This window comes from Pleurodeles waltl, unplaced genomic scaffold (genome assembly GCF_031143425.1).
Source record: "Pleurodeles waltl isolate 20211129_DDA unplaced genomic scaffold, aPleWal1.hap1.20221129 scaffold_70, whole genome shotgun sequence".
Lineage (NCBI taxonomy): Eukaryota > Metazoa > Chordata > Amphibia > Caudata > Salamandridae > Pleurodeles > Pleurodeles waltl.
Window position 1 is genome coordinate 2,068,153 of NW_027150391.1, and position 72,089 is coordinate 2,140,241.

Consider the following 72,089-nt stretch of genomic DNA (forward strand, 5'->3'; position numbering starts at 1 on the left):
ACTGAACTTGTTTTGTATATTTTTCTCTTATGAAAAGTACAATGACAAGAGTGGTAAGTAGTCTCAAAGCACTTATCCCACCGCTGCACAACCAATGTAGGAGGCTGGACTGGCTTGTGGTGAATACCAAGGGGTACTTGCACCTTGCACCAGGCCCAGTTATCCCTTATTAGTGTATAGGGTGTCTAGCAGCATAGGCTGATAGATAATGGTAGCTTAGCAGAGCAGCTTAGGCTGAACTAGGAGACGAGTGAAGCTCCTACAGTACCACTAGTGTCACTTGCACAATATCATAAGAAAACACAATACACAGTTATACTAAAAATAAAGGTACTTTATTTTTATGACAATATGCCAAAGTATCTCAGAGTGTACCCTCAGTGAGAGGATAGGAAATATACACAAGATATATGTACACAGTACCAAAAATATGCAGTATAGTCTTAGAAAACAGTGCAAACAATGTATAGTTACAGTAGGATGCAATGGGGACACATAGGGATAGGGGCAACACAAACCATATACTCCAAAAGTGGAATGCGAACCACGAATGGACCCCAAACCTATGTGACCTTGTAGAGGGTCGCTGGGACTATTAGAAAATAGTGAGGGTTAGAAAAATAGCCCACCCCAAGACCCTGAAAAGTGAGTGCCAAGTGCACTGAAGTTCCCCAAGGACAAAGAAGTCGTGATAGAGGAATACTGCAGGAAAGACACATACCAGCAATGCAACAATGATGGATTTCCAGTCGAGGGTACCTGTGGAACAAGGGGACCAAGTCCAAAAGTCACAAGCAAGTCGGAGATGGGCAGATGCCCAGGAAATGCCAGCTGTGGGTGCAATGTCTACTGGACAGAAGAAGCTGAGGTTTCTGCAGGAACGACAAGGGCTAGAGACGTCCCCTTTGGAGGACAAATCTCACACGCTGTGGAGAGTTGTGCAGAAGTGTTTTCCCACCGAAAGACTGCCAACAAGCCTTGCTAGCTGCAAATCGTGCGTTAAGCGTTTTTGGATGCTGCTGTGGCCCAGGAAGGACCACAGTGTCGCAAATTGCGTCAGGAGAGAGAGGGAACATCGAGCAAGACAAGGAGCCCTCTCAGCAGCAGGTAGCACCCAGAGAAGTGCCAGAAACAGGCACTACAAGGATGCGTGAAATGGTGCTCACCCGAAGTTACACAAAGGAGTCCCACGTCGCCGGAGACCAACTTAGAAAGTCGTGCAATGCAGGTTAGAGTGTCGTGGACCCAGGCTTAGCTGTGAACAAAGGATTTCCACCGGAAGTGCACAGGGGCCGGAGTAGCTGCAAAAGTCACGGTTCCCAGCAATGCAGTCTGGCGTGGGGAGGCAAGGACCTACCTCCACCAAACTTGGACTGAAGAGTCACTGGACTGTGAGGGTCACTTGGACACAGTTGCTGGATTCGAGGGACCTCGCTCGTCGTGCTGAGAGGAGACCCAAGGGACCGGTAATGCAGCTTTTTGGTGCCTGCGGTTGCAGGGGGAAGATTCCGTCGACCCACGGGAGATTTCTTCGGAGCTTCTAGTGCAGAGAGGAGGCAGACTACCCCCACAGCATGCACCACCAGGAAAACAGTCGAGAAGGCGGCAGGATCAGCGTTACAGAGTTGCAGTAGTCGTCTTTGCTACTATGTTGCAGGTTTGCAGGCTTCCAGCGCGGTCAGCAGTCGATTCCTTGGCAGAAGGTGAAGAGAGAGATGCAGAGGAACTCTGATGAGCTCTTGCATTCGTTATCTAAAGTTTCCCCAGAGACAGAGACCCTAAATAGCCAGAAAAGAGGGTTTGGCTACCTAGGAGAGAGGATAGGCTAGCAACACCTGAAGGAGCCTATCAGAAGGAGTCTCTGACGTCACCTGGTGGCACTGGCCACTCAGAGCAGTCCAGTGTGCCAGCAGCACCTCTGTTTCCAGGATGGCAGAGGTCTGGAGCACACTGGAGGAGCTCTGGACACCTCCCAGGGGAGGTGCAGGTCAGGGGAGTGGTCACTCCCCTTTCCTTTGTCCAGTTTCACGCCAGAGCAGGGCTAAGGGGTCCCCTGAACCGGTGTAGACTGGCTTATGCAGAATTGGGCACATCTGTGCCCAAGAAAGCATTTCCAGAGGCTGGGGGAGGCTACTCCTCCCCTGCCTTCACACCATTTTCAAAAGGGAGAGGGTGTAACACCCTCTCTCAGAGGAAGTCCTTTGTTCTGCCATCCTGGGACAAGCCTGGCTTGACCCCAGGAGGGCAGAAACCTGTCTGAGGGGTTGGCAGCAGCAGCAGCTGCAGTGAAACCCCAGGAAAGGCAGTTTGGCAGTACCAGGGTCTGTGCTACAGACCACTGGGATCATGGGATTGTGCCAACTATGCCAGGATGGCATAGAGGGGGCAATTCCATGATCATAGACATGTTACATGGCCATATTCGGAGTTACCATTGTGAAGCTACATATAGGTAGTGACCTATATGTAGTGCACGCGTGTAATGGTGTCCCCGCACTCACAAAGTCCGGGGAATTGGCCCTGAATAATGTGGGGGCACCTTTGCTAGTGCCAGGGTGCCCTCACACTAAGTAACTTTGCACCTAACCTTTACCAGGTAAAGGTTAGACATATAGGTGACTTATAAGTTACTTAAGTGCAGTGTAAAATGGCTGTGAAATAACGTGGACGTTATTTCACTCAGGCTGCAGTGGCAGGCCTGTGTAAGAATTGTCAGAGCTCCCTATTGGTGGCAAAAGACATGCTGCAGCCCATAGGGATCTCCTGGAACTCCAATACCCTGGGTACCTCAGTACCATATACTAGGGAATTATAAGGGTGTTCCAGTAAGCCAATGTAAATTGGTAAAATTGGTCACTAGCCTGTTAGAAATGAGAGAGCATAACCACTGAGGTTCTGATTAGCAGAGCCTCAGTTAGACAGTTAGTCTCTACACAGGTAACACATTCACGCACACTTATGAGCACTGGGGCCCTGGAGAACAGGGTCCCAGTGACACATACAACTAAAACTATATACAGTGAAAAATGGGGGTAACATGCCAGGCAAGATGGTACTTTCCTACAGTCAGCACACTGGAAAATAAAAAAATGCATTTAATATGAGAGCCAGGCAGCTAAACTCCGGCTCATGCTAACTTAAGGCTTATGAGGTTTTCAATACAGATTTAAAAACGCAAATGTTAATATAAGCTCATTTAATCGTAACATCACCATTTTGGTCATCATTATTAGTTTGCGTAAACATTGGTGGCCACTCTTCGTGGTCACAATTCAAGTGCACGTTTAAGCAAATTGCTATTACTACAGTTTCTATGCGGCATCATCTCATCTAAATTCATAAACATTTCATGTTAATGTAGATTATATAAGCTAAGCTCTCTCAAGGGGCTCTGACCCGGGACACAAGTTCTTTATTGGGTGCACGAGAGTTTTATCACCTGGCTTCGTTTCCGGGGAGCGCTTGTGTTTGCACATTACCAGCTCCGGGGGGGGGGGGGGGGGGGGCTTCTGCAATTCAATCTGAGAGGCCACCGCCCCCCACCATTCACTGTCAAACCTTTCATTGCCCCCACCCCTCTACATTCCACCCAGAGCAGGGCTGTGCATGCATTCTAACTGCACCAAGTACAGCCAGAGCCGGGCAATGGAGGTTTAAACCAGGAGCACAGTTCGTGCAAAAAATACATATTGAGTGTTGGAATTACAGATAGATGGGGAGAGAATATAAAAGTGCAAAACCACAAACAATAGTTTTTTTGATTGATTACTGCAGGCAGCAGTCTAAGAGGGTGCAAGACTGATGTTAAAGGGACCCTGAGAGCCCTCAGCTGAACTACAGTGACGTCACGGAGAGATAGAGAAGATGACGTCATGGACCTGCCACTAGCCCACTTCTGGTTATATATTTGTGTGCATTCCTGCGAGAATTTCATGCGTTTCATTCTCTTTCAGTTATTACCTCCTGCTGTGTGCATGCACTGCCACACTGCACATACGTGGTTTACCAATATCAACTGGCCACAATATGTGATTGACTCGCCGAAATAGCTCAGTTGGGAGAGCGTTAGACTGAAGATCTAAAGGTCCCTGGTTCGATCCCGGGTTTCGGCAGATGGTGGGTTCACTTTTTATTCTTTCATTCTCTTTCTTTTATTGTTTCCTTCTTTCGTATTCTTTCTTTCTCCGTTCAGCCTCCTTCTCTCCAGTTTATCCCTTAAATGAAAAGGTCACACGCAAGATGGATCTTTACACAGCTCTAAGGTTTAATGCACCTGATGCCCAGATCCATGATTTCTGACGTAGGTTCTCTAATGACAGAGTTGAATATGGCACAGTAGCTTAGCTGGTTAATGCGCCTGCTGCAAAGCAAAACATGAACTCGAAGGTCACAGTTTTATAGTTTAGGGGCGTTACCTTAGTGAGTTAATGCTTTTATTAGAGCTTTCCGTGTGTGACCTACAGGTCGCAAGTTACTATCAGCTCAGTGCGGTATGCACCTGCTTCAAACAGCTCCATGTAAACTCCAGGACATAAGGTTGGTTAACATTGTTTCCTTGGGGTATGATGATTACTTATTGAATATTGTGTGCTACATACGTGACTAATGTTACTATAATACTTTCATATAACATTCCTTCTTAAATGTGGCAAGTAACATGGTTTCCTTGCTCGGCGTCCATTGATATGCCAGGACTGTCCGCCTCCTGTTCATTCCAGGTACTGATAATAACGGGGGCACTTTGGGGCTTTTCATCCGTGGTCTGCGTGTCTGTCAGTCCCAGAACATCTCCAAATCAATGCATTTATTTTCAATCCAGGTACATTTCAATCACGCAGTACCAGTTGGAGCTTTGGTCTTTGTATCACTCGGGTTCACGCACATATTACATACTCTGTGCTATTACGTCATAAATAAGCAATAAATATATTTCCATGATGTAAGGTCACTTGCTAGCAGTGCCGAAAAGGGCAACACTTGACTCCAGGATCCCATAAACCGGGGGCCGAGGGGTGGAACCGGAAAGAGAGCGGAGTCACCGGGCGGAGCATTGCACAGCGGTGTCTGACGGTCAACTTATACATTCATTTTATAAAATCTCTGCCACAAAGACATTTACAACAAGACAATGTGATAGTAAATCTGTTCCTGCTTACTTAGTTGGAGACACGGAGGCTGCATTTTAAAATCTCCTATGACATTAAGGCACTTGCTGCAGGGATCTTTGCTGCCCAGCAACGTTCATAGGATCATAATGAGGGCAGGATCAGTCTGGTGGTTAACAAACTATCTGGAGACATCTACGTTTTGCCTGGTCACAGATTTGACTCATAAAGTAGCAGAGAAGGTTAATGTGCCTGCTGCAAAGTACATTGTGTCACATCAGACCACAAATTTGCATTTTAGGTGGAGTGGTAACTGCTTTTGACACAGAGATCCTTTTCTTGCTTCTAGTTCATAAGTTCCAATGTTTCTGTTATAGCACAGTGAGCTATGAAACAGCACCAAGGAGCTCCTTGCAAAAAGCAACCAGAGGTTTAGATTTTTCTTTCTCGTTCTGCTGTTATTCTAAGCCAGTGGTTCCCAACCTTTTGACTTCTGTCGACCCCCACTTTATCATTACTGGAGCCTGGGGACCCCACTGAATCTTTTTTGGAATCCGGGGACACCCCACTGAGTCATTACTGAAAAGTGGGGACCTAATCTGTTAATATTATGTAATTTTCTATATGGTTTCGCAGACCCCCAGGGGTCACTAGACCACAGGTTGGGAACCACTGTTCGAAGATTTCTAAAAATTTGAACCCAGGCCCCCAGGTTGCAAACGCAGTAGCTCGAGACATTCGGCCATATCTCTCCCCCATTTTTCCTTTCCACCTGTATGGTTTATTGGCCTAATCTCCTTCTCCTTCCCACTTGTATGATGTCTTTGCCTAATGTGTGTGTGATGTAAAACACTCTGAGACCCTACACTGGGATGAGTAGTGTACAAAAGAAATGAAAAAGAAAAATTAATTAGTGCTATTTTAATCGCTATTAGTGTAATTTCTCCTCCACACTGATACATTTGGCGTTCTAACAGTGCATTAATCTGTCACACACACAGGGGTTTAACCAAGTCAAAAAGCTGCCTCCAAATCAAAATTTCCATTAAGTACTTGTGAAGTGATAACAAGCTGTGTACCTTTTTACCCTGAATCTAGGCGATAGGCCCCAGGTAGCTCCCAGCCAGGGTGACACTGCAACAAAAGCAGGGCTGATAGCCCTTTAAATGAAGCCTTTGTTTTGGGCCCAGCTGAAAGTGAAAATACGAAAGGCCTCTCAGCCTACAGTTTGCTGCTCTCAATGAAAAGCAAGCATGTGTTCTGCATGTGTTCTGATGTTGGCAAATTATGCTGAAGAAACTCATTATACTTCTTTGGGGCCAGTCCAGATCCCCAATATGGCTCAACAATAGCTGCCAGATCCAGGATCTTGCGGATCTCTTTCATTTCCTGTACTGGGTTGATCGTACATAAAGCTATACCATTATCTCTTCACATCTTGTGTGATGGCACCGGAGGTGGCAGGGCCATCCCCACTTGGTTTTTAGTTTGTACCAACTGTGATTTAGTGTATAATCGGTGGAGACGTGTCAGGGGAGGAAGGGTAAACTTTGGGAAGTGAATTTTGAAGGCGAATGAGAATCCGATAATGGGGAAAAGAAAACAGTGTGGGGCGTGAAGGCACAGGATCCTCATTAAATTATATAACAGGGACAATGGGAGCAATTGAGAAACAAGCATTTGCAATGCAACTGGTCTCGCATTTGCTCATGTTAGAGCTGATAGCGTTGTAAACTCCTAACCCGACTTTTCACCTATCAGCAAAAGTACATTTATGTACGTAACCTGAAAAAGTGCAATTAACTGTGTAAAGCGCTCGACTTCTGCCAAGCGAAATCGCGCTAGTAAAATAGAGAAAAAGTAGTCCACGAGCCGGACAGAGAACAGCGAGCCTCGCATGTTTTCTGTTCTTGGTCGATGCGCTCGAGGAGGGCCAGCCACCGGAAAAGGCATGACGTATGCATGCCTTCGACTAATGAAAGCAAGCGGATTTTAATAGGCAAGCCCACGAACCAATGAAAAACACTGACGTGATGTCGACAGGGCTCCGAGCCCTTTTCTAATAACGAAAGCGTCTCACTGAGATACGCATGCGCGAGCGCATGCAACGCAGGTTCGACCCTAACAAATGACCACTGTCGAAGAATCCCTATCCACACATGAGGAGGCAGTATTAGACTCCACCCACTGCGTATCTGTTATCCCTAGAGTAGCTCCGGATAGGGGTAGTACAGATAGCAGGGACCTTAACCCCAATAATTTAAATGGTGATACAGAACGTGAACCCCGCTAAAATGTATAAGAATGTCTGATCCCATAACCAAATGCCAATTAGCCTGTTAAGGGGCAATTAAGACTGGAAAGCAAGATCATAAAAAGCCTAATAAACAGGCCACAGTAAAATCTGCCACAAGGAAAAGCATGGCTAAAGTAACATCGGAGGAGTTTAACAATGGTGTCTCCATGGCCATTCTACCAGATTGTTATCATGGAGTTTTCAGCTACATGTGTGCTAGCATTGGTTAATTTCTATAACAACATTCCGAAGACGGAGCTTAATTCAGTTCTGAGTCAACTAAAAAAGGATCTCGAAGCTATCAGGAATGATATTTATAAGGATGTAATAATCCTGTGAGGTGGGGACTTTAACATAGAATTATGTACCAAGGATGCCGCCAAGATATGTCGTTTAAGTGAAAGGGTTTCTGATGGGCCTTCATACTTTATACACTCCCCTTACTGTGACCGATTGAATGAGTTTCTTTTTCATACTGATTTGGCTTTTTTGCAATGAGATTTGCTCCCCGTCAGCCCCATTTACGTATACATTTAATGGATTAGGGAGAAATTCGGTGATAGACTATATAGTAGTAACTAATAGGCATGCCGCAAGGGTTGGAATTTGTATTACCTACTCCATTGCATATAGCGACCATTACCCTTTAAGCATTGAATTGGGTCTTTTGTCCAATGATGGTTAGCCCAGGTGGTGCAGCCAAACCCTTGTATGGTGGGTGATATAGAACTCACAAGCAAAATGGGTATTCACTCTGCGATGGTCTCAGATTGATCCCAGGAGTTTTCAAAAAACCTAATCTGCTGTAATAAACGACTTTTTAAGCAATGTGAGGATATGGACTCTAGCCCTTGAAAAAAGCTCTTCATAATAGCCCACACTGCATTCATGAGATCCGGCTACCAGAAAAAACTATAATTATGTCCTAAGGCAGAGGACACAAGTTCTGAAAGAAGAACTGTGGGATAAACTTGACCTCTTAGCTGCTGGTTAGCCCCCCCCCTCCCCCCCCCCCCCCCAGTTCTGAGCCCTTTTTGGGCTATTTGGGGTATTTCGCTCTTAGGCCTTCATAACCTTTTGTCCACATAAGCTATCCACGCCAAATTTGCGTTCTTTTTTTTCAACATCGTAGGGATTCTAATGGTACCCAGAGTTTGTGGTTTTGCCTGGAGGAGACCAAGAAATTAGCCAAAATACAGTGAAAATTTAGTTTTAAAAAAAAAAATGGGAAAAAGGGCTGCCAAAGAAGGCTTGTGGTTTTTTCCCTGAAAATGGCATCAACAAAGGGTTTCTGGTGCTAAAATCACCATCTTCCCACCTTTCAGGAACAGGCAGACTTGAATCAGAAAACCACATTTTTCAACACAATTTTGGCATTTTACTGGGACATACCTCATTTTTACTATTTTTGGTGCTTTCAGCCTCCTTCCAGTTAGTGACAGGAATGGGTGTGAAACCAATACTGATTCTGAAAAGTAGACAAAATTCTGAATTCAGCAAGGGGTCATTTGTGTAGATCCTACAAGGTTTTCCTACAGAAAATAACAGCTGAAATAATAAAATATTGAAAGTGAGCTGAAAAAAACAGCAATTTTTCTCCACGTTTTACTCTGTAACTTTTTCCTGCAATGTCAGAATTTTTAAAGCAATATACCGTTACGTGTGCTGGACTCTTCCGGTTGCGAGGATATATAGGGCTTGTAGGTTCATCAAGATCCCTAGGTACCCAGAGCCAATAAATGAGGTGCACCTTGCAATGGGTTTTCATTCTATACCGGGTATACAGCAATTCATTTGCTGAAATATAAAGAGTGAGAAATAGGTAGCAAGAAAACCTTTGTATTTCCAAAATGGTCATAAAATAAGGTGTTGAGAAGCAGTGGTTATTTGCGCATCTCTGAATTCCGGGGAGCCCATACTAGCATGTGAATTACAGGCCATTTCTCAAATAGACGTCTTTTTTACACACTGTCTTACATTTGGAAGGAAAAAATGTAGAGAAAGACAAGGGGCAATAACACTTGTTTTGCTATTCTGTGTTCCCCCAAGTCTCCCGATAAAAATTGTACCTCACTTGCATGGGTAGGCCTAATGCTCGCGACAGGAAACGCAACATGGACACATCACATTTTTACATTGAAATCTGACGTGTTTTTTGCAAAGTGCCTAGCTGTAGATTTTGGCCTCTAGCTCAGCTGGCACCTAGGGAAGCCTACCGAACTTGTGCATTTTTGAAAACTAGACACCTAGGGGAATCCAGGATGGGGTGACTTGTGGGGCTCTCACCAGGTTCTGTTACCCAGAATCCTTTGCAAACCTCAAAATGTGGCCAAAAAAAACACTTTTTCCTCACATTTCGGTGACAGAAAGTTAAGGAATCTGAGAGGAGCCACAAATTTTCTTCCACCCAGCGTTCCCCACGTCTCCCAATCAAAATGGTACCTCACTTGTGTGGGTAGGCCTAGCGCCCGCGACAGGTTATGCCTTAAAACACAATGTGGACACATCACATTTTCCCAAAGAAAACAGACCTGTTTTTGCAAAGTGCCTAGCTGTGGATTTTGGCCTCTAGCTCAGCCGGCACCTAGGGAAACCTAGCAAACCTTGGCATTTTTGAAAACTAGAGACCTAAGGGAATCCAAGATGGGGTGACTTGTGGGGCTCTGACCAGGTTCTGTTACCCAGAATCCTTTGCAAACCTCAAACTTTGGCTAAAAAAACACATTTTCCTCACATTTCGGTGAAAAAAAGTTCTGGAATCTGAGAGGAGCCACACATTTCCTTCCACCCAGTGGTCCCCCAAGTCTCCCGATAAAATTGATACCTCACTTGTGTGGGTAGGCCTAGCGCCCACGACAGGAAATGCCCCAAAACGCAACATGGACACATCCGATTTTTTGACAGAAAACAGAGGTGTTTTTTGCAAAGTGCCTACCTGTAGATTTTGGCCTCTAGCTCAGCCGGCACCTAGGGAAACCTACCAAACCTGTGCATTGTTGAAAACTAGAGACCAAGGGGAATCCAAGATGGGGTGACTTGTGGGGCTCTGACCAGGTTCTGATACCCAGAATCCTTTGCAAACCTCAAAATGTGGCTAAAAGAACACTTTTTCCTCACATTTCGGTGACAGAAAGTTCTGGAATCTGAGAGGAGCCACAAATTTCCTTCCATCTAGCGTTCCCCCAAGTATCCCAATAAAAATGGTACCTCACTTGTGTGGGTAGGCCTGGTGCCCGCGACAGGAATAGATCACACAATGGTCAATGTTGGTCCTTACATGAGGCAGCTGTTGACCCGGGGTGATCCATTCCTGACGCAGGCACTAGGTATAGGCACTCAAGTGGGGTAGTGTTTTTATCAGGACAGGTGAGGAATCACTGGTTGGTAGGAATTTTGTGGATCCCAGCATATTCCTGTAGTTTGTGTGACAGAAATGCGAGAAAAATAGAGTTTTTATTCAACATTTCAGCTTTGCAGGGTATTCTGGGTAAGAAAACTTTGGGGAATCCACACAAGTCACACCTCTGTGGACTTCCCCGAATGTCTAGTTTCCAGAAATGTTTGGGTTTAGTATGTTTCTCTATATGGGCCAAAAACACAGGTGCCTGCCTTACAAAACCAGTTTGTTTTGTGATAGATAATTTTGATGTTTCCACAATACAATTTGGGCAGTGGAATTTGGGGCTGAACTAAATTGGGGAGCTCCCAAGAGAGCACTCTCTCTCTCTGCTTGCCGCCGCATTCACCTGCTCTCTGGGTTGGGCTAACCCACTATTACCCCGTTGCACAGACTGGACTTGCGAAGGGACAGCAGGACTGTCCTCATCACCTCCCTCATAATTTACTGGAAGAGGAGTTATCGAATGGGACTCCTCCGACAGAAAAATCACTCCCAGAGTCTGCGCCATTGTCCTATCCCTCAGATGCTGTCTCAGTATCTGATGTCTCAGTCTCTAATCCTATGTCAGAGCTGTCCTCTATAACCCGAGTGACGGCAGCAGTCATCCATCAAGATGCCATCTCTGCTATTGGCTAAACTGTTGCTGTAAAACACTAGCCTACATAGACAGTCACAAAATCGAAAGTGTGTGTGAGATACGTGCAACAGTAGAGGCCACCTTACCTGCGTTTCTTCCCTCAATCAGCAGGTTCTTTCAAGACACTCAAAAAACACCTTGTCACATACCATTCGTCACAGTCTTTGGCATCTCCTGCGCCCAGTCCAACAATCATTATTGGTGCTCCCAATCCCTCCTCCTCGGATTCCCTCATTACCACCCAGCAAAAGTGTCCTTCATCTCTCCATAGCCGCCCCCACCCCGCACATACATTTCATTTGTATTATAGCGCAGGTAATGGCTGACCTTACTAATGTAGTCAGCTATTGACATAAAATACAGATTTGCTCTTTACAGTAGGCATATACACCTTCTGTGCTTCTTTATGGCACTAAAACTGCCACTAGACAAAAGTCTGATCCTTTTGTAGCAGAAACATAATCACAATACTTACTTGACTTTTTTATTGCTGCCTAAAAGCTATAGGTGAAATGCATCAGTTGAAGTATGTGCATTGCTTTGAAGACGCAAGCTGCAACTGCAAGACAACTGGTGGCAAATATATATATATATATATATATATATACATATATATATATATATATATATAAATATATATATATATATATAGATCACTTTTATATGTGGGTCTGGTTTTCCTGGGGGCCGATCGCAGCCCCTAGGGAAACCACACATGCATTGACAAAAGTGATCTATATATATATATATATATATATATAGATCTATATATTTTTTTAGTAGTTGTATGGTTTCCTTGGGGGCCGAAATGGCCCCCAGGGAAACCCTACAACTACTAAAAAAAATATTGCCCCCTGTCCATTTCTTATATATTTTTTTTCTTTATAATTTTTTTTTTTGTAATAAAATTTAGCCCCTGGGGGGGGCGCGATCGAAAGTGATCGTGCCCCCCCCACCCCCCCAGGGGGCACTTACCTTTTTTTTAAAAAATATGCCCCCGGGGTGTGGGGCCGGCCCGTTTTCCGAGGGGGCCGACCCTCCCAAGTGAAATCCCTGGTGTCTAGTGGTGTTTCCTGGCCCCCGATCGCAGCTGTGCTGCGATCGGGGGCCAGGAAACACTTTCAGGAAGGCCTCGTAAAAAAGGGGATTGTCTCCCCTTTCTTACGAGGCCTTCCCGAACGTGGGGAAGGCCGTTTGGGGGCGTTTTCCACATCGGAGCAGAAAGCGGCCACAAGGCCGCTTCCTGCTCCGATGGGGAAATGAACAAAGTGACGTCATCACAAAGGGGCGGGGGGAGACATGGAAAAGCTTCCGTGTCTCCCGGGGAGAAAAAATAAATAAAAAAATCCTCAGGTGCGTCCCCCTCTATCAAGACTATCAAGATTAGGTGTCTACACTTCCAGAAAACTATTTTGACATTGCCGAAAATGCTTTTGTGAAGTACCTTCTTTCTCTCCCACTGGGTAGTTCATCCTTCATATGCCATGCTGAATCAGGGATTTCATTTATCTCAAGATTAATAAAGATCCAGCCGATTCTGCTGTGGCATAAGATATGGTCCTCTGAGCATACTAAACTGAATCAGGACATTATTGTTGACTGCCTTAGATCCACCCAAGCAGGAAGAGTAAGGTGGTTACAGTGTGTAAAGAACTTCCTGACTGACTTGGGGCATCAAGATTATGGGGGTCATTACAACCTCGGCGGTCTTGCAAAAAGACCGCCGAGGCTGCGGGAGACAGAATACCGCCATTGCCGGCGGTATTCCTGGCTCCCTATTATGACATTTCCGCTGGGCCAGCAGACGGTAACAGAGTGCTTCATGCTGCCAAGGACTGTGTTAGTGGATGCTTTTCTCCACTGGTTCTGGAGGGGGCTTTGTGCCCAGAGTGCTTCATCCTGCCAAGGACTGTGTTAGTGGATGCTTTTCTAAACTGGTTCTGGAGGGGGCTTTGTGCCCAGAGTGCTTCATCCTGCCAAGGACTGTTTTTGTGGATGCTTTTCTCCACTGGTTCTTGAGGGGGCTTTGTGCCCAGAGTGCTTCATCCTGCCAAGGACTGCGTTAGTGGATGCATTTCTCCACTGGTTCTGGAGGGGGCTTTGTGCCCAGTGATGCTGCACCTGGGGTGTGGCATGTTGACTTCATCTCACCTGGGTGTCACAGCCATGCGATGTACCGGGAACAGGTAGCACGATACTCCATGGATGCAGACCCACACTCCAACCTGCGGCAACTTAGGCTGCCAATTGCTGGTTCGTGCATGTCAGTGCTGGAGGTGGTGTCTCAAGTGGCATGCCCAGGGTCCAGGACATCACCTGCAGACTCTGACGGCTGCACCTCGGGGATGGGGCTGACGTCCGACAGAGTGGCATCAGCTGTGCATGTGGCGGTGCTGATGGTGGTGCAGGCGGCGGTGGCTGCAGCGGTGATGCTGCCAGTGCCGGCCGTGGTGCAAGTGACTGTTGGGGTGTATGGAGGCACCATACCGTCTCCGGCAGCCTCGAGTGGCTGATACTTTGGGAGGATGCTGTAGACTGACGTTGTGGCAGCGACGGTGCAGGTGGCGGTGCAGGTGGCGGTCTGAGCGGCGGTGGTGACTGTGGTGCATGTTGCTGCCATCCCTGATGGTTTGGTGGTCACCAGCCCCTCCCCAGGTGACATCGTGCCCAGAGTTGATGTTCCCTTTGGCATGTGGCCCTTCCCCATCTTGACAGCTGCTGCAGGTACCTTGGCACTGTCCACTCTGTGTTTGTGCGAGGCCTTGCTGGGTGGGTGGTGTGACTGTCCCCTGCTGGAAGCCGGTCCCTTTTTGAGCTTTGCAGGTGGTGTAATAGGATGGTCCTTCTTTTCTGTCAGTGGCACACTGGCAGCTCTGACAAGTGCCCCCTTTGACCATACTGGAGTAGCAGGGACCACAGCGGATGCAGATTTGGTGGCTGAGGTGCTGGGCTGGGATCTAGACATCCAGGAGAAGGACGGGTGGGGAGGTGTAGGGAAGAGGTTCAGGTTAGCTAGGTACATTTTTCTTGACACACTGGAATGGGAAGATGGAGGGGGTTTGGGAGTGGGGGAAGAGTTAGTGGTTGTAGGAGGTGTACGGCTGCTGAGTTTGGGTGAAAGTGCATGGGTTGGAGGCTGTTGTGAGGTGGATGGGTGTTGAGTGGGTGTGTGCCTGCATTTGTGTACTTTGGGAGGAGGGCTCACAGACACACTGGGAGAGGACACAGAGGAAATGCGAATGGTAGTGGGGGTGGGGATTGAACGTGAGCGGTGTGTAGTGATGGGAATGCTGGTGATGGAGGTACTGGCTGAGGATGTAGTGCATGCAGGTGTGAGTGGAGACGAGACTGGGACGGAGGTGGAGGATGTGGAGGAGGAGGACACAGTGGAGGCAGTGGATGTTGGTGTGTCTGCATGGGTATGGTGCTTGTGCGAGTGCCTGTGGGATGTGTGGTGCTTATGTTTTCCTGAGCCACTTTTTTTGTGTTGATGTGTATGCATGCTGGTCTGATGGTGTGCTTGGGATAGGCTGAGGTAGAGGGGATTGGGTCTGGGTAGTGGAAGTTGGAGGGGGGAGGCTGGACACAGGGACAATGGCTGCCATCAGTGCTGAGGCCAGAGCCTGAAATGCTCTCTGTTGGTCCGCCACGCCAGAATGAATGCCCTCCAGGTATGCATTTGTTTGCTGCAAATGCCTCTCCACACCCTGGATGGCATTCAGAATGGTTGACTGCCCAACAGTGAGGGATCTCAGGAGGTCAATAGCCTCCTCACTGAGGGCAGCAGGGCTGGCTGGAGCAGGGCCTGAGGTGCCTGGGGCCAAGGAGATGCCCACCCTCCTGGGTGAGCGGTCACGGGAAACTCGCTGAGGGGCTGCTGGGAGGGCAGTGCTGGTACTGGGGTGGCGGCTGTACCTGTTGTTGCAGTGGGCACAGAGGTGTCCGCCACCGCAAGGGAGTTCCCATCAGAGGAGGAGTCGCTGTCGCTGGTGTCCCCTCCTGTCCCCGTCGTGGAGCTCCGTTCGCCCTTCGTTCCACTGGTGCCTTCACCCTCCGTGGATTCTTCCTCCTGGGCCATGTGGGATGCAGCTCCCTCCATCTCCGGTGCCTCTGCTCCTCTGCCAGATGATGCTAATGCACACAAGGAGAGGGTGACAAAACAAGAAGGGGGGGTAAGACAGAGGCGACACATGGTCAATGCCAGCAACACCTCTACAGTTGGTGGACACAACACACAGGGAGCAGCCCTATGCACTAGGCCATGCACTAGCAGTTAATAGGAAAATCACCCACCCATGGGGAACTATGCCTGACACCATTTGCTGCACACCTGAAACCCACGGGAGCCTGACTAGTTGTAGATGCCCACTACCACATTTAGGGTTGGAGTGCCTCAGAACCTGCCTAACAAGGGACCTACCCTACCAAGTTCGCCCTGGCCCAGGGGAACCCACAGCCCACATCCCCCACCCTGACACCTCTTAAAGCGCGGCGTCAGCAGAATGAGACTGTATTCACCCCCTTGTGGCTTCTGTGATGCCCTTAAGCGCCCATCCAACTCCGGATATGCCACCGCCAGGATCCGGAACATCAGGGAGGTCATGGTGCGACAGGCACCCCTTCCACATTGGGAGGCCATCCCCAGCTGGGCCTCCGCCGTCTTCTTGCTTCAGCGGCGCAGGTCCTCTCATATCTTGTGGCAGTGGGTGCTCCATCTATGATAGAACCCCAGGGTCCACACTTCCTTGGCGATGGCACGCCAAATACCCTTCTTCTGGTGGGCGCTGACCTAGAGGAAAGGTACAGGATGAAAGGAAATTACTCTACCGTCCGAACCGTCATACTCATTGCCCACTAGTTCCCACCCATGCCCTGATGCACATACACTCACCATCCTCACATGCAGGCCTCAGCCCCCCCACATGTATCTTCCATCCACACCACTCCATACATTCATGGCCCACGCATCATGCTCACAGTGTACTCACCTGTTTGTCTGGAGGACCGTAGAGTATCGTGAACTGGGGGAGGACCCCATTCACCAGTTTGTCCAACTCCTCGGCGGTGAAGGCAGAGGCCCTTTCCCCAGACACATGAGCCATTGTCATTTCCAGACTGAGGTCACAGCAGCACTTGCAGTGTAGGTCCTCTCCTGTTGAAGGTCAGGTATCAAGTGAGTGAAGAGATAGAAAATGGCGGTCACGTCCGCGGCTGTGTGTACAGTCACCGCCGGCATACCTCGTCATTGGCTCCTGGAACCCATAGGGCCCAATGATAACCAATGCTAAACTGCGTGGCGGTCTTTGACCGCCTACCGCGACTCTGCACAGTGCCACTGCAGTTACCTCATTTGCCCTTGTCCCTCCTTACAGGTCAGGCAGCCGCTATTTCAGTGGGGCACATGGCATGGCACCTATCTGCATCACAGCACATTTTGGCAGAAATACACACACGGATTTACTCACATTACAGCAAAAACACTTGTGCAACCTATGTGGTACATGACCCTCTGCTCACCATTCTCCATAGGGCACATCCGCTGGGGCAGATGATGAGATGGCGTCATCTTCCGGTGTACAGACCCCTGGTGGACCTGTCAACATTGGAAGACAGACACATCATTATCACCTACAGACTTGATCGTGCCACAATCCAAGAACTGTGTGCCCAATTGGAGCCAGACCTGATGTCAGCGAGCCGCCATCCCACAGGAATCCCCCCTCTAGTGCAGGACCTGTCAGTGCTCCATTTCCTGGCAAGTGGCTCCTTTCAAACTACAGTGGCCATGGCATCAGGGATGTCTCAGCCAATGTTTTCTAAAGTGTTTACCAGAGTGTTGTCAGCCCTGCTGAAACACATGCACAGCTACATCGTATTCCCCCAGGTGGAGGATTTGCCCACAGTGAAAGCTGACTTCTGTGCCCTGGGACATATCCCCAACATAATTGGTGCCATTGATGGTACACATGTGGCATTTGTCCCCCCGCAGAAATGAACAGGTGTACAGAAATCGAAAAAGCTACCATTCTATGAATGTGCAGATGGTGTGTTTGTCAGACCAATACATCTCTCATGTGAATGCCAAGTATCCTGGCTCTGTGCATGTAGTTTACATTTTGAGGAATAGCAGCATCCCTTATGTGATTGGCCAACTCCAGAGGCACCAGGTGTGGCTAATAGATGAGCCAAAGGTCCCCACATAGTATGAATAGGTGTGTGGGTATGGGGTAGTCACTAAGGGTTAGTGTGTGTCTAACAGATTTCCCTCGACATTTGCAGGTGACTCTGGTTACCCCAGCCTCTCATGGCTACTGACCCCAGTGAGGATTGCCAGGACAAGGGCAGAGGAATGTTACAATGAGGCACATGGGCGAACTAGGCGTATTATTGAGCGGACTTTCGGCTTCCTGAAGGCCAGATTCCGGTGCCTCCATCTAACAGGTGGCTCCCTATACTACTCACCGAAGAAGGTGTGCCAGATAATCGTGGCATGCTGCATGTTGCACAACCTGGCTTTGCGACACCGGGTGCCTTTTCTGCAGGAGGATGGGCCTGATGATGGTATTGTGGCAGCTGTGGAGCCTGTGCACAGTGAGGAAGAGGAGGCAGAGGAAGAAGATATTGACAACCGAAACAACATCCTCATGCAGTACTTCCAGTGAGACACAGGTATGAGACTGGCACTGCTCATCTCATATCTGACTACTGTAGGACATTGTAAGTCAGCCTCTTAACCTCTGTGTATGGACACTGACAGTTCACTTTGGCTTTCCATTTCACAGATCTGGGCACCTCATTCTGCCTTCTGCTATATTTACTGCTGCCCAACAGCTGTCATACATTGGTATGTGCAACTGAAGATTTACATTGATATTTGTGAAGTTGTAATTATACATTTGTGAAAGTACAGACTGATGCCAGATTGGTTTGTGATTCAAGGGTGTTTATTTATGGGCTAATGTGTATAGGGGTATGTGGAAGGGGATGGGGTGAAGGTGGAGGAAGGTCCATAGTAGAGTGCAGTCACAGGTGCATTGTCCAGTGGGGCATAGGAAGTGGAGCAAAGTCAGTTAAAGGTGGACAGGGTGATAGAGTGGGACACAAGGGTGACAATCAGGAGAGTCTTATTTCCTGGCGGGGGTCTTGGCAATGTTCTCCGTCTTCTGCCTGGATTGCAGGGACCGTTTGCGGGGTGATTCTCCTTCTGCAGGGGGTGGGGTGCTAGTGGCCTGTTGGTCCTGTGCCTGGACCTCCTGTCCACTAGCGCTGGTAGACGTGGAAGGCTGTACATCATTCGTGCTGGTGTCAGGGGCCCGGTGGTATGCCACTGTCTCCCTCATGGTGTTGGCCATGTCTGCCAGCACCCCTGCAGTGGTGACCAGGGTGGTGTTAATGGACTTCAAGTCCTCCCTGATCCCCAGGTACTGCCCCTCCTGCAGCCGCTGGGTCTCCTGAAACTTGGACAGTACCGTGCCCATGGTCTCCTGGGAATGGTGGTATGCTCCCATGATGTTTGATAGTGCCTCATGGAGAGGCAGTTCCCTGGGCCTGTCCTCCCCCTGTCGCACAGCAGCCCTCCCAGCCTCCCTGTTATCCTGTGCCCCGTCCCCTGAACCGTGTGCCCACTGCCACTGACCCCAGGTCCTTGATTTGCTTGGGTTAGTGGGTTTGTCTGGGGTCCCTGTAGTGGTGGACATACTGCTGATTGACGTGTCCTGGGGACAGTGGCATGGGCCCGCTGGGTGGGTGCTGTGGTGGTGTTTCCTGAGGGGGGAGGTTCTGTTGTGGATTGGGACTGTGGCAGGGGAACCGACTGTCCAGAGGTCCCAGATGGGCCAGGCTGGTCATCTTGATCCAGGCGTCCAGAGCTGCTGTCGTCACTGTGGGCCTCATCTGTGGGGGGACTGGATATGGCTGGCACCTCCTGTCCGGTGACACTGTGTAGGGGTCCTGTTGGGGTGTAAATGCATTGTTATCGTATCTGTGTGTGCCATCTTGTGCAGTGGGTGTGTTCCACTCTATTACTGTGCTTGCAATATTGGCTTGGCCCTTCTGTGAGTGGTGATTGTGTGCCCTGGGTGAGTCTCTCCCTTGGACATGCTTTGGTGATGGGTGTCCATGCAGGTCTGTGATGGGTATCCATGCACTGGTGTAACATGCAGAGCTTCGAATTGCGATGGGTGGGTTGTGATAGTAGGGTATATGTGAGGTGGCGGAGTGATGGGTGTGAGGGTAGGGGTAGGTGTTTGTTGTGGCATGCAGGTAGGGTGGGGGATACAGTAGTAAAGATTTGCCTTACAAGAGTCCAGCCCTCCTGCTACTCCTACGACTCAATCAGGATGCATTATTGCCAAGACGTGCTCCTCCCATGTAGTTAGTTGTTGGGGAGGAGGTGGGGGTCCACCGCCAGTCCTCTGTATGGCTGACTGGTGTCTGGATACCACAGAACGTACCTTCTCCCGTAGGTCGTTCCACCTCTTCCTGATGTCATCCCGTGTTCTTGGATGCTGTCCCACTGCGTTGACCCTGTCAACAATTCTCCGCCATAGTTCTATCTTCCTAGCAATGGATGTCTGCTGCACCTGTGATCCGAATAGCTGTGGCTCTACCCAGATGATTTCCTCCACCATGACTCTGAGCTCCTCCTCAGAAAACTTGGGGTGTCTTTGAGGTGCCATGATGTGGTGTGAGTGATGTGTGATGTGTGATGTGATATGTGGGGTGATGTTTTGGGGTGTGTGGTGTTTTGTGCATGGATGGTGTATGAGTGATGGTGTTGTGTGCCTCTGGATGCTGGTGTGCTCTTTGCTTTTCTGTCTCTCTGCTTCTTAAAAAATTATCATTGTAAGAGGCTGTGGGTAATGTGGGTGGGTGTTGTATATTGGATTGGGTGTGTGGGTGTGGTGTGTGTATGTGTATCAGGTGTGTGTATTTCGAATTGTCCAATGTTGTTGTGTTTTGTAAGTGTGTGTGTATTTTGAGCACGCAGTGTGTACCGCCAATGGTTTACCGCAGTTGAATGACCCCCGCGTTGATTCGTGGGTCGTGATAGTGTGGGCGTGTGCCTGTTGGTGTAACGTGTGGGTTTTGGTACCGCCAATTTATCACTGACCTTTGGTGTGGCGGACTTTTGTGGGTGTCTGTATTGTGGAGGATTTCTAAGTGTGGGTCATAATACCAGTAGCGGATTTCCGCTACGGACATGGTATGTTGGCGGCCATCGGCACAGCGGTCAGTGGACTTTACCACCAAGGTTGTAATGAGGGCCTTGGTGTTTACATAAACAAATGGAGAAACATGTTACATTTTTTACTAATCCTCATAATTACTGTTCTCGAATAGATTATTTATCAATATCCCCTCAATTAATCCAGTCTTTTTTTGATCCTATAGTTCATAATATTGATATTTCTGATCATGCACTCATTTCAGGTGTTTTACAGCTTAACTCTACTCAACAATCTCAATCTTGATGGCGTATAAATATGAATATTTTCCTTAATGAAAACTATAAATCTTACTTTAGCGATACATGATTATTTTTCTTTTAATCCAGAAGGATCTACTTCACTTGTAAATCTCTGGGATTCATTTAAGTCTTATATTAGTGGGGTAACCATATTTATTATGGCACACAATAACAAAATTCATCAAGAAAAAAACTCTGTTATGAATTAAACTCCCTGTTAAGTAAAAAGGGCTGGCACACACATTTCAAATAATAAGGCTAAATTTTGTCTGAATGCTAATAGATCTGAGAGACTGCTAATAGATCAAGGGCTATTTAAGTGTGTGGCACAATCAGTGCTGTAGGCCAACTAGTAGTATTTAGTTTACAGGCACACGTAGTGCACTTCACTAGGGGCTTATAATTAAATTAAATATGTTAAAGTTGGTATACACCAATTGCGTTTTTAGCAGTGGTATGGTCCTAAGGCCAACACAACAAAAAGAAATCAGTAAAAATGTGAGGCAAGCAGGAAAACATTTGGGGGAAGGCCACCCTAAGGTGTCAGGTCTAACACATACCCCCACCCCCCCCAGCTGAGTGCCCTTTACTAGGGACTTATAAGTACATTACATATGCAAATTTGGTAGTTGCCAGTGTTACCATGGTTTAGGGTAAAAAGCAGAAGCACTTTAGTACTGGTTTGCAGTTTTAAAGTGTGTAGAATCCAAAGGCCAGCAAAATCTAAGTCAGAAAAAACAGGGGCTCTGAAGGCAAAAAGTCAGGGGAACCCACTCCAAGGATGCCAGGTCTGACACCTACCCTATAGCTATTACATTTTGGAAATGTCATTCATGAAATACGGAATAATGCTTGGTGCAGTAGAGAAGGAGTCCACATAGGAAATTGTAGTCTCTGTTCTCCACAGTCAATGCTCTCAGGCTTGTGACATCATAACATCAATGTCTCACATGGGTTTTCTGTAGAAGCTGCTGACCCAGAGTTTTACAGCTGCGGAGTGGGCAGCATCTGAAGCCCGAGAGTCTACAATGGTCACTGATCTAGCTATTAGAAGTGGAATTGTACTGCAATAAATATAATTCTCATCATAGTCTCCTAGCCCCTACTTTCCTTGGAATGGTTCAATGTAGCACTACCCTTCCTATGATGCTGTGAGTCGCCTCTCATGTCACATGCATAGTCTAGAAGTAAGAATGACCTCTCTCTTCAGGGGCGTGTCAGTGCGATCGCAGCCACTGCGGTGCATCTTCCGCCATTACAGGGTGCCCTGGCTGAGCAACAGGACGGGCAGTGACTGACCATCTGAGGGTCTGCAGCTAGCTGCCCAGCTTGGGAAGGCAGGAGGCAGCCAGCGCGTCAGACTACAGAGAGGGCCACTAGGATTGTGCGATTGTGTGGCTGTGGCGATTTTCACATAATTGTAGATTTGCCACACTTGCCACATAATCAAGCATCTGCTCCATAATCTGCAGATTTTAACAAAAACAATTTTTGTTTCTAGCTCAAATGATTCAAAAGTTAGTAAAAACACAGCAGCACGTGTTGCTACAGTGCAAAGAATGGCTGGTCACGTTTTTGTGGCTTATTGCTATAATTGGATGCTAAAATGGTACTAAAGAGGCGGAAATAATGCCCAGTTTAAAAATGACAAAATAATGAAGTAATAATATCACAGAGTGCCACATTATTTGCCTTTTCTTACCACATAATTTACTCAACCCTGCTGCATGATTTGTCCATGCCCTGCCACATTATTCCAGTGGCCCTGAGTATATAGGCCAGGGTGTACATTTATGTGACAAGAACCAGTGTTCCTGACAACCAGGCCGCCACAGCCATTGGCCCCCTCACTGCATAAATGCAACGAGGCACACAAACTCTTCAACTGATTTGGAAGCACAATCGCTTCCTTCTCTGGAAATAGCATTGTTATTTCAGTTAACCTGGCTCCCTTGTTATGTTATTTTCTGTCATGTCATCCTTGGGACTAAAGTATTGTGATGTCATCATAATGATAAGTGTGGGTTGTGTTTGAAAACCTGGTAAATTCTAATCATTTTTGGTGACTGAATGTTTCCAAGATGAATATAAGCAGTGAGGCCGTTTATAATGTAGCCGCAGTATTTCATTTGGGGTTGAATGTCTCAAGGAGATGTGTCGATTTTTCCCACGCAACACCAGCAGTGTGGTGGTACCGAAGGCCATGCACTAGGTCCAATCCATGCAATGGGGGTGATACGCTGGTTCTATTCCTTGAAACAGTGGTAATGCATCAGTTCTGCTGGGGCAGGACTTTATACTCACATACGAGGGCCCAGGGCTAGACTGGCACCACTTGAGAGGGCAAGACTCACAGTTGGCAGAGTCCAGGTGCTGTAGCAGATGAGCTGGAAATCTCTTGTTTCCCTGAGACTTTAGAAGAACAGGAGGCTATCCAGAGAGACCTTGGAGTCACTCTGGTGCTGGGTTGGAGAGATGCAGGTCCAGTCATTCCCACTAACAGGAAAGGAGGGCAGCAGGTTCGTACAGCAGAGCAGGATTCCAGCAGAGCCCAGCAGAGTGATAGTCCTTTCAGCAACCCAGCAGTCCTTCTTCCTGGCAGAATATCCACAGGTGCAGAATTGTACTGAGTTGGAGGTGTCTGAAGCCCAGAACCTATACACAGTTGTGCCTTTGAAGTGAGGGGGACTTCAAAGAGAGGCCATTGAAGTGCACAGGGTCCCTGTCCTTCCTGCCTTGGCTCCAGATTCACCACAGGGGGTATGCAGCCCTTTGTGTGGGAACAGGACACTGCCTATTCAGGTGTCACTGTCAGCTCCTCCCTCTCATCCTGCCCATGATGACCTATCAGGCTGTGGATTGCCCATCATTCACATCTAAACTCTCTTTGTGTGTGGCTGTCTAGAGAGAATATATACACCCAGCTGTCACCCCGCCCCAGATGTGTATTGGAGACAGAAAGAAGGCACCAAATGGCTAAAGTGAGAAAATGCTAACTTTCTGAAAGTGGCATTTTCAGACTGATAATTTAAAATTCAACTTAACCATAAATTGTGATTTTAAATAGTGATTCCAGAGACACCAAACTTGGGGTCCCATCTCTTTCCATTCGGAAATTACACTTATCACAATTTATAGGGTAATCCTAATGATATCCTACTGGCACTAGATGTCTTGGAGTAGTGAAAAATGAATTTAAGAGCTTTTCACCTCTAGGATATGTAAAACTTAAAAAGTACCTGTGTTACTTTTTAAATTCACTGCGCCCTGTCCTTGGGCTGTCCAGGGCCTATCTTAGGGGTGATAGCGTAATAAAAAGGAAAGTTTGGGCATGGTAATAGGGTTAAGCTGGCAGGTCGACATGGCAGTTCAAAACTGCACACACAGGCTCTGCGATGGGCCTGGGCAGACATCATGGAGTTCTGCTACACAGAACTCTGTGAAGTTCTGCGAAGTGCTGAAAAAGCCGTGCTAGGCAGAGTTCCGCAAGCTGTGGAGTTTGGGTAAGTTGCACTGTTCGCGTTAATTTTCAGCGGCAGAAGTTTCTCTTGCACTGTAAAATCAGTGCGAACGGCATCACGTAGAGCGCCAGAGGGCACTAACTTTCTGCCGCTCGAGTAGATATTCTATTTGAGCAGCAGCTTTCTCAAAGCGGGTAGTAGCGACCTGCTGTGACCATCCACATTCAGCAATATTGTTCGCGCTCACCAACATAGCAATTTCACTCGCTCGCCAACTTAATTATGGTGAGCCGCGCAAGAGAAAAAATTATGCTCCGCTTTGCTTCGTGGAGTTTTTTGGGAACTCGCAGAGCGTGGAGTGGGCAAAACTCTGTGAAATCTGCCTGTGGAGGGTAACAGATGTAGATAAAAAAAAATTCCATCATAAGCGCAATCAAAGCAAATTTAGTTCTATGGTCTCTTTAGCTCTGCACCGTTTATGATGCCAGCTGTGGGTAACAGAAGTACAAGGAAGCACTGTGCCGACCCTGCCTTTCTTGGAGCAGGGGTTACGCTGTTACTCTGTAAGTGCTTCTGCATCCCAGTGGACGGCGTTACCTGGGCCCAAACATTGTTTGCAGTGACTGCCTGTCCCATGCAGGGGCGGCCCCTCCGCTATGGCAGAGGAGCATCACCCGCTGCTGAAACAGAAAAAACAAAAATGAGAATAAAAGTATTTTATTATCACTTCATTTTTTTACTAAGTGAGGGTCCGATGAGGCCAGCCACCCCCATGTCACCAGGAGTGGTATGTGCACTTCTAAGTGGTCATGTCAGTTTGGCTTCCGTTCGAGACTGGCCAAACTGACATGCGCACTTAGAACTCTCCACCCGGCTGTGCTGCAGACCCAGGGCAGGCTCCAATTCCCTTCCTGACCGGCATTTCTGTCCGCTCAGGCCAATCCTGTCACTTCTCTCATGCTAGTAACAGCATGACAGAAGCGTCGGGATCGGATGGGGAGGTGAGGAAGAAGACAAGAAGAATCGAGGCGGTGGGAGCGGTAGAACACTGATGCAGCAGGTACGTTTTCTTTAATTTACTGGTTCCCCGTGCTGCGCGCTTCCCCCCTCCCCTTCCTGGCAGCAGCCGCTACTGGTAAAATGAAGAGGAGAGTCATCACAGGGGATGGAAGGAAGGAGAGAATCAGCAAGGATGTGAGTGAGGCAAGTACAGAGGAGGAAGAGAAGGAGGAAGGGAGAAAAAAGTGTTACAAAGGAAGTTAAATAAGGAAGAGAGGGGAGAAAGGAAGGCAGGAAGGCAGTGCCAATCTGAAGAGGGAGAAGGACGGGTGTGGGCATTTATCATGGGGCATTTTGCACTGGGGAGGAGACAGAACCTTTGGACACCATTTTCTAAAGTTCCATGGTCACCGGTACTTCTGTGCAGTGCTTTAAAAGGGCAGGTACTTTCTGGTACTGAGTACCTGCACTTCTCCAATTTGAAATGGAGAGTACCTGCACTTCTCAGCACTCCTACAATACATTTAATGAGAGAGTACCAGCACTTCTCAAGAGCACTCTAAATAGTGAGTACTTGCACTTCTATATAGTGAGTACTTGCACTCCTCCCCCCGCCCCCCTGTGATTTATTGCAGCAGGCACAGCTAGAGTTGCCACCTGGCTGCTTTTGTGAAGACCTGCCCGGTATTTCCAAGTGTAGACCAGTAAATATGATGCAAAAAACAGACATCTGGTATTTTTTTCATCTATGAAACATAAACCTAAAACTGCAAACAGATAAAGAAATCAAATCAAAAAGTGTTTGAGAATTGTATAACAAGTAGAGAGATATTTGCCTGTTAGAAAGGAATCCTGACACTTGTACACTTCTTATTTTTCACCTAACAGCTCTTGACTGTTTCACAACAGCAACACGTAAATAAAAAGCTGGTATTTTTCTCTAAGAGAGGTGGTAACCCTCGTCACAGCGGGATCATAAGTAGAGAGACAGAGAGAGAGGAGGAAATAGAAATAAAGATGAGGGTAGCAGAAGGAGAATGAGTGTTGAGGATAGAGAGAAGGTAGAATAGGGCAGCGAGAAGGCGAGAGATGAGGATGAATGTATGAGAGAGGCGGGTGAAGGGAGTGGGCTGAGATGAACATTTTTGTCCGAGTTGGATTTGGTTCCCGGCCCTGGGCGCGGGCAGAGTACAGAGAGTGGGGGAGAAGAAAGGTGAAGAAGTGCGAACAGAGGAAGAAGGTAATGTGAAAGTAGATGAAATTATAAACCATGAAAGACAAATAATTTGCCTGAATCTATCTAAACCTATTCTAGCAGCGGCATAGCTTTCGGACGGTGTTTGGGGTGTTACACCCCCCTAATAAATGTATTTTCTGCTAAATAGTTGGGTAAAGGAGCTTTCACCCAAGTATGGTGAAGTGTCTGTCGGATTTCACCAGGAATGTTTAGATACACACAGACAAATAAACACACACTCTCTCTCTATTTTAAAAGTCCTCACAATGTTGTTGTTTTTTTTTCCACAAAATATTGTGCTTTTGCTCACTTTGTTCTCCTACCAGTCCACATTCCTCTCCCTGTTTACTGTCCCTTGGGCTCCTCTCATGTAACCTGCTTGTCTTGTAATGCATTTTAACATCATAAGGCCAGTGTGACTGGTGGAAAACCTGAAGGTCACGACCCCCACCCCAATCTTACCAAGCTGGTCCCTGAGTGTGAGACTGCTTGCAAAGCTCTTTCAGTGGATGAACTGGCTCTGCCGTATCCAGGGCCACTGAAATTATGCGATTGCATGAACCCTGTGTTTTTTGCAAAATTGAGGATTTTATGCATTCGCCACATAATCCATCATCGGCTGCATAATCTGCAGATTTTAACAAAAAAACAAAATTGATTTCTATCTTAAACGGTTCAAAAGTTACTACGAATGCAGTAACACGTGTTGGTAGTTAAAGGCATTTTGCAAAGGTGACTGGTCTCCTTTCTGTTGCTTATTGCTAAGTCTCGGTGTTAAACTGGTACTAATGAGGTGCAACATTTGCCCATACAGTGTTAACAAGTGTAAAAATGACAAAATAATGAGCTAATCTTATTAGAAAATATGCTGCACTATGCCACATAATTTGCCTTTTCTTGCTGTATTATTTCATCAACCGTGCCGCATAATTTGACCTTACCCTGAGGCGTAATACCAGTGGCCGTAACAATATTTATAAACACATCAAGAGCCCAGCAGGGCGCTTTGATGTTACTCTGCCACCGCTTGCACCCAGTTGTACTCTAGGAAGCACTGATGTGACTGAATAAGGAGGCGCTTGTTTGGGAGTCAGAGGGCCGAGCATCCCGGTGTTTAATGCTAACAAGTCCTAACTGGGGGTCAAGACGGGAAGAGAACTGGTTGGCAGCGTATTACATTTTTATATATTGTTTAAAAGGAGAAACGACCAGAAAACAGAAACCCCTGATTAACCACAAAAGCAATCGATATCGTCTCAAATCACACACGGGGGTCTTCACACGACTCTCCATAAAACCCTCCGTTTAAACAGGATGTCGAGTGATTAGAAATAGACAAGTGACACATGAACAGCGCTGCTATTTGCTGATCATTGTCAAGACTGAAATGGTGTAAAGTACATTTTATTGACAAAGAAACAAAACCCTCAGGTCCCACCGAGATTTGAACTCGGATCGCTGGATTCAGAGTCCAGAGTGCTGACCATTACACCATGGAACCGGCTGAAGGTGTCACTCCAGACAGAAGTTTCACTGCAGGGAGAAAGTGACGGATCATGTGACCCTCCCCCTCCTGCTCTAGAGTGTGTCACTCAGTCCCTGCTCCCACAGCAATGTAGTCGAGTTAAGGTCGGGAGCCCTTGTTATTGCCACAGACATCCTGTTACTTTCCAGTCTGGAGGGACATAGCTCTGGCCACCGTCGGCTCATTAAATCATCGACGCCAAAATGGCTCTAAAACTTTAAAAAGCTCCATGTGTTTTTCGTGTGTGGCTACAAAATAACCTGCAAACAACTGGTTTCAAGCTTAAGGAAAACAAACCATCCCGGGTTCCTCCAGACAGCCTGTTGTGTTTGCTGCAGTCTCATCACACGGCGGCTGGGGGGCGCTGTTTGCATGGGGGGCTCTGACCCGGGACACAAGTTCTTTATTGGGTGCACGAGGGTTTTGTCACCTGGCTTCGTTTCCGGGGAGCGCTTGTGTTTGCACATTACCAGCTCCGGGGGGGGGGGGGGGGCCTTCTGCAATTCAATCTGAGAGGCCACCGCCCCCCACCATTCACTGTCAAACCTTTCATTGCCCCCACCCCTCTACATTCCACCCAGAGCAGGGCTGTGCATGCATTCTAACTGCACCAAGTACAGCCAGAGCCGGGCAATGGAGGTTTAAACCAGGAGCACCGCTCATGCAAAAAATACATATTAAGTGTTGGAATTACAGATAGATGGGGAGAGAATATAAAAGTGCAAAACCACAAACAATAGTTTGTTTTGATTGATAACTGCTGGCAGCAGTCTAAGAGGGTGCAAGACTGATGTTAAAGGGACCCTGAGAGCCCTCAGCTGAACTACAGTGACGTCACGGAGAGATAGAGAAGATGACGTCATGGACCTGCCACTAGCCCACTTCTGGTTATATATTTGTGTGCACTCCTGCGAGAATTTCATGCGTTTCATTCTCTTTCAGTTATCACCTTCTGCTGTGTGCATGCACTGCCACACTTCACATACGTGGGTCACCAATATCAACTGGCCACAAAATGTGATGTACTCGCCGAAATAGCTCAGTTGGGAGAGCGTTAGACTGAAGATCTAAAGGTCCCTGGTTCGATCCCGGGTTTCGGCAGATGGTGGGTTCACTTTTTATTCTTTCATTCTCTTTCTTTTATTGTTTCCTTCTTTCGTATTCTTTCTTTCTCCGTTCAGCCTCCTTCTCTCCAATTTATCCCTTAAATGAAAAGGTCACACGCAAGATGGATTTTTACACAGCTCTAAGGTTTAATGCACCTGATGCCCAGATCCATGATTTCTGACGTAGGTTCTCTAATGACAGAGTTGAATATGGCACAGTAGCTTAGCTGGTTAATGCGCCTGCTGCAAAGCAAAACATGAACTCGAAGGTCACAGTTTTATAGTTTAGGACTCGTTTTAGGCCAATGAATCCTTTGACCCAGTTGAGAGACACCGTAGGACGAGATAGCTAATCAATATATCAATCAATACATCAATAATGTCATCAATATTTATCACGACAATGCATTTCACTTTAGTCAAAGTCATTAATCAATTCAAAACGCTACCATCACCTTTCAGCCATGAATAACCACACCAGTTTAGTAGAATTTTATGAATTTTATTCCCTATTAATTACAATCTAGAAGCAAATGCGTTAATCTCAACAACAAGAAACATAATAGCATAGTCACGATATGGCAACTTTGATAAGATTTCATAAATGCGAGAATCACAAACATCAGAATATAACACGGCGTGAACATAGATAAAGTTTTGCAGAGTGTCAATATTGCGTCAGTTCAACAAAGCATAGTCTCGGTTTTTTGTCTATTTGCGTCAGTTTAGGTGAACACCTGTACTAACCACTGATTAGCATTCGCATGTTGGGCTTCATGCAAAACAATTTTGAACACCAATTTGGAAAACATTTAGCTAAGGTCTCTGTCAAAAGTAAGCAGTTGGTACCTAGAAAGGAAAAGCAAACAGACAAGTTACAATTGCATTGTCATAGTTACCCTCCAAAAATTAGGTCAGCGCACAGGTTCAGTCTTCGTCTTCAGGACATCAGTCAAATAACCATCAGTCAGAACTCAGCTAAGGGACAAAAGGGGCACTTCCCTCATAAGGAGGAAAGTGTAAATGGGCAGTCTAAGGGTGAGGATTGTTTTAATAAAATCTCAAGTCACCAAACAGAGTGACAGAGTTTCTGGATAAAATCAACAGCATTCCCTAACCCGCCTAAATGACCTCTCTGTGACATGGGTTTTTATCCCTTTTCCGTGGTACATTCCCCCAAAATTCTATTGGACATTTACTATACCCAACTATCTTTAACCTATCAGAAAGTACATTAAGTAATCCTAATCTTCACCCCATATTGGTTTACAAGTCTTTGATTGGTCTTCATAATTGACGTCTTCAGAGGTGGCACATCCTGTGACTTCATTCCCTTGTAATTTTTTGCACATCTTTTGGTCAGCAATTCCATTGTCTTCCCGACGATGGGAAACAGGGAGAAACAGATCTACACGGCTACATTCATCTTCCAAGTTCGAAGTAAATGAACGAGCGGGGTCATGGCCCCTTGTGAGTCAGTGTAGGAGGCTGGACTGGCTTGTGGTGAGTACCAAGGGGCACCTTGCACCAGGCCCAGTTATCCCTTATTAGTGTATAGGGTGTCTAGCAGCATAGGCTGATAGATAATGGTAGCTTAGCAGAGCAGCTTAGGCTGAACTAGGAGACGAGTGAAGCTCCTACAGTACCACTAGTGTCACTTGCACAATATCATAAGAAAACACAATACACAGTTATACTAAAAATAAAGGTACTTTATTTTTATGACAATATGCCAAAGTATCTCAGAGTGTACCCTCAGTGAGAGGATAGGAAATATACACAAGATATATGTACACAGTACCAAAACTATGCAGTATAGTCTTAGAAAACAGTGCAAACAATATATAGTTACAATAGGATGCAATGGGGACACATAGGGATAGGGGCAACACAAACCATATACTCCAAAAGTGGAATGCGAACCACGAATGGACCCCAAACCTATGTGACCTTGTAGAGGGTCGCTGGGACTATTAGAAAATAGTGAGGGTTAGAAAAATAGCCCACCCCAAAACCCTGAAAAGTGAGTGCCAAGTGCACTGAAGTTCCCCCAAGGACAAAGAAGTCGTGATAGAGGAATACTGCAGGAAAAACACAAACCAGCAATGCAACAACAATGGATTTCCAGTCGAGGGTACCTGTGGAACAAGGGGACCAAGTCCAAAAGTCACAAGCAAGTCGGAGATGGGCAGATGCCCAGGAAATGCCAGCGGTGGGTGCAAAGAAGCTTCTACTGGACAGAAGAAGCTGAGGTTACTGCAGGAACGACAAGGGCTAGAGACTTCCCCTTTGGAGGACGGATCCCTCACGCTGTGGAGAGTCGTACAGAAGTGTTTTCCTGCCGAAAGACTGCCAACAAGCCTTGCTAGCTGCAAATGGTGCAGTAAGCGTTTTTGGATGCTGCTGTAGCCCAGGAAGGACCAGGATGTCACAAATTGCGTTAGGAGAGAGAGGGGACGTCGATCAAGACAAGGAGCCCTCTCAGCAGCAGGTAGCACCCGGAGAAGTGCCAGAAACAGGCACTACGAGGATGTGTGAAACGGTGCTCACCCGAAGTTACACAAAGGAGTCCCACGTCACCGGAGACCAACTTAGAAAGTTGTGCAATGCAGGTTAGAGTGCCGTGGACCCAGGCTTGGCTGTGCACAAAGGATTTCCGCCGGAAGTGCACAGGGGCCGGAGTAGCTGCAAAAGTCGCGGTTCCCAGCAATGCAGTTTGGCGTGGGGAGGCAAGGACTTACCTCCACCAAAATTGGACTGAAGAGTCACTGGACTGTGAGGGTCACTTGGACACAGTTGCTGGATTCGAGGGACCTCGCTCGTCATGCTGAGAGGAGACCCAAGGGACCGGTAATGCAGCTTTTTGGTGCCTGCAGTTGCAGGGGGAAGATTCTGTCGACCCACAGGAGATTTCTTCGGAGCTTCTAGTGCAGAGAGGAGGCAGACTACCCCCACAGCATGCACCACCAGGAAAACAGTCGAGAAGGTGGCAGGATCAGCGTTACAGAGTTGCAGTAGTCGTCTTTGCTACTTTGTTGCAGGTTTGCAGGCTTCCAGTGCGGTCAGCAGTCGATTCCTTGGCAGAAGGTGAAGAGAGAGATGCAGAGGAACTCTGATGAGCTCTTGCATTCGTTATCTAAAGTTTCCCCAGAGACAGAGACCCTAAATAGCCAGAAAAGAGGGTTTGGCTACCTAGGAGAGAGGATAGGCTAGCAACACCTGAAGGAGCCTATCAGAAGGAGTCTCTGACGTCACCTGGTGGCACTGGCCACTCAGAGCAGTCCAGTGTGCCAGCAGCACCTCTGTTTCCAGGATGGCAGAGGTCTGGAGCACACTGGAGGAGCTCTGGAACCTCCCAGGGGAGGTGCAGGTCAGGGGAGTGGTCACTCCCCTTTCCTTTGTCCAGTTTCGCGCCAGAGCAGGGCTAAGGGGTCCCCTGAACCGGTGTAGACTGGCTTATGCAGAATTGGGCACATCTGTGCCCAAGAAAGCATTTCCAGAGGCTGGGGGAGGCTACTCCTCCCCTGACTTCACACCATTTTCCAAAGGGAGAGGGTGTAACACCCTCTCTCAGAGGAAGTCCTTTGTTCTACCATCCTGGGACAAGCCTGGCTTGACCCCAGGAGGGCAGAAACCTGTCTGAGGGGTTGGCAGCAGCAGCAGCTGCAGTGAAACCCCAGGAAAGGCAGTTTTGGAGTACCAGGGTCTGTGCTACAGACCACTGGGATCATGGGATTGTGCCAACTATGCCAGGATGGCATAGAGGGGGCAATTCCATGATCATAGACATGTTACATGGCCATATTCGGAGTTACCATTGTGAAGCTACATATAGGTAGTGACCTATATGTAGTGCACGCGTGTAATGGTGTCCCCGCACTCACAAAGTCCCGGGAATTGGCCCTGAACAATGTGGGGGCACCTTGGCTAGTGCCAGGGTGCCCTCACACTAAGTAACTTTGCACCTAACCTTTACCAGGTAAAGGTTAGACATATAGGTGACTTATAAGTTACTTAAGTGCAGTGTAAAATGGCTGTGAAATAACGTGGACGTTATTTCACTCAGGCTGCAGTGGCAGGCCTGTGTAAGAATTGTCAGCGCTCCCTATGGGTGGCAAAAGAAATGCCTCAGCCCATAGGGATCTCCTGGAACCACAATACCCTGGGTACTTCAGTACCATATACTAGGGAATTATAAGGGTGTTCCAGTAAGCCAATGTAAATTGGTAAAATTGGTCACTAGCCTGTTAGTGATAATTTGAAAGAAATGAGAGAGCATAACCACTGAGGTTCTGATTAGCAGAGCCTCAGTGAGACAGTTAGTCACTAAACAGGTAACACATTCAGGCACACTTATGAGCACTGGGGCCCTGGAGAACAGGGTCCCAGTGACGCATACAACTAAAACAACATATATACAGTGAAAAATGGGGGTAACATGCCAGGCAAGATGGTACTTTCCTACACAACCCCCCCCCCCCCAAACGAAGGACAATAAGACTAGTCATTCCCTGATGGGTCTTCATTGTCTAAGTGGAAATATCTGGAGAGTCCATCTGCATTGGAGTGGCTACTCCCAGGTCTATGTTCCACTGTATAGTCCATTCCCTGTAGGGATATGGACCACCTCAACAATTTAGGATTTTCACCTTTCATTTGTTTTAGCCAAAGTAGAGGTTTGTGGTCTGTCTGAACAATGAAGTGAGTGCCAAACGGGTATGGCCTCAACTTCTTCAGTGCCCAGACCACAGCAAAGGCCTCCCTCTCAATGGCAGACCAACGCTTTTCTCTAGGGGTCAACCTCCTACTAATAAAAGCAACAGGTTGATCCTGGCCCTCAGAATTAAGTTGCGATAGGACTGCCCCTACTCCTAATTCAGATGCATCAGTTTGGACATAGAATTTTTTAGAGTAACAAGGGCTTTTCAGGACAGGTGCAGAGCACATGGCCTGCTTCAGCTCCTCAAAAGCTTTCTGACAGTTTGCTGTCCATAATACCTTTTTAGGCATCTTCTTGGATGTGAGGTCATTAAGAGGGGCTGCCATGGAGCCATAGTTCTTAATGAACCTCCTGTAATACCCAGTGAGGCCTAGGAAGGCTCTCACTTGGGTCTGTCTGGTAGGGGGAACCCAATCAATAATTGTTTGGATTTTCCCCTGTAGTGGTGCAATCTGTTCCCCACCAACAAGGTGTCCCAGATAAACCACCTTACCCTGCCCTATCTGGCACTTTGAAGCCTTGATAGTGAGGCCTGTCTTTTGCAGGGCCTCCAAAACTTTCCATAGGTGGACCAGGTGATCATCGCAGCTGGAGGTAAAGACAGCTATATCGTCCAGATATGCTGCACTGAAAGCTTCCAGCCCTTGCAGGACTGTGTTCACCAACCTCTGAAAAGTGGCAGGTGCATTTTTCAACCAAAAAGGCATTACAGTGAACTGGTAATGTCCTCCAATGGTTGAAAATGCTGTTTTAGGTTTAGCATCTTCTGATAATTTGATCTGCCAATACCCTGCAGTCAAATCAAAAGTGCTTAGATACTTGGCAGATGCCAGTGTATCTATGAGCTCATCTGCCCTGGGTATAGGGTGAGCATCAGTTTTGGTTACCAGGTTGAGACCTCTATAGTCTACACAAAACCGCATTTCCTTCTTTCCATCTTTGGAATGGGGTTTTGGTACAAGTACCACAGGAGAAGCCCATGGACTTTCAGAGTGCTCAACCACTCCTAGTTCTAACATTTTCTGCACCTCTTGCTTTATGCAGTCCCTGACATGGTCAGGCTGCCTATAGATCTTACTTTTGACAGGCAAGCTGTCTCCAGTATCTATAGTGTGCTCACACCAAGAAGTGGTACCTGGCACAGTAGAGAAGAGTTCAGAGAATTGATCTAGGAGATTTATGCAATGGTCTTTCTGCTCAGCAGTAAGACAATCAGCCAAAACTACACCTTCCACAAGAGCATCTTGTTCTGTGGAAGAGAAGAGATCAGGTAGAGGATCACTGTCTTCTTCCTGTCCCTCATCAGTTGCCTTGAGCAGGGTGAGATCAGCCCTGTCATAGTAGGGTTTCAGGCGGTTGACATGGAGCACCCTAAGGGGACTCCTGGCAGTGCCTAAGTCAACTAAATAGGTGACTTCACCCTTTTTCTCAACAATTGTGTGGGGTCCACTCCATTTATCTTGGAGTGCTCTTGGGGCCACAGGCTCCAAGACCCACACTTTCCGCCCTGGTTTGTACTGAACCAAAACTGCCTTCTGGTCATGCCATTGCTTCTGGAGCTCTTGGCTGGCCTGAAGGTTTTTACTGGCCTTTTTCATATACTCAGCCATCCTTGATCTGAGGCCAAGTACATAATCCACAATATCTTGTTTTGGAGCTTTTAAAGGTTGTTCCCAACCCTCCTTGACAAGTGTGAGTGGACCCCTAACAGGGTGACCAAAAAGAAGTTCAAAGGGGCTGAAGCCCACTCCTTTCTGGGGTACCTCTCTGTAGGCAAAAAGGAGGCATGGTAGAAGGATATCCCATCTCCTGCAGAGTTTTTCAGGGAGACCCATAATCATGCCTTTGAGAGTTTTGTTAAATCTCTCCACCATTCCATTTGTTTGTGGATGATAGGGCGTAGTGAATTTATAAGTTACACCACACTCCTTCCACATGGCCTTTAAGTATGCAGACATGAAATTGCATCCCCTGTCTGATACTACTTCCTTTGGGAAGCCCACCCTGGAAAATATTCCCAGGAGGGCCTTTGCCACTGCAGGAGCTGTAGTGGTCCTTAAAGGAATAGCTTCAGGATATCTTGTGCCATGGTCCACTACCACTAAGATAAACCTATTGCCTGAAGCAGTAGGAGGGTCAAGGGGGCCAACTATGTCAACCCCTACCCTTTCAAAGGGAACCCCAACCACAGGCAGTGGAATAAGGGGTGCCTTTGGGGTGCCACCTGTTTTGCCACTGGCTTGACAGGTTTCACAGGACTTACAAAAATCTTTTGTGTCCTCAGACATTCTAGGCCAATGAAACAAGGGAACAAGCCTGTCCCAAGTTTTCATTTGTCCCAGATGCCCAGCTAGGGGAATGTCGTGGGCAAGAGTTAGGAGGAACTTTCTGTACTCCTGAGGAATCACTAATCTCCTGGCAGCTCCAGGTTTAGGATCCCTTGCCTCAGTGTACAAGAGGTTGTCCTCCCAGTAAACTCTGTGAGAGTCACTGACATCCCCATTAGCCTGTTTGACAGCTTGCTGTCTCAGACCCTCTAATGTGGGACAGGTTTGCTGTGCCACACTCAGCTCCTCCCTGGCAGGCCCCCTTCACCCAAAAGCTCAGCAGTGTCTGCTTCAAGCTCCTCTGGTGTAGGTTCTGCACAGGGAGGGAATTCTTCTTCCTCAGAAGTTGAATCCACTGTAGAGGGATGGATAGTAGGATGTGGTTTGCTTCTACTAGCCCTAGCTTTAGGGAGCACTTGGTCCATTGTTCCAGGATCCAAGCTTCCCTGTCCTTTTTCCTTTTTGGCCTGAGCCCTGGTTAAAGCAAAAATATGCCCTGGGATGCCCAGCATTGCTGCATGGGCCTCCAACTCCACATCTGACCATGCTGATGTCTCCAAATCATTTCCTAGTAGACAGTCTACAGGTAAATCTGTGGCTACCACAACTTTCTTTGGACCAGTAACCCCCCCCCCCAGTTGAGATTTACAACAGCCATGGGGTGGCTAAGTGTGTTGTTGTGAGCATCGGTTACTTGGTACTGGTGACCACGTAGGTGTTGTTCAGGGTTGACCAGTTTCTCTATGACCATAGTCACACTGGCACCAGTGTCCCTGTAGGCCTGAACCTCAACACCATTTATTAGGGGTAGCTGCTTGTACTTATCCATATTAAGGGGACAAGCAACTAAGGTGGCTAAATCAATAGCCCCCTCAGAGACTAACACAGCCTCTGTGGTCTCCCTAACAAGACCAACCCCAACTAAGTTACCAAAAGTGAGCCCAGCTACTCCCTTGGATTGGCTATTAGTAGGTTTGCTCCCACCACCACTGCTATTAGTAGGGACACTAGGTGTAGCAGTAGGGGTTGTAGTGGTAGGAGGCTTTTTGCTTTTCTTTGGACAACTGGGATCTGTTGTCCAATGGCCTTTTACTTTACATAAATAGCACCATGGTTTCTTTTCTTTGTTTTGATTAAAAGAGGATTTGGGCCCACCACCCCCACCAGAGTGTTTTTGTGGGCCTGATGAAGACTCATTTTTAGATTTGTCCCCACCCTTGTCAGAAGACTTACCATCCTTCTTTTTGTTGCCATCTTTGTCACCCTCTGTATGAACTTTTCTGTTCACCCTTGTTCTGACCCATTTGTCTGCCTTCTTTCCCAATTCTTGGGGAGAGGTCAGATCAGAGTCCACCAAGTACTGGTGCAACAAATCAGACACACAATTATTAAGAATATGCTCTCTCAGGATCAAGTTATACAGGCTGTCATAATCAGTAACTTTACTGCCATGTAACCACCCCTCCAAGGCCTTCACTGAATGGTCAATGAAATCAACCCAGTCTTGTGAAGACTCCTTTTTGGTCTCTCTGAACTTTATCCTGTATTGTTCAGTGGTTAAGCCATAACCATCCAGGAGTGCATTCTTAAGTACTGTAAAATTATTGGCATCACTTTCTTTCACAGTAAGGAGCCTATCCCTACCTTTTCCACTAAATGATAGCCATAGGATAGCAGCCCACTGCCTTTGAGGGACATCCTGTACAACACAGGCCCTCTCAAGTGCAGCAAACCACTTGTTAATGTCATCCCCCTCCTTTTAAAGGGGAACTATCTTATGCAGATTCCTGGAATCATGCTCTTTTGCAGGATGACTATGGGGAATACTGCTGCTGCCACCATGGGTTTCTAAACCCAACTTCTGTCTTTCCTTCTCTAGTTCTAAAGACTGTCAATCCAAATCCAGCTGTTGCTTTTTAAGCTTCAGTCTGGTTTGTTCCACCCTCAACTTATTGAGTTCCCTTTCTAACAATCTGTCATCAGGGTTGGTGGGAGGGACATTTCTAGATACAGAGGTATGATGGGAATGAACAGAAGGAGAGCTGTCCCTTACAGAGGGCACCCTAACAGCTTGGCTGACAGTGTAATGTGAGAGCACATCATCTGTATGATGTGACTCCACCTCAGTACCAACTATGCTAGACTGTCTAGTAATGGGCAGGCAAAGAAGTTTCTTTCCTGAACCTTTTCCTGGGGGAGTCCCTGGATCGGATTGGGAACCATTAGCTACTTTTTCAACAGATGGGGCACTTTTAGCCTTATCTTGTTCTCTAAGCATGTTAAGTAACAATTCCAAGGAAGGATTCTTCCCTACACTCAAACCTCTCTCTACACAGAGACTCCTTGCTCCTTTCCAGCTAAGGTGATCATATGCAATCTTAGACAGGTCAACCTTTTGGCCTGTGCCAGACATTTTTAGAGAGAGTTAAAGTGATAGAAAAAGAGAAAAAAGTTTTAAGAACTTTTTGGAAAGACAGAAAAACTTTTTAAACTTTTAAGAACTTTTTGAAAGTTTAGAAGTACTTTTCAGCACTTTAGAAAAGAGTGAAAAGAGGAAATGCAAAACTTTTTAGCTATGTGTACACACACTGAACTTGTTTTGTATATTTTTCTCTTATGAAAAGTACAATGACAAGAGTGGTAAGTAGTCTCAAAGCACTTATCCCACTGCTGCACAACCAATGTAGGAGGCTGGACTGGCTTGTGGTGAATACCAAGGGGTACTTGCACCTTGCACCAGGCCCAGTTATCCCTTATTAGTGTATAGGGTGTCTAGCAGCATAGGCTGATAGATAATGGTAGCTTAGCAGAGCAGCTTAGGCTGAACTAGGAGACGAGTGAAGCTCCTACAGTACCACTAGTGTCACTTGCACAATATCATAAGAAAACACAATACACAGTTATACTAAAAATAAAGGTACTTTATTTTTATGACAATATGCCAAAGTATCTCAGAGTGTACCCTCAGTGAGAGGATAGGAAATATACACAAGATATATGTACACAGTACCAAAAATATGCAGTATAGTCTTAGAAAACAGTGCAAACAATGTATAGTTACAGTAGGATGCAATGGGGACACATAGGGATAGGGGCAACACAAACCATATACTCCAAAAGTGGAATGCGAACCACGAATGGACCCCAAACCTATGTGACCTTGTAGAGGGTCGCTGGGACTATTAGAAAATAGTGAGGGTTAGAAAAATAGCCCACCCCAAGACCCTGAAAAGTGAGTGCCAAGTGCACTGAAGTTCCCCAAGGACAAAGAAGTCGTGATAGAGGAATACTGCAGGAAAGACACATACCAGCAATGCAACAACGATGGATTTCCAGTCGAGGGTACCTGTGGAACAAGGGGACCAAGTCCAAAAGTCACAAGCAAGTCGGAGATGGGAAGATGCCCAGGAAATGCCAGCTGTGGGTGCAATGTCTACTGGACAGAAGAAGCTGAGGTTTCTGCAGGAACGACAAGGGCTAGAGACGTTCCCTTTGGAGGACAAATCTCACACGCTGTGGAGAGTTGTGCAGAAGTGTTTTCCCACCGAAAGACTGCCAACAAGCCTTGCTAGCTGCAAATCGTGCGTTAAGCGTTTTTGGATGCTGCTGTGGCCCAGGAAGGACCACAGTGTCGCAAATTGCGTCAGGAGAGAGAGGGAACATCGAGCAAGACAAGGAGCCCTCTCAGCAGCAGGTAGCACCCAGAGAAGTGCCAGAAACAGGCACTACAAGGATGCGTGAAATGGTGCTCACCCGAAGTTACACAAAGGAGTCCCACGTCGCCGGAGACCAACTTAGAAAGTCGTGCAATGCAGGTTAGAGTGCCGTGGACCCAGGCTTAGCTGTGAACAAAGGATTTCCACCGGAAGTGCACAGGGGCCGGAGTAGCTGCAAAAGTCACGGTTCCCAGCAATGCAGTCTGGCGTGGGGAGGCAAGGACCTACCTCCACCAAACTTGGACTGAAGAGTCACTGGACTGTGAGGGTCACTTGGACACAGTTGCTGGATTCGAGGGACCTCGCTCGTCGTGCTGAGAGGAGACCCAAGGAGACGGTAATGCAGCTTTTTGGTGCCTGCGGTTGCAGGGGGAAGATTCCGTCGACCCACGGGAGATTTCTTCGGAGCTTCTAGTGCAGAGAGGAGGCAGACTACCCCCACAGCATGCACCACCAGGAAAACAGTCGAGAAGGCGGCAGGATCAGCGTTACAGAGTTGCAGTAGTCGTCTTTGCTACTATGTTGCAGGTTTGCAGGCTTCCAGCGCGGTCAGCAGTCGATTCCTTGGCAGAAGGTGAAGAGAGAGATGCAGAGGAACTCTGATGAGCTCTTGCATTCGTTATCTAAAGTTTCCCCAGAGACAGAGACCCTAAATAGCCAGAAAAGAGGGTTTGGCTACCTAGGAGAGAGGATAGGCTAGCAACACCTGAAGGAGCCTATCAGAAGGAGTCTCTGACGTCACCTGGTGGCACTGGCCACTCAGAGCAGTCCAGTGTGCCAGCAGCACCTCTGTTTCCAGGATGGCAGAGGTCTGGAGCACACTGGAGGAGCTCTGGACACCTCCCAGGGGAGGTGCAGGTCAGGGGAGTGGTCACTCCCCTTTCCTTTGTCCAGTTTCGCGCCAGAGCAGGGCTAAGGGGTCCTCTGAACCGGTGTAGACTGGCTTATGCAGAATTGGGCACATCTGTGCCCAAGAAAGCATTTCCAGAGGCTGGGGGAGGCTACTCCTCCCCTGCCTTCACACCATTTTCAAAAGGGAGAGGGTGTAACACCCTCTCTCAGAGGAAGTCCTTTGTTCTGCCATCCTGGGACAAGCCTGGCTTGACCCCAGGAGGGCAGAAACCTGTCTGAGGGGTTGGCAGCAGCAGCAGCTGCAGTGAAACCCCAGGAAAGGCAGTTTGGCAGTACTAGGGTCTGTGCTACAGACCACTGGGATCATGGGATTGTGCCAACTATGCCAGGAGGGCATAGAGGGGGCAATTCCATGATCATAGACATGTTACATGGCCATATTCGGAGTTACCATTGTGAAGCTACATATAGGTAGTGACCTATATGTAGTGCACGCGTGTAATGGTGTCCCCGCACTCACAAAGTCCGGGGAATTGGCCCTGAACAATGTGGGGGCACCTTGGCTAGTGCCAGGGTGCCCTCACACTAAGTAACTTTGCACCTAACCTTTACCAGGTAAAGGTTAGACATATAGGTGACTTATAAGTTACTTAAGTGCAGTGTAAAATAGCTGTGAAATAACGTGGACGTTATTTCACTCAGGCTGCAGTGGCAGGCCTGTGTAAGAATTGTCAGAGCTCCCTATTGGTGGCAAAAGACATGCTGCAGCCCATAGGGATCTCCTGGAACTCCAATACCCTGGGTACCTCAGTACCATATACTAGGGAATTATAAGGGTGTTCCAGTAAGCCAATGTAAATTGGTAAAATTGGTCACTAGCCTGTTGGAAATGAGAGAGCATAACCACTGAGGTTCTGATTAGCAGAGCCTCAGTGAGACAGTTAGTCACTACACAGGTAACACATTCACGCACACTTATGAGCACTGGGGCCCTGGAGAACAGGGTCCCAGTGACACATACAACTAAAACAACATATATACAGTGAAAAATGGGGGTAACATGCCAGGCAAGATGGTACTTTCCTACAGTCAGCACACTGGAAAATAAAAAAATGCATTTAATATGAGAGCCAGGCAGCTAAACTCCGGCTCATGCTAACTTAAGGCTTATGAGGTTTTCAATACAGATTTAAAAACGCAAATGTTAATATAAGCTCATTTAATCGTAACATCAACATTTTGGTCATCATTATTAGTTTGCGTAAACATTGGTGGCCACTCTTCGTGGTCACAATTCAAGTGCACGTTTAAGCAAATTGCTATTACTACAGTTTCTATGCGGCATCATCTCATCTAAATTCATAAACATTTCATGTTAATGTAGATTATATAAGCTAAGCTCTCTCAAGGGGCTCTGACCCGGGACACAAGTTCTTTATTGGGTGCACAAGGGTTTTATCACCTGGCTTCGTTTCCGGGGAGCGCTTGTGTTTGCACATTACCAGCTCCGGGGGGGCATCTGCAATTCAATCTGAGAGTCCACCGCCCCCCACCATTCACTGTCAAACCTTTCATTGCCAGCTCCCCCCCCCCCGTTCAGAAACTTTACAGTCCAACCAGAGCAGGGCTGTGCATGCATTCTAACTGCACCAAGTACAGCCAGAGCCGGGCAATGGAGGTTTAAACCAGGAGCACCGTCCGTGCACAAAATACATATTGAGTGTTGGAATTACAGATAGATGGGGAGAGAATATAAAAGTGCAAAACCACAAACAATAGTTTGTTTTGATTGATTCCTGCAGGCAGCAGTCTAAGAGGGTGCAAGACTGATGTTAAAGGGACCCTGAGAGCCCTCAGCTGAACTACAGTGACGTCACGGAGAGATAGAGAAGATGACGTCATGGACCTGCCACAAGCCCACTTCTGTTTATATATTTGTGTGCACTCCTGCGAGAATTTCATGCGTTTCATTCTCTTTCAGTTATTACCTTCTGCTGTGTGCATGCACTGCCACACTTCACATACGTGGTTTACCAATATCAACTGGCCACAGCATTCGACGAACTCGCCGAAATAGCTCAGTTGGGAGAGCGTTAGACTGAAGATCTAAAGGTCCCTGGTTCGATCCCGGGGATCGGCAGATGGTGGGTTCACTTTTTATTCTTTCATTCTCTTTCTTTTATTGTTTCCTTCTTTCGTATTCTTTATTTCTCCGTCCAGCCTCCTTCTCTCCAGTTTATCCCTTAAATGAAAAGGTCACACGCAAAATGGATCTTTACACAGCTCTAAGGTTTAATGCACCTGATGCCCAGATCCATGATTTCTGACGTAGGTTCTCTAATGACAGAGTTGAATATGGCACAGTAGCTTAGCTGGTTAATGCGCCTGCTGCAAAGCAAAACATGAACTCGAAGGTCACAGTTTTATAGTTTAGGGGCGTTACCTTAGTGAGTTAATGCTTTTATTAGAGCTTTCCGTGTGTGACCTACAGGTCGCAAGTTACTATCAGCTCAGTGCGGTATGCACCTGCTTCAAACAGCTCCATGTAAACTCCAGGACATAAGGTTGGTTAACATTGTTTCCTTGGGGTATGATGATTACTTATTGAATATTGTGTGCTACATACGTGACTAATGTTACTATAATACTTTCATATAACATTCCTTCTTAAATGTGGCAAGTAACATGGTTTCCTTGCTCGGCGTCCATTGATATGCCAGGACTGTCCGCCTCCTGTTCATTCCAGGTACTGATAATAACGGGGGCACTTTGGGCTTTTCATCCGTGGTCTGCGTGTCTGTCAGTCCCAGAACATCTCCAAACCAATGCATTTATTTTCAATCCAGGTACATTTCAATCACGCAGTACCAGTTGGAGCTTTGGTCTTTGTATCACTCGGGTTCACGCACATATTACATACTCTGTGCTATTACGTCATAAATAAGTAATACATATCCTACCATGATGTAAGGCGAAAGGCCTCTCAGCCTACAGTTTGCTGCTCTCAATGAAAAGCAAGCATGTGTTCTGCATGTGTTCTGATGTTGGCAAATTATGCTGAAGAAACTCATTATACTTCTTTGGGGCCAGTCCAGATCCCCAATATGGCTCAACAATAGCTGCCAGATCCAGGATCTTGCGGATCTCTTTCATTTCCTGTACTCGGTTGATCGTACATAAAGCTATACCATTATCTCTTCACATCTTGTGTGATGGCACCGGAGGTGGCAGGGCCATCCCCACTTGGTTTTTAGTTTGTACCAACTGTGATTTAGTGTATAATCGGTGGAGACGTGTCAGGGGAGGAAGGGTAAACTTTGGGAAGTGAGTTTTGAAGGCGAATGAGAATCCGATAATGGGGAAAAGAAAACAGTGTGGGGCGTGAAGGCACAGGATCCTCATTAAATTATATAACAGGGACAATGGGAGCAATTGAGAAACAAGCATTTGCAATGCAACTGGTCTCGCATTTGCTCATGTTAGAGCTGATAGCGTTGTAAACTCCTAACCCGACTTTTCACCTATCAGCAAAAGTACATTTATGTACGTAACCTGAAAAAGTGCAATTAACTGTGTAAAGCGCTCGACTTCTGCCAAGCGAAATCGCGCTAGTAAAATAGAGAAAAAGTAGTCCACGAGCCGGACAGAGAACAGCGAGCCTCGCATGTTTTCTGTTCTTGGTCGATGCGCTCGAGGAGGGCCAGCCACCGGAAAAGGCATGACGTATGCATGCCTTCGACTAATGAAAGCAAGCGGATTTTAATAGGCAAGCCCACGAACCAATGAAAAACACTGACGTGATGTCGACAGGGCTCCGAGCCCTTTTCTAATAACGAAAGCGTCTCACTGAGATACGCATGCGCGAGCGCATGCAACGCAGGTTCGACCCTAACAAATGACCACTGTCGAAGAATCCCTATCCACACATGAGGAGGCAGTATTAGACTCCACCCACTGCGTATCTGTTATCCCTAGAGTAGCTCCGGATAGGGGTAGTACAGATAGCAGGGACCTTAACCCCAATAATTTAAATGGTGATACAGAACGTGAACCCCGCTAAAATGTATAAGAATGTCTGATCCCATAACCAAATGCAAATTAGCCTGTTAAGGGGCAATTAAGACTGGAAAGCAAGATCATAAAAAGCCTAATAAACAGGCCACAGTAAAATCTGCCACAAGGAAAAGCATGGCTAAAGTAACATCGGAGGAGTTTAACAATGGTGTCTCCATGGCCATTCTACCAGATTGTTATCATGGAGTTTTCAGCTACATGTGTGCTAGCATTGGTTAATTTCTATAACAACATTCCGAAGACGGAGCTTAATTCAGTTCTGAGTCAACTAAAAAAGGATCTCGAAGCTATCAGGAATGATATTTATAAGGATGTAATAATCCTGTGGGGTTATTAGAATAGAATTATGTGCCAAGGATGCCGCCAAGATATGTGGTTTAAGTGAAAGGGGTTCTGATGGGCCTTCATACTTTATACACTCCCCTTACTGTGACCGATTGAATGAGTTTCTTGTTCATACTGATTTGGCTTTTTTGCAATGAGATTTGCTCCCCGTCAGCCCCATTTACGTATACATTTAATGGATTAGGGAGAAATTCGGTGATAGACTATATAGTAGTAACTAATAGGCATGCCGCAAGGGTTGGAATTTTTATTACCTACTCCATTGCATATAGCGACCATTACCCTTTAAGCATTGAATTGGGTCTTTTGTCCAATGATGGTTAGCCCAGGTGGTGCAGCCAAACCCTTGTATGGTGGGTGATATAGAACTCACAAGCAAAATGGGTATTCACTCTGCGATGGTCTCAGATTGATCCCAGGAGTTTTCAAAAAACCTAATCTGCTGTAATAAACAACTTTTTGAGCAATGTCTGGATATGGACTCTAGCCCTTGAAAAAAGCTCTTCATAATAGCCCACACTGCATTCATGAGATCCGGCTACCAGAAAAAACTATAATTATGTCCTAAGGCAGAGGACAAAAGTTCTGAAAGAAGAACTGTGGGATAAACTTAACCTCTTAGCTGCTGGTTAGCCCCCCCTCCTTCCCCCCCCCCAGTTCTGAGCCCTTTTTGGGCTATTTGGGGTATTTCGCTCTTAGGCCTTCATAACTTTTTGTCCACATAAGCTATCCACGCCAAATTTGCGTCCTTTTTTTCCAACATCGTAGGGATTCTAATGGTACCCAGAGTTTGTGGTTTTGCCTGGAGGAGACCAAGAAATTAGCCAAAATACAGTGAAAATTTAGTTTTTTAAAAAAAAAATGGGAAAAAGGGCTGCCAAAGAAGGCTTGTGGTTTTTTCCCTGAAAATGGCATCAACAAAGGGTTTCTGGTGCTAAAATCACCATCTTCCCACCTTTCAGGAACAGGCAGACTTGAATCAGAAAACCACATTTTTCAACACAATTTTGGCATTTTACTGGGACATACCTCATTTTTACTATTTTTGGTGCTTTCAGCCTCCTTCCAGTTAGTGACAGGAATGAGTGTGAAACCAATACTGATTCTGAAAAGTATACAAAATTCTGAATTCAGCAAGGGGTCATTTGTGTAGATCCTACAAGGTTTTCCTACAGAAAATAACAGCTGAAATAATAAAATATTGAAAGTGAGCTGAAAAAAACAGCAATTTTTCTCCACGTTTTACTCTGTAACTTTTTCCTGCAATGTCAGAATTTTTAAAGCAATATACCATTGCGTGTGCTGGACTCTTCCGGTTGCGAGGATATATAGGGCTTGTACGTTCATCAAGATCCCTAGGTACCCAGAGCCAATAAATGAGGTGCACCTTGCAATGGGTTTTCATTCTATACCGGGTATACAGCAATTCATTTGCTGAAATATAAAGAGTGAAAAATAGGTAGCAAGAAAACCTTTGTATTTCCAAAATGGTCATAAAATAAGGTGTTGAGAAGCAGTGGTTATTTGCGCATCTCTGAATTCCGGGGAGCCCATACTAGCATGTGAATTACAGGCCATTTCTCAAATAGACCTCTTTTTTACACACTGTCTTACATTTGGAAGGAAAAAATGTAGAGAAAGACAAGGGGCAATAACACTTGTTTTGCTATTCTGTGTTCCCCCAAGTCTCCCGATAAAAATTGTACCTCACTTGCATGGGTAGGCCTAATGCTCGCGACAGGAAACGCAACATGGACACATCACATTTTTACATTGAAATCTGACGTGTTTTTTGCAAAGTGCCTAGCTGTAGATTTTGGCCTCTAGCTCAGCTGGCACCTAGGGAAGCCTACCAAACTTGTGCATTTTTGAAAACTAGACACCTAGGGGAATCCAGGATGGGGTGACTTGTGGGGCTCTCACCAGGTTCTGTTACCCAGAATCCTTTGCAAACCTCAAAATGTGGCCAAAAAAAACACTTTTTCCTCACATTTCGGTGACAGAAAGTTAAGGAATCTGAGAGGAGCCACAAATTTTCTTCCACCCAGCGTTCCCCACGTCTCCCGATCAAAATGGTACCTCACTTGTGTGGGTAGGCCTAGCGCCCGTGACAGGTTATGCCTTAAAACACAATGTGGACACATCACATTTTCCCAAAGAAAACAGACCTGTTTTTGCAAAGTGCCTAGCTGTGGATTTTGGCCTCTAGCTCAGCCGGCACCTAGGGAAACCTAGCAAACCTTGGCATTTTTGAAAACTAGAGACCTAAGGGAATCCAAGATGGGGTGACTTGTGGGGCTCTGACCAGGTTCTGTTACCCAGAATCCTTTGCAAACCTCAAACTTTGGCTAAAAAAACACATTTTCCTCACATTTCGGTGACAAAAAGTTCTGGAATCTGAGAGGAGCCACAAATTTCCTTCCACCCAGTGGTCCCCCAAGTCTCCCGATAAAATTGATACCTCACTTGTGTGGGTAGGCCTAGCGCCCACGACAGGAAATGCCCCAAAACGCAACATGGACACATCCGATTTTTTGACAGAAAACAGAGGTGTTTTTTGCAAAGTGCCTACCTGTAGATTTTGGCCTCTAGCTCAGCCGGCACCTAGGGAAACCTACCAAACCTGTGCATTGTTGAAAACTCTCTAGTTTCAAGGGGAATCCAAGATGGGGTGACTTGTGGGGCTCTGACCAGGTTCTGATACCCAGAATCCTTTGCAAACCTCAAAATGTGGCTAAAAGAACACTTTTTCCTCACATTTCGGTGACAGAAAGTTCTGGAATCTGAGAGGAGCCACAAATTTCCTTCCATCTAGCGTTCCCCCAAGTATCCCAATAAAAATGGTACCTCACATGTGTGGGTAGGCCTGGTGCCCGCGACAGGAATAGATCACACAATGGTCAATGTTGGTCCTTACATGAGGCAGCTGTTGACCCGGGGTGATCCATTCCTGACGCAGGCACTAGGTATAGGCACTCAAGTGAGGTAGTGTTTTTTCAGGACAGGTGAGGAATCACTGGTTGGTAGGAATTTTGTGGATCCCAGCATATTCCTGTAGTTTGTGTGACAGAAATGCGAGAAAAATAGAGTTTTTATTCAACATTTCAGCTTTGCAGGGTATTCTGGGTAAGAAAACTTTGGGGAATCCACACAAGTCACACCTCTGTGGACTTCCCCGAATGTCTAGTTTCCAGAAATGTTTGGGTTTAGTATGTTTCTCTATATGGGCCAAAAACACAGGTGCCTGCCTTACAAAACCAGTTTGTTTTGTGATAGATAATTTTGATGTTTCCACAATACAATTTGGGCAGTGGAATTTGGGGCTGAACTAAATTGGGGAGCTCCCAAGAGAGCACTCTCTCTCTCTGCTTGCCGCCGCATTCACCTGCTCTCTGGGTTGGGCTAACCCACTATTACACCGTTGCACAGACTGTGCTTGCGAAGGGACAGCAGGACTGTCCTCATCACCTCCCTCATAATTTACTGGAAGAGGAGTTATCGAATGGGACTCCTCCGACTGAAAAATCACTCCCAGAGTCTGCGCCATTGTCCTATCCCTCAGATGCTGTCTCAGTATCTGATGTCTCAGTCTCTAATCCTATGTCAGAGCTGTCCTCTATAACCCGAGTGACGGCAGCAGTCATCCATCAAGATGCCATCTCTGCTATTGGCTAAACTGTTGCTGTAAAACACTAGCCTACGTAGACAGTCACAAAATCGATAGTGTGTGTGAGATACGTGCAACAGTAGAGGCCACCTTACCTGCGTTTCTTCCCTCAATCAGCAGGTTCTTTCAAGACACTCAAAAAACACCTTGTCACATACCATTCGTCACAGTCTTTGGCATCTCCTGCGCCCAGTCCAACAATCATTATTGGTGCTCCCAATCCCTCCTCCTCGGATTCCCTCATTACCACCCAGCAAAAGTGTCCTTCATCTCTCCATAGCCGCCCCCACCCCGCACATACATTTCATTTGTATTATAGCGCAGGTAATGGCTGACCTTACTAATGTACTCAGCTATTGACATAAAATACAGATTTGCTCTTTACAGTAGGCATATACACCTTCTGTGCTTCTTTATGGCACTAAAACTGCCACTAGACAAAAGTCTGATCCTTTTGTAGCAGAAACATAATCACAATACTTACTTGACTTTTTTATTGCTGCCTAAAAGCTATAGGTGAAATGCATCAGTTGAAGTATGTGCATTGCTTTGAAGACGCAAGCTGCAACTGCAAGACAACTGGTGGCAAATATATATATATATATATATACATATATATATATATATATATATATAAATATATATATATACAGATCACTTTTATATGTGGGTCTGGTTTTCCTGGGGGCCGATCTCAGCCCCTAGGGAAACCACACATGCATTGACAAAAGTGATCTATATATATATATATATAGATCTATATATTTTTTTTAGTAGTTGTATGGTTTCCTTGGGGGCCAAAATGGCCCCCAGGGAAACCCTACAACTACTAAAAAAAATATTGCCCCCTGTCCATTTCTTATATATTTTTTTTTCTTTACAATTTTTTTTTTTGTAATAAAATTTAGCCCCTGGGGGGGGGGCGATCGAAAGTGATCGTACCCCCCCCCCCCCCAGGGGGCACTTACCTTTTTTAAAAAAAATATGCCCCCGGGGTGTGGGGCCGGCCCGTTTTCCGAGGGGGCCGACCCTCCCAAGTGAAATCCCTGGTGTCTAGTGGTGTTTCCTGGCCCCCGATCGCAGCTGTGCTGCGATCGGGGGCCAGGAAACACTTTCAGGAAGGCCTCGTAAAAAAGGGGATTGTCTTCCCTTTCTTACGAGGCCTTCCCGAACGTGGGGAAGGCCGTTTGGGGGCGTTTTCCCCATCGGAGCAGGAAGCGGCCACAAGGCCGCTTCCTGCTCCGATGGGGAAATGAACAAAGTGACGTCATCACAAAGGGGCGGGGGGAGACATGGAAAAGCTTCCGTGTCTCCCGGGGAGAAAAAAAAAAAAAAAAATCCTCAGGTGCGTCCCCCTCTATCAAGACTATCAAGATTAGGTGTCTACACTTCCAGAAAACTATTTTGACATTGCCGAAAATGCTTTTGTGAAGTACCTTCTTTCTCTCCCACTGGGTAGTTCATCCTTCATATGCCATGCTGAATCAGGGATTTCATTTATCTCAAGATTAATAAAGATCCAGCCGATTCTGCTGTGGCATAAGATATGGTCCTCTGAGCATACTAAACTGAATCAGGACATTATTGTTGACTGCCTTAGATCCACCCAAGCAGGAAGAGTAAGGTGGTTACAGTGTGTAAAGAACTTCCTGACTGACTTGGGGCATCAAGATTATGGGGGTCATTACAACCTCGGCGGTCTTGCAAAAAGACCGCCGAGGCTGCGGGAGACAGAATACCGCCATTGCCGGCGGTATTCCTGGCTCCCTATTATGACATTTCCGCTGGGCCAGCAGACGGTAACAGAGTGCTTCATGCTGCCAAGGACTGTGTTAGTGGATGCTTTTCTCCACTGGTTCTGGAGGGGGCTTTGTGCCCAGAGTGCTTCATCCTGCCAAGGACTGTGTTAGTGGATGCTTTTCTAAACTGGTTCTGGAGGGGGCTTTGTGCCCAGAGTGCTTCATCCTGCCAAGGACTGTTTTTGTGGATGCTTTTCTCCACTGGTTCTTGAGGGGGCTTTGTGCCCAGAGTGCTTCATCCTGCCAAGGACTGCATTAGTGGATGCATTTCTCCACTGGTTCTGGAGGGGGCTTTGTGCCCAGTGATGCTGCACCTGGGGTGTGGCATGTTGACTTCATCTCACCTGGGTGTCACAGCCATGCGATGTACCGGGAACAGGTAGCACGATACTCCATGGATGCAGACCCACACTCCAACCTGCGGCAACTTAGGCTGCCAATTGCTGGTTCGTGCATGTCAGTGCTGGAGGTGGTGTCTCAAGTGGCATGCCCAGGGTCCAGGACATCACCTGCAGACTCTGACGGCTGCACCTCGGGGATGGGGCTGACGTCCGACAGAGTGGCATCAGCTGTGCATGTGGCGGTGCTGATGGTGGTGCAGGCGGCGGTGGCTGCGGCGGTGATGCTGCCAGTGCCGGCCGTGGTGCAAGTGACTGTTGGGGTGTATGGAGGCACCATACCGTCTCCGGCAGCCTCGAGTGGCTGATACTTTGGGAGGATGCTGTAGACTGACGTTGTGGCAGCGACGGTGCAGGTGGCGGTGCAGGTGGCGGTCTGAGCGGCGGTGGTGACTGTGGTGCATGTTGCTGCCATCCCTGATGATTTGGTGGTCACCAGCCCCTCCCCAGGTGACATCGTGCCCAGAGTTGATGTTCCCTTTGGCATGTGGCCCTTCCCCATCTTGACAGCTGCTGCAGGTACCTTGGCACTGTCCACTCTGTGTTTGTGCGAGGCCTTGCTGGGTGGGTGGTGTGACTGTCCCCTGCTGGAAGCCGGTCCCTTTTTGAGCTTTGCAGGTGGTGTAATAGGGTGGTCCTTCTTTTCTGTCAGTGGCACACTGGCAGCTCTGACAAGTGCCCCCTTTGACCATACTGGAGTAGCAGGGACCACAGCGGATGCAGATTTGGTGGCTGAGGTGCTGGGCTGGGATCTAGACATCCAGGAGAAGGACGGGTGGGGAGGTGTAGGGAAGAGGTTCAGGTTAGCTAGGTACATTTTTCTTGACACTGGGATGGGAAGATGGAGGGGGTTTGGGAGTGGGGGAAGAGTTAGTGGTTGTAGGAGGTGTACGGCTGCTGAGTTTGGGTGAAAGTGCATGGGTTGGAGGCTGTTGTGAGGTGGATGGGTGTTGAGTGGGTGTGTGCCTGCATTTGTGTACTTTGGGAGGAGGGCTCACAGACACACTGGGAGAGGACACAGAGGAAATGCGAATGGTAGTGGGGATGGGGATTGAACGTGAGCGGTGTGTAGTGATGGGAATGCTGGTGATGGAGGTACTGGCTGAGGATGTAGTGCATGCAGGTGTGAGTGGAGACGAGACTGGGACGGAGGTGGAGGATGTGGAGGAGGAGGACACAGTGGAGGCAGTGGATGTTGGTGTGTCTGCATGGGTATGGTGCTTGTGCGAGTGCCTGTGGGATGTGTGGTGCTTATGTTTTCCTGAGCCACTTTTTTTGTGTTGATGTGTATGCATGCTGGTCTGATGGTGTGCTTGGGATAGGCTGAGGTAGAGGGGATTGGGTCTGGGTAGTGGAAGTTGGAGGGGGGAGGCTGGACACAGGGACAATGGCTGCCATCAGTGCTGAGGCCAGAGCCTGAAATGCTCTCTGTTGGTCCGCCACACCAGAATGAATGCCCTCCAGGTATGCATTTGTTTGCTGCAAATGCCTCTCCACATCCTGGATGGCATTCAGAATGGTTGACTGCCCAACAGTGAGGGATCTCAGGAGGTCAATAGCCTCCTCACTGAGGGCAGCAGGGCTGGCTGGAGCAGGGCCTGAGGTGCCTGGGGCCAAGGAGATGCCCACCCTCCTGGGTGAGCGGTCACGGGAAACTCGCTGAGGGGCTGCTGGGAGGGCAGTGCTGGTACGGGGGTGGCGGCTGTACCTGTTGTTGCAGTGGGCACAGAGGTGTCCGCCACCGCAAGGGAGTTCCCATCAGAGGAGGAGTCGCTGTCGCTGGTGTCCCCTCCTGTCCCCGTCATGGAGCTCCGTTCGCCCTTCGTTCCACTGGTGCCTTCACCCTCCGTGGATTCTCCCTCCTGGGCCATGTGGGATGCAGCTCCCTCCATCTCCGGTGCCTCTGCTCCTCCGCCAGATGATGCTAATGCACACAAGGAGAGGGTGACAAAACAAGAAGGGGGGGTAAGACAGAGGCGACACATGGTCAATGCCAGCAACACCTCTACAGTTGGTGGACACAACACACAGGGAGCAGCCCTATGCACTAGGCCATGCACTAGCAGTTAATAGGAAAATCACCCGCCCATGGGGAACTATGCCTGACACCATTTGCTGCACACCTGAAACCCACGGGAGCCTGACTAGTTTTAGATGCCCACTACCACATTTAGGGTTGGAGTGCCTCAGAGCCTGCCTAACAAGGGACCTACCCTACCAAGTTCGCCCTGGCCCAGGGGAACCCACAGCCCACATCCCCCACCCTGACACCTCTTAAAGCGCGGCGTCAGCAGAATGAGACTGTATTCACCCCCTTGTGGCTTCTGTGATGCCCTTAAGCGCCCATCCAACTCCGGATATGCCACCGCCAGGATCCGGAACATCAGGGAGGTCATGGTGCGACGGGCACCCCTTCCACATTGGGAGGCCATCCCCAGCTGGGCCTCCGCCGTCTTCTTGCTTCAGCGGCGCAGGTCCTCTCATATCTTGTGGCAGTGGGTGCTCCATCTATGATAGAACCCCAGGGTCCACACTTCCTTGGCGATGGCACGCCAAATACCCTTCTTCTAGTGGGCGCTGACCTAGAGGAAAGGTACAGGATGAAAGGAAATTACTCTACCGTCCGAACCGTCATACTCATTGCCCACTAGTTCCCACCCATGCCCTGATGCACATACACTCACCATCCTCACATGCAGGCCTCAGCCCCCCCACATGTATCTTCCATCCACACCACTCCATACATTCATGGCCCACGCATCATGCTCACAGTGTACTCACCTGTTTGTCTGGAGGACCGTAGAGTATCGTGAACTGGGGGAGGACCCCATTCACCAGTTTGTCCAACTCCTCGGCGGTGAAGGCAGAGGCCCTTTCCCCAGACACATGAGCCATTGTCATTTCCAGACTGAGGTCACAGCAGCACTTGCAGTGTAGGTCCTCTCCTGTTGAAGGTCAGGTATCAAGTGAGTGAAGAGATAGAAAATGGCGGTCACGTCCGCGGCTGTGTGTACAGTCACCGGCGGCATACCTCGTCATTGGCTCCTGGAACCCATAGGGCCCAATGATAACCAATGCTAAACTGCGTGGCGGTCTTTGACCGCCTACCGCTACTCTGCACAGTGCCACTGCAGTTACCTCATTTGCCCTTGTCCCTCCTTACAGGTCAGGCAGCCGCTATTTCAGTGGGGAACATGCATGGCACCTATCTGCATCACAGCACATTTTGGCAGAAATACACACACGGATTTACTCACATTACAGCAAAAACACTTGTGCAACCTATGTGGTACATGACCCTCTGCTCACCATTCTCCTCCATAGGGCACATCCGCTGGGGCAGATGATGAGATGGCGTCATCTTCCGGTGTACAGACCCCTGGTGGACCTGTCAACATTGGAAGACAGACACATCATTATCACCTACAGACTTGATCGTGCCACAATCCAAGAACTGTGTGCCCAATTGGAGCCAGACCTGATGTCAGCGAGCCGCCATCCCACAGGAATCCCCCCTCTAGTGCAGGTCCTGTCAGTGCTCCATTTCCTGGCAAGTGGCTCCTTTCAAACTACAGTGGCCACGGCATCAGGGATGTCTCAGCCAATGTTTTCTAAAGTGTTTACCAGAGTGTTGTCAGCCCTGCTGAAACACATGCACAGCTACATCGTATTCCCCCAGGTGGAGGATTTGCCCACAGTGAAAGCTGACTTCTGTGCCCTGGGACATATCCCCAACATAATTGGTGCCATTGATGGTACACATGTGGCATTTGTCCCCCCCCCCCCCGCAGCAATGAACAGGTGTACAGAAATCGAAAAAGCTACCATTCTATGAATGTGCAGATGGTGTGTTTGTCAGACCAATACATCTCTCATGTGAATGCCAAGTATCCTGGCTCTGTGCATGTCGTTTACATTTTGAGGAATAGCAGCATCCCTTATGTGATTAGCCAACTCCAGAGGCACCAGGTGTGGCTAATAGATGAGCCAAAGGTCCCCACATAGTATGAATAGGTGTCTGGGTATGGGGTAGTCACTAAGTGTTAGTGTGTGTCTAACAGATTTCCCTCGACATTTGCAGGTGACTCTGGTTACCCCAGCATCTCATGGCTACTGACCCCAGTGAGGATTGCCAGGACAAGGGCAGAGGAATGTTACAATGAGGCACATGGGCGAACTAGGCGTATTATTGAGCGGACTTTCGGCTTCCTGAAGGCCAGATTCCGGTGCCTCCATCTAACAGGTGGCTCCCTATACTACTCACCGAAGAAGGTGTGCCAGATAATCGTGGCATGCTGCATGTTGCACAACCTGGCTTTGCGACACCGGGTGCCTTTTCTGCAGGAGGATGGGCCTGATGATGGTATTGTGGCAGCTGTGGAGCCTGTGGACAGTGAGGAAGAGGAGGCAGAGGAAGAAGATATTGACAACCGAAACAACATCCTCATGCAGTACTTCCAGTGAGACACAGGTACGAGACTGCCACTGCTCATCTCATATCTGACTACTGTAGGACATTGTATAAGTCAGCCTCTTAACCTCTGTGTATGGACACTGACAGTTCACTTTGGCTTTCCATTTCACAGATCTGGGCACCTCATTCTGCCTTCTGCTATATTTACTGCTGTCCAACAACTGTCATACATTGGTATGTGCAACTGAAGATTTACATTGATATTTGTGGATGAAGTTGTAATTATACATTTGTGAAAGTACAGACTGACGCCAGATTAGTTTGTGATTTAAGGGTGTTTATTTATGGACTAATGTGTATAGGGGTATGTGCAGGGGATGGGGTGATGGTGGACAAAGGTCCATAGTAGGGTCCAGTCACAGGTGCATTGTCCAGTGGGGCATAGGAAGTGGAGCAAAGTCAGTTAAAGGTGGACAGGGTGACAGAGTGGGACAAAAGGGTGACAATCAGGAGAGTCATATTTCCTGGCGGGGTCTTGGCAATGTTCTCCGTCTTCTGCCTGGATTGCAGGGACCGTTTGCGGGGTGGTTCTCCTTCTGCAGGGGGTGGGGTGCTAGTGGCCTGTTGGTCCTGTGCCTGGACCTCCTGTCCACTAGCGCTGGTAGACGTGGAAGGCTGTACATCATTTGTGCTGGTGTCAGGGGCCCGGTGGTATGCCACTGTCCCCCTCATGGTGTTGGCCATGTCTGCCAGCACCCCAGCAGTGGTGACCAGGGTGGTGTTAATCCCCAGGTACTGCCCCTCCTGCAGCCGCTGGGTCTCCTGAAACTTGGACAGTACCGTGCCCATGGTCTCCTGGGAATGGTGGTATGCTCCCATGATGTTTGATAGTGCCTCATGGAGAGGCAGTTCCCTGGGCCTGTCCTCCCCCTGTCACACAGCAGCCCTCCCAGCCTTCCTGCTATCCTGTGCCCCGTCCCCTGAACTGTGTGCCCACTGCCACTGACCCCAGGTCCCTGATTTGCTTGGGTTAGTGGGTTTATCTGCTGTCCCTGTAGTGGTGGACATACTGCTGATTGACGTGTCCTGGGGACAGTGGCATGGGCCCGCTGGGTGGGTGCTGTGGTGGTGTTTCCTGAGGGGGGAGGTTCTGTTGTGGATTGGGACTGTGGCAGGGGAACCGACTGTCTAGAGGTCCCTGATGGGCCATGCTGGTCATCTTGATCCAGGCGTGCAGAGCTGCTGTCGTCACTATGCGCCTCTTCTGTGGTGGGACTGGATATGGCTGGCACCTCCTGTCCGGTGACGTTGTGTAGGGGTCCTGTTGGGGTGTAAATGCATTGTTATTGTATCTGTGTGTGCCATCTTGTGCAATGGGTGTGTTCCACTCTATTACTGTGCTTGCAATATTGGCTTGGCCCTTCTGTGAGTGGTGATTGTGTGCTCTGGGTGAGTCTCTCCCTTGGACATGCTTTGGTGATGGGGGTCCATGCAGGTCTGTGATGGGTATCATGCACTGGTGTAACATGCAGAGCTTTGTATTGCGATGGGTGGGTTGTGATAGTAGGGTATATGTGAGGTGGTGGAGTGATGGGTGTGAGGGTAGGGATAGGTGTTTGTGGTGGCATGCAGGTAGGGTGGGGGATACAGTAGTAAAGATTTGCCTTACAAGAGTCCAGCCCTCCTGCTATTCCTGCGAGGCAATCAGGATGCATTATTGCCAAGACGTGCTCCTCCCATGTAGTTAGTTGTTGGGGAGGAGGTGGGTGTCCACCGCCAGTCCTCTGTATGGCTGACTGGTGTCTGGATACCACAGAACGTACCTTCTCCCGTAGGTCGTTCCACCTCTTCCTGATGTCATCCCGTGTTCTTGGATGCTGTCCCACTGCGTTGACCCTGTCAACAATTCTCTGCCATAGTTCTATCTTCCTAGCAATGGATGTCTGCTGCACCTGTGATCCGAATAGCTGTGGCTCTACCCGGATGATTTCCTCCACCATGACCCTGAGCTCCTCCTCAGAAAACTTGGGGTGTCTTTGAGGTGCCATGATGTGGTGTGAGTGATGTGTGATGTGATGTGTGGGGTGATGTTTTGGGGTGTGTGGTGTTTTGTGCATGGATGGTGTATGAGTGACGGTGTTGTGTGCCTCTGGATGCTGGTGTGCTCTTTGATTTTCTGTCTCTCTGCTTCTTCAAAAATTATCATTGTAAGGGGCTGTGGGTAATGTGGGTGGGTGTTTTATATTGGATTGGGTGTGTGGGTGTGGTGTGTGTATGTGTATCAGGTGTGTGTATTTTGAATTGTCCAATGTGGTTGTGTTTTGTAAGTGTGTGTGTATTTTGAGCACGCAGTGTGTACCGCCAATGGTTTACCGCAGTTGAATGAGCGCTGCGTTGATTCGTGGGTCGTGATAGTGTGGGCGTATGCCTGTTGGTGTAACGGTGTGGGTTTTGGTACCGCCAATTTATCACTGACCTTTGGTGTGGCGGACTTTTGTGGGTGTCTGTATTGTGGAGGATTTCTAAGTGTGGGTCATAATACCATTAGCGGATTTCCGCCGTGGACATGCTATGTTGGCGGCCATCGGCACAGCGGTCAGTGGACTTTACCGCCAAGGTTGTAATGAGGGCCTTGGTGTTTACATAAACAAATGGAGAAACATGTTACATTTTTTTACTAATCCTCATAATTCCTGTTCTTGAATAGATTATTTATGAATATCCCCTCAATTAATCCAGTCTTTTTTTGATGCTATAGTTCATAATATTGATATTTCTGATCATGCACTCATTTCAGGTGTTTTACAGCTTAACTCTACTCAACAATCTCAATCTTGATGGCGTATAAATATGAATATTTTCCTTAATGAAAACTATAAATCTTACTTCAGCGATACATGATTATTTTTCTTTTAATCCAGAAGGATCTACTTCACTTGTAAATCTCTGGGATTCATTTAAGTCCTATATTAGTGGGTAACCATCTTTATTATGGCACACAATAAAAAAATCATCAAGAAAAAACTCTGTTATGAATTAAACTCCCTGTTAAGTAAAAAGGGCTGGCACACACATTTCTAATAATAAGGCTACATTTTGTCTGAATGCTAATAGATCTGAGAGACTGCTAATAGATCAAGGGCTATTTAAGTGTGTGGCACAATCAGTGCTGTAGGCCAACTAGTAGTATTTAATTTACAGGCACATGTAGTGCACTTCACTAGGGGCTTATAATTAAATTAAATATGTTAAAGTAGGGATACACCAATTGAACCAGTTTTTAGGGAGAGAGCACATGCGTTTTAGCAATGATTAGCATTGGTATGGTCCTAAGGCCAACACAACAAAAAGACATCAGTGAAAATGTGAGGCAAACAGGAAAACATTTGGGGGAAGGCCACCCTATGGTGTCAGTTCTAACACATATCCCTCACCCCCCCAGCTGAGTATTACATATGCAAATTTGGTAGTTGCCAGTGTTACCATGGTTTAGGGAAAAAAGCAGAAGCACTTTAGTACTGGTTTGCAGTTTTAAATTGTGTAGAATCCAAAGGCCAGCAAAATCTAAGTTAGAAAAAACAGGGGCTCTGATGGCAAAAAGTTAGGGGAACCCACTCCACGGATGCCAGGTCTGACACCTACCCCATAGCTATTACATTTTGGAAATGTCATTCATGAAATACGGAATAATGCTTGGTGCAGTAGAGAAGGATTCCACATAGGAAATGGTAGTCTCTGTTCTCCACAGTCAGTGCTTTCAGGCTTATGACATCATAACATCAATGTCTCACATGGGTTTTCTGTAGAAGCTGCTGACCCAGAGTTTTACAGCTGCGGAGTGGGCAGCATCTGAAGCCCGAGACACTACAGTGGTCACTGATCTAGCTATTAGAAGTGGAATTGTACTGCAATAAATATAATTCTCATCATAGTCTCCTAGCCCCTACCTTCCTTGGAATGGTTCAATGTAGCACTACCCTTCCTATGATGCTGTGTTGCCTCTCATGTCACATGCATAGTCTAGAAGTAAGAATGACGTCTCTCTGCAGGGGCGTGTCAGTGCGATCACAGCCACTGCGGTGCATCTTTTGCCAGTACAGGGTAACCTGGCTGAGCAACAGGACGGGAAGTGACTGACTGTGAGAAAGTAGCCTCTTTCTAGCCTTGTTACCCCCACTTTTGGCCTGTTTGTGAGTGTATGTCAGGGTGTTTTCACTGTCTCACTGGTATCCTGCTAGCCAGGGCCCAGTGCTCATAGTGAAAACCCTATGTTTTCAGTATGTTTGTTATGTGTCACTGGGACCCTGCTAGTCAGGACCCCAGTGCTCATAAGTTTGTGACCTATAGGTATGTGTTCCCTGTGTGATGCCTAACTGTCTCACTGAGGCTCTGCTAACCAGAACCTCAGTGGTTATGCTCTCTCATTTCTTTCTAAATTGTCACTAACAGGTTAGTGACCAATTTTACCAATTTACATTGGCTTACTGGAACACCCTTATAATTCCCTAGTATATGGTACTAAGGTACCCAGGGTATTGGGGCTCCAGGAGATCCCTATGGGCTGCAGCATTTCTTTTGCCACCCATAGGGAGCTCTGACAATTCTTACACAGGCCTGCCACTGCAGCCTGAGTGAAATAACGTCCACGTTATTTCACAGCCATTTCACACTGCACTTAAGTAACTTATAAGTCACCTATATGTCTAACCTTTACCTGGCAAAGGTTAGGTGCAAAGTTACTTAGTGTGAGGGCACCCTGGCACTAGCCAAGGTGCCCCCACATTGTTCAGGGCCAATTCCCTGGACTTTGTGAGTGCGGGGACACCATTACACGCGTGCACTACATATAGGTCACTACCTATATGTAGCTTCACAATGGTAACTCCGAATATGGCCATGTAACATGTCTATGATCATGGAATTGCCCCCTCTATGCCATCCTGGCATAGGTGGCACAATCCCATGATCCCAGTGGTCTGTAGCACAGACCCTGGTACTGCCAAACTGCCTTTCCTGGGGTTTCACTGCAGCTGCTGCCAACCCCTCAGACAGGTTTCTGCCCCCCTGGGGTCAAGCCAGGCTTGTCCCAGGATGGCAGAACAAAGGACTTCCTCTGAGAGAGGGTGTTACACCCTCTCCCTTTGGAAAATGGTGTGAAGGCAGGGGACCCCTTAGCCCTGCTCTGGCGCGAAACTGGACAAAGGAAAGGGGAGTGACCACTCCCCTGACCTGCACCTCCCCTGGGAGGTGTCCAGAGCTCCTCCAGTGTGCTCCAGACCTCTGCCATCTTGGAAACAGAGGTGCTGCTGGCACACTGGACTGCTCTGAGTGGCCAGTGCCACCAGGTGACGTCAGAGACTCCTTCTGATAGGCTCCTTCAGGTGTTAGTAGCCTATCCTCTCACCTAGGTAGCCAAACCCTCTTTTCTGGCTATTTAGGGTCTCTGTCTCTGGGGAAACCTTAGATAACGAATGCAAGAGCTCATCCGAGTTCCTCTGCATCTCTCTCTTCACCTTCTGCCAAGGAATCGACTGCTGACCGCGCTGGAAGCCTGCAAACCTGCAACATAGTAGCAAAGACAACTACTGCAACTCTGTAACGCTGATCCTGCCGCCTTCTCGACTGTTTTCCTGGTGGTGCATGCTGTGGGGGTAGTCTGCCTCCTCTCTGCACTAGAAGCTCCGAAGAAATCTCCCGTGGGTCGACGGAATCTTCCCCCTGCAACCGCAGGCACCAAAAAGCTGCATTACCGGTCCCTTGGGTCTCCTCTCAGCACGACGAGCGAGGTCCCTCGAATCTAGGAACTCTGTCCAAGTGACTCCCACAGTCCAGTGACTCTTCAGTCTAAGTTTGGTGGAGGTAAGTCCTTGCCTCACCTCGCTAGACTGCATTGCTGGGAACCACGACTTTTGCAGCTACTCCGGCCCCTGTGCACTTCCGGCGGAAATCCTTTGTACACAGCCAAGCCTGGTTCCACGGCACTCTAACCTGCATTGCACGACTTTCTAAGTTGGTCTCCGGCGACGTGGGACTCCTTTGTGTAACTTCGGGTGAGCACCATTTCACACATCCTCGTAGTGCCTGTTTATGGCACTTCTCCGGGTGCTACCTGCTGCTAAGAGGGCTCCTTGTCTTGCTCGACGTCCCCTCTACTTCCTGGTCCAATTTGCGACCTCCTGGTCCCTCCTGGGCCACAGCAGCGTCCAAAAACGCTAATCGCATATTTTGCAGCTAGCAAGGCTTGTTGGCGTTCTTTCGGCGGGAAAACACTTCTGCACGACTCTCCACTTCGAGAGGGATCCTTCCATGAAAGGGGAAGTCTCTAGTCCTTTTCGTTCCTGCAGAAACCTCAGCTTCTTCTGTCCAGTAGAAGCTTCTTTGCACCCACATCTGGCATTTCCTGGGCATCTGCCCATCTCCGACTTGCTTGTGACTTTTGGACTTGGTCCCCTTGTTCCACAGGTACCCAAGATTGGAAATCCATCGTTGTTGCATTGTTGGTTTGTGTCTTTCCTGCATTATTCCTCTATCACGATTTCTATGTCCTTGGGGGAACTTTAGTGCACTTTGCACTCACTTTTCAGGGTCTTGGGTAGGGTTATTGTTCTAACTCTCACTATTTTCTAATAGTCCCAGCGACCCTCTACAAGGTCACATAGGTTTGGGGTCCATTCGTGGTTCGCATTCCACTTTTGGAGTATATGGTTTGTGTTGCCCCTATCCCTATGTGTCCCCATTGCATCCTATTGTAACTATACATTGTTTGCACTGTTTTCTAAGACTATACTGCATATTTTTGGTATTGTGTACATATATCTTGTGTATATTTCCTATCCTCTCACTGAGGGTACACTCTAAGATACTTTGGCATATTGTCATAAAAATAAAGTACCTTTATTTTTAGTATAACTGTGTATTGTGTTTTCTTATGATATTGTGCATATGACACTAAGTGGTACTGTAGTAGCTTCACACGTCTCCTAGTTCAGCCTAAGCTGCTCTGCTAAGCTACCATTATCTATCAGCCTAAGCTGCTAGACACCCTATACACTAATAAGGGATAACTGGCCTGGTGCAAGGTGCAAGTACCCCTTGGTACTCACTACAAGCCAGTCCAGCCTCCTACACTGAGCATCTGAGGGTCTGCAGCTAGCTGCCCAGCTTGGGAAGGCAGGAGGCAGCCAGCGCGTCAGACTACATAGAGGACCACTAGGATTATGCGATTGTGTGGCTGTGGCGATTTTCACATAATTGTAGATTTGCCACACTTGCCACATAATCAAGCATCTGCTGCATAAACTGCAGATTTTAACAAAAACAATTTTTGTTTCTAGCTCAAATGATTCAAAAGTTAGTAAAACACAGCAGCACGTGTTGCTACAGTGCAAAGATTGGCTGGTCACCTTTTTGTGGCTTATTGCTATAATTGGATGCCAAACTGGTACTAATGAGGCACAACTAATGCCCAGTTTAAAAATGACAAAATAACGAAGTAATAATATCACAGAGAGTGCCACATAATTTGCCTTTTCTCACCACATAATTTACTCAACCCTGCTGCATGATTTGTCCCTGCCCTGCCACATTATTCCAGTGGCCCTGAGTATATAGGCCAGGGTGTACATTTATGTGACAAGAACCAGTGTTCCTGACAACCAGGCCGCCACAGCCATTGGCCCCCTCGCAGCATACATGCAACGAGGCACACAAACTCTTCAATTGATTTGGAAGCACAATCGCTTCCTTCTCTGGGAATAGCATTGTTATTTCAGTTAACCTGGCTCCCTTGTTATGTTATTTTCTGTCATATCATCCTTGGTAGTAAAGTATTGTGATGTCATCATAATGATAATTGTGGGTTGTGTTTGAAAACCTGGTAAATTCTAATAATTTTTGGTGACTGAATGTTTCCAAACTGAATATAAGAAGTGAAGCCCTTTATAATATAGCTGCAGTGTTTCATTTGGGGTTGAATGTCTCAAGAAGATGTGTCAATTTTTCACACGCAACACCAGCGGTGTTAGGTCGGATCCGATTCTATTCCTTGAAACAGAGGTAATGCATCAGTTCTGCTGGGGCAGGACTTTATACTCACATACGAGGGCCGAGGGCTAGACTGGCACCACTTGACAGGGCAAGACTCACAGTTGGCAGAGTCCAGGTGCTGTAGCAGATGAGCTGGAAGTCTCTTGTTTCCCTGAGACTTTAGAAGAACAGGAGGCTATCCAGAGAGACCTTGGAGACACTATGGTTCTGGGTTGGAGAGATGCAGGTCCAGTCATTCCCACTAACAGGAAAGGAGGGCAGCAAGTTCGTACAGCAGAGCAGGATTCCAGCAGAGCCCAACAGAGTGACAGTCCTTTCAGCAACCCAGCAGTCCTTCTTCCTGGCAGAATATCCACAGGTCCAGAATTGTACTGAGTTGGAGGAGTCTTTTTAAATACACTGCACTCTGTCCTTGGGCCGTCCAGGGCCTACCTTAGGGGTGATAGCGTATTAAAAGGGAAAGTTTGGGCATGGTAATAGGGTTAAGCTGGCAGGTCGACGTGCCAGTTCAAAACTGCACACACAGGCTCTGCGATGGGCCTGGGCAGACATCATGGAGTTCTGCTACACAGAACTCTGCGAAGTTCTGCGAAGTGCTGAAAAAGCTGTGCTAGGCAGAGTTCCGCAAGCTGTGGAGTTTGGGTAAGTTGCACTGTTCGCGTTAATTTTCAGCGGCAGAAGTTTCTCTTGCACTGTAAAATCAGTGCGAACGGCATCACGTGGAGCGCCAGAGGGCACTAACTTTCTGCCGCTCGAGTAGATATTCTATTTGAGCAGCAGCTTTCTCAACGCGGGTAGTAGCGACCTGCTGTGACCATCCACATTCAGCAATATTGTTCGCGCTCACCAACATAGCAATTTCACTCGCTTGCCAACTTAATGTTGGTGAGCCGCGCAAGAGAAAAAATGATGCTCCGCTTTGCTTTGTGGAGTTTTTTGGGAAATCGCAGAGCGTGGAGAGGGCAACACTCTGTGAAATCTGCCTGTGGAGGGTAACAGATGTAGATTAAAAAAACAATCCATCATAAGCGCAATCAAAGCGAATTTTGTTTTACAGTCTCTTTAGCTCTGCACTGTTTATGATGACAGCTGTTGGTACCAGAAGTTCAAGGTGGCACTGTGCCGACCCTGCCCTTCTTGGAGCAGGGGTTACGCTGTTACTCTGTAAGTGCTTCTGCATCCCAGTGGAGGTGTTGCATGAGCCCAAACATTGTTTGCAGTGACTGCCCGTCCCATGCAGGGGCGGCCCCTCCGCTATGGCAGAGGAGCGTCACCCACTGCTAAAACAGAAAAAAAATATATAATAAAAGTATTTTATTATCACTTCATTTTTTCACTAAGTGAGGGTCGGACGAGGCCATCCACTCCCATGTCACTAGGGAGGAGGAGTGGTATGTGCACTTCTAAGTGTGCATGTCAGTTTGGCTTCCGTTCGAGACTGGCCAAACTGACATGCGCACTTAAAACTCTCCACCCAGCTGTGCTGCAGACACAGGGCAGGCTCCAATTCCCTTCCTGACTGGCATTTCTGCCCGCTCAGGCCAATCCTGTTGCTTCTCTCATGCTGGCAACAGCATGAGAGACACGTCATGATTAAATGGGAAGAGGAGGAAGAAGACAGCGGTGGGAGCGTTGAACACTGAGGCAGCAGGAACTTTTTTTTTTTTTACTGGTCCCCTGTGCTGCGCGCTGTCCCCCACCCCTTCCTGGCAGCAGCAGCTACTGGTAAAATGAAGAGGAGAGTCATCACAGGGGATGGAAGGAAGGAGAGAATCAACAATGATGTGAGTGAAGCAAGTACAGAGGAGGAAGAGATGGAGGAAGGGGGAAAAAAGTGTGACAAAGGAAGTTAAATAAGGAAGAGAGGGGAGAAAGGAAGGCAGGAAGGCAGTGCCAATCTGAAGAGGGAGAAGGACGGGCATGGGCATTTATCATGGGGCATTTTGCACTGGGGAGGAGACAGAACCTTTGGACACCATTTTCTAAAGTCCCATGGTCACCGTTACTTCTGTACAGTGCTTTAAATGGGCAGGTACTGTCTGCTACTGACTACCTGCACTTCTCCTATTTGAAATGGAGAGTACCTGCACTTCTCAGCACTCCTACAATACATTTAATGAGAGAGTACCACCACTTCTCAAGAGCAAACAGGTACTCTAAATAGTGAGTACTTGCACTTCTATGTAGTGAGTACTTGCACTCCCCCCCACCCCTCTGTGGTTTATTGCAGCAGGCACCGCTAGGGTTGCCACCTGGCTGCTTTTGTAAAGACCTGCTCAGTGTTTTCAAGTGTAGACCAGTAAATATGATGCGAATAGCAGACATCTGGTATTTTTTCTCCTATGAAACATAAACCTAAAACAGCAAACAGATAAAGAAATCAAATTAAAAAGTGTTTGAAAACTGTTTAGTTTTTTTCTAAGTGATCATTATAACAAGTAGAGAGATATTTGCCTGTTAGAAAGGAATCCTGACACTTGCACACTTCTTATTTTTCACCTAACAGCTCTTGACTGTTCCAGAATAGCAACACGTAAATAAAAAGCTGGTATTTTTCTCTAAGAGAGGTGGTAACCCTAGTCACAGGGGGATGATAAGTAGAGAGACAGAGAGAGAGGAGGAAATAGAAATAAAGATGAGGGTAGCAGAAGGAGAGTGAGTGTTGAGGATAGAGAGAAGGGAGAATAGGGCAGAGAGAAGGCGAGAGATGAGGATGAATGTATAAGAGAGGCGGATGAATGGGAGCGGGCTGAGATGAACATTTTTGTCAGAGTTGGATTTGGTGCCCGGCCCTGGGTGCGGGCAGAGTACAGAGAGTGGGGGAGAAGAAAGGTGAAGAAGTGCGAACAGAGGAAGAAGGTAATGTGAAAGTAGATGAAATTATAAACTATGAAAGACAAGTAATTCGCCTGAACCTATCTAAACCTAATTTTAGCAGCAGCATAGCTTTCGGGCGGTGTTTGGGGTGTTACACCCCCCTGATAAATGTATTTTCTGCTAAATAGTTGGGTAGGAGCTTTCAGCCAAGTATGGTGATGTGTCTGTCGGATTTCACCAGGAATGTTTAAATAAACGCAGACAAATAATATACACTCTCCCTATTTTGAAAGTCCTCAAAGGTTTGGTTATATCACAAAATATTGTGTTTTCACTCACTTTGTACTCCTACCAATCCACATTCCTCTCCCTGTTCACTGTCCCTTCGGCTTCTCTCATGTACCCTGCTTGTCATGTAATGTATTTTAACATCATAAGCCAGTGTGACTGGTGGAAAACCTGAAGGTCATGACCCCCACCCCAATCTTACCAAGCTACGCCCCTGAGTGTTAGACTGCTTGCAAAGCTCTTTCAGTGGATGAACTGGCTCTACCGTATCCAGGGTCACTGGAATCATGCGATTGCATGGACCCTGTGTTTTTTGCAAAATTGAGGATCTTATGCAATTGCCACATAATCCATCATCGGCTGCATAATCTGCAGATTTTAACAAAAAAACAAAATTGATTGCTATTTTAAACGGTTCAAAAGTTACTAACAATGCAGTAACACGTGTTGGCAGTTAAAGGCATTTTGCAAAGGTGACTGGTCTCCTTTCTGTTGCTTATTGCTAAGTCTCGGTGTTAAACTGGTACTAATGAGGTGCAACATTTGCCCATACAGTGTTAACAAGTGTAAAAATGACAAAATCATGAGCTAATCTTATTAGAAAATATGCTCCACTATGCCACATAATTAGCCTTTTCTTGCTGTATTATTTCATCAACCGTGCCGCATAATTTGACCTTACCCTGAGGCGTAATACCAGTGGCCGTAACAATATCTACAAACAAATCAAGAGCCCAGCAGGGCGCTTTGATGTTACTCTGCCACCGCTTGCACCCAGTTGTACTCTAGGAAGCACTGATGTGACTGAATAAGGAGGCGCTTGTTTGGGAGTCAGAGGGCCGAGCATCCCGGTGTTTAATGCTAACAAGTCCTAACTGGGGGTCAAGACGGGAAGAGAACTGGTTGGCAGCGTATTACATTTTTATATATTGTTTAAAAGGAGAAACGACCAGAAAACAGAAACCCCTGATTAACCACAAAAGCAATCGATATCGTCTCAAATCACACACGGGGGTCTTCACACGACTCTCCATAAAACCCTCCGTTTAAACAGGATGTCGAGTGATTAGAAATAGACAAGTGACACATGAACAGCGCTGCTATTTGCTGATCATTGTCAAGACTGAAATGGTGTAAAGTACATTTTATTGACAAAGAAACAAAACCCTCAGGTCCCACCGAGATTTGAACTCGGATCGCTGGATTCAGAGTCCAGAGTGCTGACCATTACACCATGGAACCGGCTGAGGGCGTCGCTCCAGACGGAAGTTTCACTGCAGGGAGAAAGTGACGGATCATGTGACCCCCCCACTCCTCCTCTAGAGGGTGTCACTCAGTCCCTGCTCCCACAGCAATGTAGTCGAGTTAAGGTCGGGAGCCCTTGTTATTGCCACAGACATCCTGTTACTTTCCAGTCTGGAGGGACATAGCTCTGGCCACCGTCGGCTCATTAAATCATCGACGCCAAAATGGCTCTAAAACTTTAAAAAGCTCCATGTGTTTTTCGTGTGTGGCTACAAAATAACCTGCAAACAACTGGTTTCAAGCTTAAGGAAAACAAACCATCCCGGGTTCCTCCAGACAGCCTGTTGTGTTTGCTGCAGTCTCATCACACGGCGGCTGGGGGGCGCTGTTTGCATGGGGGGCTCTGACCCGGGACACAAGTTCTTTATTGGGTGCACGAGGGTTTTGTCACCTGGCTTCGTTTCCGGGGAGCGCTTGTGTTTGCACATTACCAGCTCCGGGGGGGGGGGGGGGCCTTCTGCAATTCAATCTGAGAGGCCACCGCCCCCCACCATTCACTGTCAAACCTTTCATTGCCCCCACCCCTCTACATTCCACCCAGAGCAGGGCTGTGCATGCATTCTAACTGCACCAAGTACAGCCAGAGCCGGGCAATGGAGGTTTAAACCAGGAGCACAGTTCGTGCAAAAAATACATATTGAGTGTTGGAATTACAGATAGATGGGGAGAGAATATAAAAGTGCAAAACCACAAACAATAGTTTTTTTGATTGATTACTGCAGGCAGCAGTCTAAGAGGGTGCAAGACTGATGTTAAAGGGACCCTGAGAGCCCTCAGCTGAACTACAGTGACGTCACGGAGAGATAGAGAAGATGACGTCATGGACCTGCCACTAGCCCACTTCTGGTTATATATTTGTGTGCATTCCTGCGAGAATTTCATGCGTTTCATTCTCTTTCAGTTATTACCTCCTGCTGTGTGCATGCACTGCCACACTTCAAATACGTGGTTTACCAATATCAACTGGCCACAATATGTGATCAACTCGCCGAAAGAGCTCAGTTGGGAGAGCGTTAGACTGAAGAACTAATGGTCCCTGGTTCGATCCCGGGTTTTGGCAGATGGTGGGTTCACTTTTTATTCTTTCATTCTCTTTCTTTTATTGTTTCCTTCTTTCGTATTCTTTCTTTCTCCGTTCAGCCTCCTTCTCTCCAATTTATCCCTTAAATGAAAAGGTCACACGCAAGATGGATTTTTACACAGCTCTAAGGTTTAATGCACCTGATGCCCAGATCCATGATTTCTGACGTAGGTTCTCTAATGACAGAGTTGAATATGGCACAGTAGCTTAGCTGGTTAATGCGCCTGCTGCAAAGCAAAACATGAACGCGAAGGTCACAGTTTTATAGTTTAGGACTCGTTTTAGGCCAATGAATCCTTTGACCCAGTTGAGAGACACCGTAGGACGAGATAGCTAATCAATATATCAATCAATACATCAATAATGTCATCAATATTTATCACGACAATGCATTTCACTTTAGTCAAAGTCATTAATCAATTCAAAACGCTACCATGACCTTTCAGCCATGAATAACCACACCAGTTTAGTAGAATTTTATGAATTTTATTCCCTATTAATTACAATCTAGAAGCAAATGCGTTAATCTCAACAACAAGAAACATAATAGCATAGTCACGATATGGCAACTTTGATAAGATTTCATAAATGCGAGAATCACAAACATCAGAATATAACACGGCGTGAACATAGATAAAGTTTTGCAGAGTGTCAATATTGCGTCAGTTCAACAAAGCATAGTCTCGGTTGTTTGTCTATTTGCGTCAGTTTAGGTGAACACCTGTACTAACCACTGATTAGCATTCGCATGTTGGGCTTCATGCAAAACAATTTTGAACACCAATTTGGAAAACATTTAGCTAAGGTCTCTGTCAAAAGTTAGCAGTTGGTACCTAGAAAGGAAAAGCAAACAGACAAGTTACAATTGCATTGTCATAGTTACCCTCCAAAGATTAGGTCAGCGCACAGGTTCAGTCTTCGTCTTCAGGACATCAGTCAAATCACCATCAGTCAGAACTCAGCTAAGGGACAAAAGGGGCACTTCCCTCATAAGGAGGAAAGTGTAAATGGGCAGTCTAAGGGTGTGGATGGTTTTAATAAAATCTCAAGTCACCAAACAGAGTGACAGAGTTTCTGGATAAAATCAACAGCATTCCCTAACCCGCCTAAATGACCTCTCTGTGACATGGGTTTTTATCCCTTTTCCGTAGTACATTCCCCCAAAATTCTATTGGACATTTACTATACCCCACTATCTTTAACCTATCAGAAAGTACATTAAGTAATCCTAATCTTCACCCCATATTGGTTTACAAGTCTTTGATTGGTCTTCATAATTGACGTCTTCAGAGGTGGCACATCCTGTGACTTCATTCCCTTGTAATTTTTTGCACATCTTTTGGTCAGCAATTCCATTGTCTTCCCGACGATGGGAAACAGGGAGAAACAGATCTACACGGCTACATTCATCTTCCAAGTTCGAAGTAAATGAACGAGCGGGGTCATGGCCCCTTGTGAGTCAGTGTAGGAGGCTGGACTGGCTTGTGGTGAGTACCAAGGGGCACCTTGCACCAGGCCCAGTTATCCCTTATTAGTGTATAGGGTGTCTAGCAGCATAGGCTGATAGATAATGGTAGCTTAGCAGAGCAGCTTAGGCTGAACTAGGAGACGAGTGAAGCTCCTACAGTACCACTAGTGTCACTTGCACAATATCATAAGAAAACACAATACACAGTTATACTAAAAATAAAGGTACTTTATTTTTATGACAATATGCCAAAGTATCTTAGAGTGTACCCTCAGTGAGAGGATAGGAAATATACACAAGATATATGTACACAGTACCAAAACTATGCAGTATAGTCTTAGAAAACAGTGCAAACAATATATAGTTACAATAGGATGCAATGGGGACACATAGGGATAGGGGCAACACAAACCATATACTCCAAAAGTGGAATGCGAACCACGAATGGACCCCAAACCTATGTGACCTTGTAGAGGGTCGCTGGGACTATTAGAAAATAGTGAGGGTTAGAAAAATAGCCCACCCCAAAACCCTGAAAAGTGAGTGCCAAGTGCACTGAAGTTCCCCCAAGGACAAAGAAGTCGTGATAGAGGAATACTGCAGGAAAAACACAAACCAGCAATGCAACAACAATGGATTTCCAGTCGAGGGTACCTGTGGAACAAGGGGACCAAGTCCAAAAGTCACAAGCAAGTCGGAGATGGGCAGATGCCCAGGAAATGCCAGCGGTGGGTGCAAAGAAGCTTCTACTGGACAGAAGAAGCTGAGGTTACTGCAGGAACGACAAGGGCTAGAGACTTCCCCTTTGGAGGACGGATCCCACACGCTGTGGAGAGTCGTACAGAAGTGATTTCCTGCCGAAACACCGCCAACAAGCCTTGCTAGCTGCAAATGGTGCGGTAAGCGTTTTTGGATGCTGCTGTAGCCAAGGAAGGACCAGGATGTCACAAATTGCGTCAGGAGAGAGAGGGGACGTCGAGCAAGACAAGCAGCCCTCTCAGCAGCAGGTAGCACCCGGAGAAGTGCCAGAAAAAGGCACTACGAAGATGTGTGAAACGGTGCTCTTCCGAAGTTACACAAAGGAGTCCCACGTCGCCGGAGACCAACTTAGAAAGTTGTGCAATGCAGGTTAGAGTGCCGTGGACCCAGGCTTGGCTGTGCACAAAGGATTTCCGCCGGAAGTGCACAGGGGCCGGAGTAGCTGCAAAAGTCGCGGTTCCCAGCAATGCAGTTTGGCGTGGGGAGGCAAGGACTTACCTCCACCAAAATTGGACTGAAGAGTCACTGGACTGTGAGGGTCACTTGGACACAGTTGCTGGATTCGAGGGACCTCGCTCGTCATGCTGAGAGGAGACCCAAGGGACCGGTAATGCAGCTTTTTGGTGCCTGCAGTTGCAGGGGGAAGATTCTGTCGACCCACGGGAGATTTCTTCGGAGCTTCTAGTGCAGAGAGGAGGCAGACTACCCCCACAGCATGCACCACCAGGAAAACAGTCGAGAAGGTGGCAGGATCAGCGTTACAGAGTTGCAGTAGTCG

At 47.3% G+C, this 72,089-nt stretch overlaps 4 non-coding genes across 4 annotated transcripts; 2 read left to right on the forward strand and 2 right to left on the reverse strand.

Annotated features, from left to right (window-relative positions):
- Window positions 1–4,039: 4,039 nt before the first annotated feature.
- Window positions 4,040–4,112, forward strand: TRNAF-GAA (transfer RNA phenylalanine (anticodon GAA)). Its single transcript has one exon. It is a non-coding gene; the product is annotated as a tRNA-Phe (tRNA).
- A 23,921-nt stretch (window positions 4,113–28,033) lies between these two features.
- TRNAQ-CUG (transfer RNA glutamine (anticodon CUG)) lies at window positions 28,034–28,105 on the reverse strand. The gene has a single exon. It is a non-coding gene; the product is annotated as a tRNA-Gln (tRNA).
- A 1,052-nt stretch (window positions 28,106–29,157) lies between these two features.
- TRNAF-GAA (transfer RNA phenylalanine (anticodon GAA)) lies at window positions 29,158–29,230 on the forward strand. The gene has a single exon. It is a non-coding gene; the product is annotated as a tRNA-Phe (tRNA).
- Window positions 29,231–67,868: 38,638 nt separating this feature from the next.
- TRNAQ-CUG (transfer RNA glutamine (anticodon CUG)) lies at window positions 67,869–67,940 on the reverse strand. Its single transcript has one exon. It is a non-coding gene; the product is annotated as a tRNA-Gln (tRNA).
- Between the last annotated feature and the right edge of the window lie 4,149 nt (window positions 67,941–72,089).